At 31.6% G+C, this 60,527-nt stretch overlaps 1 protein-coding gene and 1 long non-coding RNA gene across 2 annotated transcripts; one reads left to right on the top strand and one right to left on the bottom strand.

Moving 5' to 3' along the window:
* Positions 1 to 20,719: 20,719 nt before the first annotated feature.
* Positions 20,720 to 56,465, bottom strand: LOC148276874 (MFS-type transporter SLC18B1-like). The gene is given in 12 exon segments (XM_088233656.1): positions 20,720 to 21,134; positions 23,617 to 23,703; positions 24,324 to 24,463; positions 26,402 to 26,570; positions 28,037 to 28,132; positions 29,538 to 29,623; positions 29,625 to 29,732; positions 31,508 to 31,623; positions 33,785 to 33,971; positions 34,218 to 34,365; positions 36,409 to 36,578; positions 56,132 to 56,465. Coding segments are annotated over 12 exon segments (1,509 nt in total). The 5' UTR covers positions 56,243 to 56,465; the 3' UTR covers positions 20,720 to 21,043.
* LOC148276875 (uncharacterized) lies at positions 44,033 to 49,988 on the top strand. The gene is made up of 2 exons (XR_015823641.1): positions 44,033 to 44,285; positions 49,729 to 49,988. It is a non-coding gene; the product is annotated as an uncharacterized LOC148276875 (long non-coding RNA).
* Positions 56,466 to 60,527: the final 4,062 nt, after the last annotated feature.

Below are 60,527 nucleotides of genomic sequence, written 5' to 3'. Positions count from 1 at the left end.
CTCTAATGTATGGGAGCGAAGTATGGAATTGGAAAAATAATGATGAAAGTAGGTTGAATGCTGTCGAAATGCGATCCCTCAGGCGAATGTGTGGTAAAACGATGTATGATAGGTGCACAAATATCGAGATCCGTGAAGTGTGTAAGGCTGAGACATGCATTATTGACAGAATCAAGAAAGGGGTTCTGCGTTGGTTTGGACATGTAGAGCTAATGGACAGCGAAAGAACGGCCAAAAGGATCTACGATGCAAATGTTGATGGATGCAGAAAACGAGGAAGACCGAGAAAGACATGGCACGATCCAGTCCATTAAATACTTGAAGATGGACATGTCAAAAGTAGGAATAATCGGCGTGCGTGCATGAGAAGATGTATGAATGTAGAGGAAGCGAGGTCTGTATGCCGAGATAGAGTGTTATGGCGTTCTATCCTCTCTGCCTACCCCTACGGGTAAACGGCGTGATGGTTTGTTGCTGTTGTTGTTGTTGTTGAGAAGTACATTCATTTCCTAGTCTGTGTATACGCGGTATTGGTGAGTGACAATGATTGTTGGTCTGAGAAGGTTGTCAATTATATTAACTATTTTGTCTAGTACTTACTACGTGTTGGTACATTAATATTTATTAAATCCAGGAGTTCGCATCAACCGAATTTAGACTGAAAGATTTAATATTACGTCAGTTACTGTCCTGCGATCCTCATAAGCAGATATACAGGGTGTTCTTTAAACCCTGTCACATCCGAAACCACGATGATCAGTATGAGCAAGAAGCAGGGGCGAATCGTCAAAGTAAGCGATTATGCACAGCTTACCATTATATTTGACATTAAATTATAATAATTTATAGTAACCGTGTTTATGGGAAAATATATAAAGTAATTGTTATTTATTATAATCACCGTTTATATCTTTCTACAAAAAAATATCTATGAAGTGCGCCCAGCGCCAGCGCCCAGTCCATTCTCACTGAACGATAAAACTAGCCGATTACCTCAGCTTATTCTTCCATACAAAAAAGTACACTGTATTTTTCGTCTTTAACCCAAGTCGGGTTTTTTAGTACTAAAACAAACTTGCAGATTACAAATATTTTTAGAAGATTCTCTATTTGGAAACTAGTATTTCGATCATTTTTTCCGAAGGTCTATTTTTCTTTGATGGGATACCGTTGACATATCATGTATCACATAGGACAGGTGGCGTTCGCAGTGGCCGTTTTAGGCATTATTAATTTTAAAAGAAATCGGCCAGTGCTCAAGTCTTGACAGTACTGTCAATGACAGATCATAACGAAAATATCTGCTGAATGTCATTGTGGTATGTGTTAATAAACTTTTGTACAAGTTTAGTATTCTATTAAAATAGTGTAGATTAAAGCTACGTATATCGCGTGGTTAATAATAATTGTTGTTTGAGTTGATTTTTACAGAACCACAGAAAAAGTAGTGATTTATAATTACATTACTTACATGTTATGTAAGTACTTATATGTAGAAAAAATAATGAACATTTTTAATAGATTACCTATAAAATAAATCACGGCTCGCCACTGGCAAGAAGACATATTGGCACATCGAAATAAATTTTTAGAACTACTAAAATCTTAAAAATTTAAACATAGAAAAAACACAAAAACTTCCTTACTTCTGCAGGGGAGAAACGAGAAGGGGGGAGTTTGATACACCGTCAAACGCACGGCCGCACCCTCCTCGCTTTTTCCCTGCAGAAGTAAGCTACCATTTTATTTATTTTTTTATTTATTTTCAAAAAAATTCTTCGTTTAAAATATTTTTTTTAATATGTCTTCTCGTCCATGCTGATCATCTAGGTTTCGCATGTGACAGGGTTTAAAGAACACCCTGTATCTAAAGAAAATAATAAAGACATGTACCTAGTTAATTTTTTCTATGGGAATATGCAGATTGAAATGAATATTGAAAATTTTCGTTGGACTCTTTCAACATTATTTATATGAATTTTGTAAAAGGTGTACAGGTACGTACGTAATTATTTTACGTGCGAAATGATAGCGAAACGTTTGTCGAATCGAACGAACGTAATAACACGTAACGATTTCGTGAAATGGAATCTTCTCTATTTACAGGTGAGTGAACTTTTATAGGAACCTACCGTGCGTTTGGGTTTCCGCGATAGGCTGACTTGTTCACCAACAAACTGCCTAATGCAATAATCATTATTATATTTTGCAATCAGTAATCATTTTAAAGGTGCTATCATAAGCGACATAGCGCACTAAACATTTCCTCTTCCGTAATATCACTTTTTTTAAATAAAAAACACAGTGTGTAAAGTGGCTACTTAAACTAGCCAATGACAGGTCATAAGACAGCCAGACTTCCATATTTCCCTATTAAAAATGTTTTCCCTCTCTGTTGCAACAAATTTAGATCTGAATAACTCCCTAGGGAGAAAGTCCAGCCAGTCTACAAACATTTGGACATACTCAAAATATTTTCGAATCAACTATCTGGTAAAAGAAGATGTAGTAAGTGTGTAAGGCTGAGACATGCATTATCGACAGAATCAAGAAAGGGGTGCGGCATTGGTTTGAACATGTAGAGCGAATGGACAGCGAAAGAACGGCTAAAAGGATCTACGATGCGAATGTTGATGGATGCAGAAAACGAGGAAGAAGAAGAAAAAGACATGGCACCATCAAGTCCATCAAATACTTGAAGATGGACATGTCAAAAGTAGGAATAATCGGCGTGCGTGCGTGAGAAGATGTATGAATGTAGAGGAAGTGAGGTCGGTATGCCAAGATTGAGTGATATGGCGTTCTCTCTTCTCTGCCTACCCCTACGGGGAAACGGCGTGATGCCTAGTAGATAAATTGGTTCAGCTGGACGAATCACACCCGCATGATATAGGTTTCAACTCTTTTACCATACAAAAATCAACAGATGGAAGAGTTGAGGAAATGTGGATGTTTATACATTGGCAGAATGGTGAATAGCAGAAGCAAAAAGTGGCAGAAGCAAAATCTTATTTTTTTGTTTTAGCATTTTCAATCACATATATTTTTGTGAAATTTGGCTTAAATTGTATTGGCTCATCTTTATACATCTTTACAATTCGTTTTTTTTATTTAATAGCATAATTATACATTTTTACAATTTAAAAAAAAAATCACTTGTTATATTTTTACTAAAACTAAAATCCCACCAAGCCACTTTTTGTAGCTTGTTGGTGAATGTTACACAGTGTGTAAAGTGGCAACTTAAACCAGCCAATGACAGTTCATAAGTCCTGTAAATGCCGAGAATTCCAATTGCCGGTTGGTAGAGCAATCTTGCTACTTAATCGCATCGCCTCGGATGTCGACATATTTCACGACAGTGGGCCTTTCCTTAGGAAAGCACTTTCTAACCTTTAATTTTTCTTTTTACATTTTGTTATATTATTTAAATAACATAACTATCCACTGTAATTTGTGATCTATTATTGTATTTAGAATGAATTGGGTCTTTTTTCTGTAATGTTCTAAATATCTGAATAAATAAATGAAATAAAATAAATGAAATGAAATTAAATGAAATATAATCTTATTAAAAATGTTTTTCCTCTCTGTTGCAACAAATTAAGAAAAAAATCGAATTAGAATTTTCGAGAAACTTCGCCATAAAATTAATTGGTCTAATGTTTACCGCTCGTAAGAAAACATTGTTTGTATCCAATTTCCTGTAGCATTGACCTTCCTTATTGCGTCTACTAGACAACCCAACGGCCAAAAATGTTATTTTATTTTTATACACTTGAACCAGTTGGTTAAATCAAAGATATTTGTCCAAATGTTTGCAGACAGGAACTGGATTTTACCCCCGAGGGAGTCATTCTTTTGTGGCCTTTGTTTATGTGTTCTTTGCAGTAAGTTTTCAAATAAAATATTCTATTGTGTTTACTAACGCAAACGAAATTTACGTGTTTAGTTGATTCATAACCAAACACTAACGTATTAACACTTCGATTAAACGATTGAACAATCAAATGCACAATATTTTGAGTTTGTCCAAATTTTTGTGGACAAGGACTGGATTCAACTCCCTTTGGAGCTGTTTGTATGAACATATTACAACAGAGATGAAGAACATTTAAGTGAAGGTAAAACAGAAGTCTAGGCACCTAAAGGGCTTATGACCTGTCAATGGCTAGTTTAAGTGGCCACTTTATACACTGTGTAACATTTACCATTCTGCCCATAATCGAACATCTATATTCCTTCAATTCTTTCATCTGTTGATGTTTGTGAAGTTTAAGAGCTATATTCTCTACTATAAATTACTGATAAATCCACCTGATCCATATAATAGTAAAGAAATTAAAACAATAAGATTTTCAGGCGTTGCCTAGTATGTAGGTGAAATAATTCAATTAGATGAATCTCACACGCATAAATAAAGGTTTCAGCTCTCTAACTTCATAAACTTTAACAGATGAAATAATTTAAGGAATATAGATGTTCGAATATGGGCAGAATGGTAAATGTTACACAGTTTGTAAAGTGGCCACTTAAACCAGCCATTGACAGGTCATAAGCCCTGCAGATGCCTAGACTTCTGTATTACCTTCTCTTAAATGTTCTTCATCTCTGTTGTAATATGTTAATCAAATGCACTGTTTTTTTAATTACCAGGGCCGCGATTATGATAGGAAGCTAAGGACCTCGTACCTTCACCATGACGGTACAGTTGAAGATAAAAAGAGCGATCACGAAGATACACTATCGACCCCCCACATTCAAGTTTTGGGTAGGTACATCGATATGTCGCAAGGGGAAGCGTACGTCACAGTACACATATCTAAGCACTAAAGTGACATATCTTCATTATTTATTTATTTATTTATTTATATTTTTCTCTTACAAACTATAATTAATAATAAAAATAATGTGACCTCACTGGGGTTACCCGTGCCGAGGACACTTAACAATATACTGCTTTGAAATGTTTTTACATTTGAGAATAAACAAAGAAGACTAACTTAATAAACAGAGATAATTAACAAAATATTCACCGTTTTAAAAACTAGGTATATATGTACATCTATATTATTTATATTACAAAACGCACAATGAAAATAACAAAAATGTAACATAAGCTATACACTTGTGGAGTGGTTGATTCAATATTGGTTTAGGTGAATGAGAAAATCCATTTTACTTCTACCTAGCTCCACTATCCATTATTTATAGCCTTTTTAAACATTTCTCGTTACTAATTGTGTTAATAGATAGTGGAAGTAGGTTATAGATTTTAATTGAATAATACTCAAAATCCCTTTGTCTCTTTGTCATTATTTATTTATTCACACTCTTTATCAAAATACAATTCCATGTTCACTTTGCCCAGCTAACAAGGGTACATACCCCGTTCCAAGCTAGGCAATTACATTTTAATATATTATAATAGTTAACAAATTATATAGAGCACAGACAAACAAAATATAAACTTATTCGGATACACATTTTGATTCATATACATACAAACATACACATATTTACACACATATATATAAATATACACATATATACACATGTACACACACACACACGTACATACACCCATGCGCACACACAAACATACATTCATAAAAACATAGACAATCCATTTATGCGAGACTTCATGGTTGTCATCTATAAATATATATTTTTTTAAATTATTCCTTATTTTTATATTTTATTTTTGACATCCAGTAAGGTTCTCCAATCCGTGGCATGCATCAACTTTTCTGACTCCCTACGACCAATGTCATGAAAGAGCGAGGTCAACACCTTCCGTAACTTGACAACACTCCCGTCTTTCCACGATTCTAGCAAAAGGTTATGGACCTTTTTGCCTACGTTATAGTGTTGTCTCGATGCCAGAACAGCGTTGACCCCTTCACTTAGTATCAGATCCCTATTAGAGTATCTTGTATTATGGTTGTGGTTGACGTTTGGGTAAATGTCTCTCTTTATGTGTGTAACCACTACCGTTCTCAATATATACTCAATTGTGACATCATAGTTGAAGATAAATTCTCCAGAGCGATTATGAAGATACACTACCGATTCTTTTGGCTTAGTTTAATAGTCTATTAACAAATAAAAATAAACACTGAACTTTCTCATTGCATTTCGATAGCATTTAGAACAGCAAGTAAATATTTCCTTGCCCAAACGAATCGAAGCATATTATTTTTTTGAGCTAATAATATTTATAGCGTTGAACAAAAACAGTGTACATTTCCTCGTATATTATCAAACATTATTGATAGATAATGACAAAACAGGCTTGTTTATCATTTTTTCAATATTTTTTCTCAAATTTCAAACATTTTATAAAGAATTATACAACAATAATATTAAGCTTACACAAATACCCACGTAATTAAAGTTTTTGAATGGCAAAAAATATATGTATTGTTGTTTATTAATTAAATATAAATAAACCATTTGACGATCGGGCATAAGCCCCGTAATTGGCTAGACTTATATATAATCATATTTAAAATATCTGTTATAAAGTATATCACTAGAAATATCGTGAGCGTCATCATCATCATTCCCTTTCTGCACTTAATGGTGCATAGGACACTGCATTGATATCCAAATCGCAGCGTATCTTGATCATTTTTGTAACATGAAGGTAAGATAATCATTCAGTGCCTCGATTATGAACGCTATCTTCATCTGTATATATCGAGATGGTATACTTTACTTCTGTACTATCTGTATCTTACCTCGGTATGTTCTACCTACTTGTCATATCGACATCATATGATCGAAACAAGCCAATGGAATGACCGCAAACAATTAGTCCGCGTTCCTTACGTCATTAACATTTAAGATAGTTTTCATTTATATTTTGAATAGGTTTCTGTGATAGAAAGTGCTCACTTCAAAGCAATTATAAGCTCCAATAAATCCCAATTCAAGCCAAAAATGCTTGCTTGAACATGAATTTTGCATGACTTTTGGAAATCGCCGAGACGGTACGCTTAACGATCGTCTGTATGTATCTACCGATCTATACCGATCAACTACAAAGCCGGCTCCTATAACGTATCGATACATTCACTCTGAAAGATAATGAAACAGATGGAAAAAATATAATAACTAAATTATTTTTTAAGAGTGGTAACTTTCTGACGCATATAATCTTTGTCTGACGCCTAGATACTCTTATTTGTTAATAGAACAGAACCTAGCGACATTATTTTCACATCTAGGCGTTCGTTTTATCAAAGTGACAGAGATGTCGGAATTTAATTCGACTTCAAAACTTATATATTTCTCTCTCATATTTTTAATAGGCTTTAAGAAAAAAAGTGCAAACCTCAAAACGATAAAAACTTTTAGTAAATCATAATTAAAGGAAAAATTGCTCGGTGGAACCAAATATTTGATACTTTTAATGCGTAGATAAACGTATCGAGGATTTCTAGACTTGTCGGTATAAAATTATGTACTTACATCAGAACTTGATGGTGGGGGTATCGATACTATACCTTTGTAGTCGGTCGGGAGACTTTTATTTTCAACTATTACGTTATACTGAAGCTATGTTATTTTAGAGCGTAGATATGTGTACCGTGACGTACGCTTCCCCTTGATTCATATCGACGTACCTACCCAAAATTTGTCGGTGAGGGGTCGGTAGTATATCTTTATAATCGCTAAAGGGAATTTGTCTTCAACTATACCGTCAAGGTGAAGGCATGACGTCTTTATCTTCCCATCGTAATTGAGGCCCAGGTGCCAGTCCAGGGACTATGAAATATCCTAGCGTAAAAACACCTTTGTAAAAAAAATTTCACGTCAACCACGCCGGGAATCGAACCTAAAACCTCTTGCGTGGTAGGCAAATACGGTGACCACTACACCACGAGGCCAAATATCGTGCATGCAACGAAAACTGGTCAAGTCAGAATTATTCTACAAGAGTTTAACAACTCACAAGTATTGGCAAATGAAGATTTTAGTTTTTAGATCGACACAAACTAATAGTTTTGCAATTTAGGATTTTTCAATTTTAAGTTTATTTTTCTTTACACAATAAAAAACATAAGCAATGTAAAGCAAAGCAACCAAAGAGTGCGTAGGCTTAAATACCTTTTATTTTAACTATTTTTTATGTAAAAACCTTCAAACAATTATAATCATATGAAAATATAACATTTTCGAAAACAAAATAATATATTGTCAATAACATGGACAAAATAGTCAATGTTACACTGAGTGTAAAGTGGTCACATAAGCCAGCTAATGACAGCCTTCACTTCTATATTCCTTCCTTGAAATTGTTTTCTCTCTCTGTTGCAACAAATTTAGATATTGTTAATAATTAAACAATACAAAAAGTATACCAAAATGAATATGAAAAACAGAAATTTTTGTCTACTTCTTCTTACAATACTATGTTAGAGTATGAAGAACTACTTTTTCGTGCATGGTAAGAGTATGCGCATAATTAAATGTCAATTTTTTGTACAAACACCACTAATTAATGCTCTAAAACCAATGTAGTCAGTGCACTCACCGAGCCACCATGTTTCACATCTTGAATTGGATTCAATCCACTTCTGGTTGCTCAACGTAAACCTCTTTGCAAAAAGAGCAACGGAGGGCTTATGTTAAGTAAATAACAGCATTTATCAATGTTTTTCCTGGCTAATAACCTTTCTTTCCCATCCTTCCCTTGACCCATCCTTATGGAACCTGCCTAACATCAAGATAGAAGAAATTCAAAATCAGAAGATTTGAATTTAGAACAAAACAAAACAACATTTTTGTCAAAACATCACATTGCATAAAAGTTCTTGAATCGTCGCGCATCGTTCTATAATTATCATAAATAGTTACATTTATATCATAGTGCATTGCATCATCCGGTGCCCGAAATTGAAGAACATTCATATCATATCAAAGGTAGGTGTCCACTCCATGTTCCTATCCTTTTTTTAAATATTCCCAACCGATCACAAAACTTAAAGAAATAAACAAATTTAAACAGGGATGGAGAATACCTTAAATAAGAGATTACGGAAGTCTAGGCATTTACAGGGCTTATGACCTGTCATCGGCTGGTTTAAGTGGCCACTTTACACACTGTGTAACATTCACCATTTTGCCTATGTTTGACCATCCATGTTTCTTCAATTCTTCCATTTGTTGATTATAGTGAAGTCAAAGAGCTGAAACCTTTATTGTGGTGAAGAGATTCATCTGACTGAATTATTTCACATACTAGGCAACGCCTGAAAACAATTTTCCAACCAGTCTCTTGTCTACAAACAAACTCAAATATTGTAATTAAAGAAATTCGTTTTCCCATTACAGTCCGCCTTTTCGTTAACAACTTGTTAGCTCGATTCATCATCTGACCACATTGGTTTCCATCGGTTTCTGATTTCATCCCAGCTTTCTTTGATATTTCTGGTAATTTTTCTGCTCTTTCTTTCTTCTTATGTTCTTTCTTTTTGTCTACTTTTATACACATCTTCTATAGAGCACGCATGCGTACTCTTTGGGTGCGTTCTTTTAGCTTTGGCACCTATCTATCGACATAACAAAAAATATTTTTAAAATGGGATCCAACGACAAAAACAAATTCAATTAAAACAGTTATACGATCATTTAACAAAATAAAATAATACTTAGATTTGCAATAGTTTTACAAATTAATTGCATTTATCGATTTTTATATCAAAACCACCAGAAAACATAATTAGTATTTTGTAAAAATGCAATCCAACGCGCGGTGTTAACGACACGCCGATTAATAGTTCCGGTTATAGATAACCGATTGAAATTGCAGTGTCGTAAACTTGAGAAACGGACTTAGAATAATCCGCGATGCGCACTTTTTGCTTTGTTTTAAAAGTATTTTCACTTTGTAAATATTTCTTGTAGCAGATGTTCACAGACTAAATTGATCAATACACAATTTTGTAAAAAGCTGAGTGAAATTTAGAAGCAAAAGTAAGGACATAATTTTTTTATGACTAAAAATTATATTGCTTTTAATTCAGATAGTGTTTTTCTGGGTTATTATGCCGTGTTTGTGGGCTTTGTATTGCCGACGTTTCGGAGCACATTGCAGTGTCCATCTTCAGGGCTGAATGTATGAGTGTAGTTTTTAGTGTGTTTAATTGTGAGGAATTTGTACCGTGTCGCAGTCGGGCAATGTATGTGGTTAAGTGTGTGGAGTTTGTACCGTGGGCTTTGGAAGCACCGGGTACCATGAGGTTCGTAGTCGTAACCCATCATCCCTGTTTATGTTATTAGGATGCTTGTATATTTCTATGGCTTCCTTTATTAAACGGGCTTGATGATTTTTGGGCTTTCCAAGGACATTTGGCTCAAATGAGAAATTATGCCCTGTTTCTATGTAGTGCTCTGCAAGAGCTGATTTATCCGGGTAGCCCAACTTGCATGCACTCTTGTGCTCTTTTATTCTTGTCATTATGTTTCTGGCAGTCTGCCCTATGTAGACTGTTTCACAGCTTTTGCAATTTAATTTACATACTCCATCTGTTTCAAGTGGGTCCCGATCTTTTACTGATTTTAGTAAGATTCTTACTTTTGAGTTCGTACCGAACACTGTCCTTATGTCCCGTTTCTTAAGCGTTTTTGCAATTCTATCCGTGACATTTTTGACATAGGGAAGGAACGTTATTCTTATATCCGTATTAGCATCATCCATCTTGGAAATATTCTTTGGATTTGTTACCGACATTATTCTTCTTTTTATATCCTTCTTTTCATAGCCATTACTTTCTAATACTTTTGTCAGTATATTCAATTCCTCTTCTAGGTTACTTTCTTCACAAATACGTGTTGCCCTTCTAGCCAGCGTGTTTATGATGCCTAATTTTTGAGATGGGTGGTGATGTGAGGTAGCATGGAGATACCGGTTTGTATGTGTGGGTTTTCTATACACCGTATGTCCCAGTCTGCCATCTTCCTTTCTGCTTAATTTGACGTCTAGAAAAGATAGGCTTTTGTCCTCCTCTACTTCCATAGTAAACTGTATTGCCGGGTGGAGATTATTTAGGTGGTCTAAAAACACTGTTAATCTTTCTGCACCATGATTCCAAATGACAAATACGTCATCTACGTATCGAAGCCATACTTTGGGTGCATATGGAGCTGTGTCCAAGGCCGTTTCTTCAAATGTCTCCATGAAAAAGTTTGCTAGAACCGGCGATAAAGGATTGCCCATAGCCACTCCTTCTAACTGTTTAAAAATTTCATTTTCAAAAGAAAAGTATCCATTTGTTAAGCAGTACTCAAATAAAGCGCACATGTCTTCACTAAAAATCTCTCTTATTGCGTCATTCAGGGGCACATTCGTGAAAAGTGACACTACGTCAAAACTGACTAATATATCATCCTTCTCAACTTTTAGCTCCTTTATTGTATCCACGAAATGTGAAGAATCTCTGACAAATGAAGTGGTTTTTCCCGTGTGTTTTTGAAGGAGACTTGCCAAGTATTGTGAGAGTTTGTATGTAGGAGCACCTATAGTGCTTACTATTGGCCTCAAAGGAGTGCCTTCTTTGTGTATTTTTTTTCCTACGAACCTACGAACCTTGATTGCTTTTAATTGACAAATATCTTCTTATTGTTTTTATGTATATTTTATTTTTACTTTTTATGTTTGTTAATTTACAATTATTTTATTTTTCTTATTAATACTAGTATTTACACGTATCTTTAATTTTCTAATTATAAATGATATATTCTGTAATTTATTTTTGTTCTTCAATTTTTAATTACTAACGATATTTTTTCAAATTTATATTTATGCTTCAATTTTTATTATTTTTGGGATGTTTTCTAATTTAAATTTTTGGTTTATTTCTTTATTACTAATGTTATATTTTATAATGTGTATTTATACCTCAATTTTTATCATTATCGGTATGTTTTCTAATTTATAATAATTATGTCTCATTTCTTTACTATTAATGCATATTTTCTAATTTATTTTTATGATTCAATTTTTATTATTAATACTTGCATGTTTTCTTATTTATATTGATTTTTTCTAATGTTATTATTATTCTTTGAATTAATTATTTTAAAAAAACACATGTAAAAAATAAGGTCGTTCCTAAACACAGGAATTTCCTAGCTAGTCGGGACCTGAAACAAAGAAACTCTGTACATTTAAAAACTGTGAAATACATAAATAAATGAAAAAAACTTTGTACTAACGTCTAAGGAGTAATTTATATTGACACACGAAAAATTATTAGTATCTGGCATGTTAATTCAATTAATTTTTAACACAATGCTCGACATATAAATCAACATAATTATATGAAATCAGCTTTAAAACTAAAATAAACCTAATTATTAACGACGTTCTTACAAGATTGCGTCATTTAGGAAAAATGTTAGAGATGAGACAAATTGAACGTAGTTATGCAGAAAGCTGCCAGTCCACAATTTTGAAAAAATGAGATAATGGTATTATCGGGTGCAAGAAGGTCAATTCTATGTTCTGCTAAAAACAGCCAGACTACTTTCATACATAAAACTGTAATAATCACCTTCTGAAAGTAGTTTCGATCACAAAAACGGCATTTCACAATTTGCAGAAGACACCCACAGCACTACATAAATTTTACGGTACTTTAAAAATAATTGAAACTGGTCAAATACATAATTAAGTTCTTGTTTGTAATATAAAAAAAAATGTCAAAGTCAAAATCATTCAAAGTGTTTTGTAGTTTTGACTATTCACTCTTTTCACAAAGGTGCTATTATCTCAGTTTCACTTTTCTATCGCTGGCTGCTTTCTGCATAACTACGTTTAATTGATCAATGTAAATCGATCGAATAAAAATTTTTTTTTTTAAATTTAAATCTTAAAGTAGGGCACACATATCATACATATTGTTATGTGTGTTCTAACAATAACATTGCAAATATATTCAATTTATAAATTGTTTATCACATATGTCTTGACCATTATTTTAAATTTTGATATGTTTTTTTTTAGTAAATAATTGTCTCAAACACACTATGATAGGCTTGTTTTTGCGTTTTTATATAAATTTTCGGAAACAAAGTCTCATGATTGCATGAGAAAACTGATAAAATCGATTTGATTGGTACACGAAAGTGATGAATAATTTCCTATCACTTGTAACATTAGTTTGGTAGCTGTCATTTTAATCAAGCTATATTTTAAGGACTATAGTTATTATTTTGTTACAACTTGTCCACCACAAACCGCACACCGCATTTCAGAACATAAGTCTCCTTGACGGTACCCACATACTATGAAGAATTGCTTGTCGCCGAACGAGAAAAGCTGCTCGAATTAGCTCTCTGGAATCTGGTAGCTTTAACATCTTTGTGCCGAAAGAAAGTAATCCAGAAGTACATAACATGCTCTTCATTGGATTGAGAAAAGAGGGAAGTGATTTTTTTAATTACTGGGATAGCTCATGGTATGACATCGCACGGCATACGCATTATGAAAATAATATCTGTCTCTCTCGCGCTCAGACGCGCTTATGAGCGTGACATAGACAACAATTGCTTTGTTTTAGTTCTTAAAATATAGCTTGATTAAGATGACAGCTGTCAAACTAATTTCATTGGTGATGAGAAATTACTGATCACTGATCAAAGTGATTTTATCAGTTATTTCATGCAATCATGAAACTCTGTTTCCAAAAATTGATATAAAAAACGCAAAAACAAAACTATCAAGTGTATTTATTACAATTATTCACCAAAAAATAAGATATTTATATTTTTTTCATGAACAACGTCAAATGAATTATCTTTTATTCAATCAATTTACATTGATCAATTTGTCCCATCTCTAACGTTTTTGCAAAATGATGTAACCTTGTAAGAACGTCGTTAATAATTAAGTTTATACTAGTTTTTTTTTAGTTTTAAAGCTGATTTTATATATAAATGTTGATTTATGTTTCAAGCTTTGTAATTAAAAAAAAAAACACGCCAGATACAAATGATTTTTTGTGTGTCAATATAAATAACTCCTTTGACGTTACTACAAAGTTATGTCGTCACTTTTTCTGACAACTGTCATTCTAATCATGTTTCATTTTAAGGACTATGGTTGCTAATAATATGGTAAAACAATATACACAGGATGCTTCTACGTTCGTCTGAATTTCGCTGCGATACGCGATATCGCAGCGAAATTCAGACGAACGCAGAAGAAAATATAATAGCATGTGTTCGATGTATATGGGTTAAAACACTAGTTTATAAATGTATATGTTCATTCAATCAAATCATGTATAGGTCGATTATCTAGTGGTGGCGCTTTCGCAAAACTGTTTTAAAAAGCATTTTTGCAGAATATTATAATAATAAAAATACGTTTATACTTTTATTCCACTTTTGATTCGTTGGGTTTTGTCTTATTTCGTTTTATTATTAAAACTAAAATGCAGTCCCACCAAGAAATGTCAGTACAAAAACTCAATCTAGTACAGAATATTGATTTTTAAAATATCTATAATATATTAAATGTTTTTTAAAATCTCTTTTGAGAAAAAACAATTCCTTAAGAAAATGTCCTATATTTACATATTTTTAAACTAGCATTATTTTTATTTAATATTTGGTTCAACAATGTTTGAGTATGTCCAAATGCTTGCAGACTGGCTGGATTTCCTCCCTAGGGAGTTGTTCAAATTTAAATTTATTGCAACAGAGAGGGAAAACATTATTGAGAAGGGAATATGGAAGTCTTGGCATTTACAGGGCTTATGACCTGTCATTGGCTAGTTAAGTTGGCAACTTTACACACTGTGTAACTTTAACCATTCTGCCCATGTTTAAACATCCATATTTTCTCAACTCTTCCATCTGTTGACTCTTGTGAAATAAAGGAGCTGAAACCTTTATTATGTGGGTGAGATTCATCCGGCTGAACCAAATCACTTATTAGGCAACGCCTGAAAACAATTTTCCAATTTTTTATACTTCTTCTTTTACCAGGTTGTTAATTCAACAATGTTTTGAGTGTGTCCAAATACTTGCAGACTGGCTGGATATTCTCCCTAGGGAGTTGTTCAGATTTAAATTTGTTGCAAGAGAGAGGACTAATTTTATTATTTATTAATTTCATTGGCAGCATCTTGTTAAAATAAAATATGAAATAATTAATTAGTTAAGTATATCTTGAGAAAGAAGAATGTTTAGCTTCGAAACCGGTCGGTGTAAAAAAATGGTGGTAATAAACAAAATGATTTTAGTGTAATTATATATATATACGTATTGTAGATTGTTTCAAATAGTTTGTCGACGCGTTGTCTGTGTAAAACAGAAGATTTTGTGTTGTCGGTCTTGTCCGTGGCCGTTGTCCATGTCCATTGTTCGCAAAACTTACACAAATTTTTATACTTCTTTTACCAGGTGGTTAATTCAACAATGTTTGAGTATGTCCAAATGCTTTCAGACGTTTGCTAATGTTTTCCCTCTCTGTTGCAGTAAATTTAAAAACGAACAATTCCCTAGGGAGGAAAATCAGCCAGTCTGCAAGCATTTGGACATACTCAAACATTGTTGAATTAACTACCTGGTAAAAGAAGAAGTATAAAAAATTGTGTGAGTTTTGCAAACACGCCAGCTTTAGTTAAACAACCAGTATTCTATGTAGACTCGTGCTACACCACAGCCACGGAAGAAATGATCCACGTCCACTCCCTACCTGGAGTTTAATGAAATCTGCGACATCTCCCAGGGCCTCACTCTAGACGACCATCTCCGGTGTGTCCTCCCAAGTCAGGTCCACGCACCATAGTTGTTGTCAGCCTGATGCTTTGTAAAGAAGGCAAGCGTGGTTAACACTTACCATTCCACCTGTTTTGAATATCCATAGTTCTTCAACTCTTCCATCTTATAAATCGTGAGTGTAGCGCCATCTATGAATGCGCGTTCATATAAAGTTCTTAAGTAACCACGAAGTTTTAAGGCATTAATCACTTAACGTTAATTGGTTAAACCAATAGCATGGTGTCGCATTCATAATAATTCAGATATTTTTTCTTTCAGTCGTGCAGAACAGCGTATATTTAATATATTTATAATGTTATATAATATTGAATCATAGAAACCCACTAAGTCCATAGACTTTTCGATTTAGCGTGAGTTTCAAAGCATGTTTTTTATACAAACATAAGTCTGTATTTTATTCAGAAAAAAAAATGTTTGCATATTTTTTTACAAAATACACAAGTCCCGATAAACCGCTTTTCGAACGATTCGTCACCGGGTGTTAAAATTTGACTTAAAAAGCTATATAAAACGATGACAGGTGCGAAAAGTACAAATATTCACAACAAATACTCATATCAAATACACACTTACCCTGTCCTTAAACCTACCTTCACACCCATATACAATCACACACATATTCACATACCTACCAAAACCACACTCCACTTTTTTACACACGCATCCTCACACACAAAAAAAAACTCGCACACATGCACTTCTATAAATTATATTTAACTGAACTGGATTTTTATAATTGTATTTATGTGGAAAACTGATTTGGCTTTATTTTATGTTTTTTTTATAATGTTGTGTATATTTTTTTGTATTGCTGTTGTTTTTCTTAATAAACAAAATAAATTAAAAAAAACGTAATTCTAAATAAATGTACATCAATTTTATATTTGAAGCACTGACTTTATTGTGTTTAATTATTATAACAAAATAAATACAACAACTTTGTTTTTAAACACCTAATTTTATTTTTAAATTTGTTGCAACAGAGAGGGAAAACATTTTTGAGATGGGAATATGAGAGTCTAGGCATTTACAGGGCTTATGATCTATCATTGGCTGGTTTAAGTGGCCACTTTACACACTGCGTAGCATTCACCATTCCGCCTATGTTTGAACATCCACATTTCCTCATCTCTTTCATCTGTTGACTTTTGTGAAGTAAAAGAGCTGAACCTTTATCATGAGGGTGAGATTAATCCGGCTGAAACAATTCACCTACTAGGCAACGCTTGAAAAAAAAATTCCAATTTTTTATACTTCTTCTTTTGCCAGGTAGTTAATTCAACAATGTTTTGAGTGTGTCCAAATGCTTCCAAACTGGCTGGATATTCTCCCTAGGGAGTGGTTCAGATTAAAATTTGTTGCAACAGAGAGGACTTATTTTATTATTTATTAATTTCATTGGCAGCATCTTGATAAAATAAAATATGAAAGAATTCATTAGTTAAGTATATCTGGAGAAAGAAGCTTGTTTAGCTTCGAAACCGGTCGGTGGAAAAAAAATGGTGGTTAAAAACAAAGTTATTTTATTGTAATTATATATACACGTCTTGTAGATTGTTTCAAATAGTTTGTTGACGCGTTGTTTGTGTAAAACAGAAGATTTTGTCTTGTCGGTCTTGTCTGTGTCCGTTGTCCATGTCCGTTGTCCGTTGTCCGTGTCAATAGAATTTTTATGGAAGTAGAATATTATTTATGTATCTACAGTTATCTGACGATTAGTACAAGGAACAAACTAAAAACATCCTATCATAATTACTTACTAACTTATCTCATTTTAGCTCCATTAAATAATTAAATAGCTTCCCCGCCAGGCCCTCTTTTGGTTGACAACTCTTGGCGTTGTCCGCGTCATATCCTCACCCCGTAGTGAACAACGAACTGAAAACGTTGTCGATTAAAAGGACATTGAGAAAAAACCCAGTTACAATTATTAAAAAAAAAATTGAATATTTACAAAATCAATATTTAATTCATAGTTAATAAAATAAAATTTCACAGATTACATAAAAATCACTAAAATAATGCTAATTAAAATTAATATGAGTATTGACGCATTGTCTCAAATTAATAATTGTAAAAATACAAAACGAATTAAAATGTACTATAAAATTCTGTACCTCAGAGGCAGACGGATGCAAATCCAGAATTTTATTAAATGACAATTCGATTTTCGTATCCAGATTTTGATCATGTCCATTGATTTTGAAAAAGTCTTAAATTGAAAGAACCAATGTATAAAGGTACTGAAAATACAAATTAATACTATAAATTATTAAAAATCACTTAGACAGTAGATTCTTAAGGTTGAACATTTGACGTTTGGATTTGCATCCGTCTGCCTCTGAGGTACTTAATTTATCAGTTATATTCATTGTATTATTCAAAATTAATTTTTCATTATCATCATCATCATTCCCTTTCTGCACCTAATGGTGCACAGGGCGCTGCATTGGTACACCAATCGCAGCGTATCTTGATCATTTTTGTTACATGAAGGTAAGGTGATCAGTCTTACGCTTCAGGTACCAGTCCAGGGACTATGAAATAGTCTAGTGTAAAAACACCCTTTTAAATAATATTTCATTTCAAGCAAATCGGGAATTGAACCCGCGACCTCTTGCATGGTAGGCAAATGGACTGACCATTATAAAATTAATTTTTACGTATTCAAATTTCCGAAATAATCTAATTTTTCGAAGTAAAGGGGTGACTGAATTAAATTAGTTGCGTCGATTTTCATTGTCAATGTTAGTAATATGTACGATCCATTTTGGGGTTTTGACTTAAATTACATTCGACGAATAACAAAATGACATAAAATAAAAATATACCGACTTAAAGACTACGAACCGGTACAAACTACTAGTACGTAAACACATTATTGATAAAGGATGTAAAGGAAACTTTAAACAATATATAATTTCTATATGTAATACGTCAACATATAAAATTCATACCTGAATATAGGCGAAAATGCCAAAAAATGCTATAGGTGTACGCGCATTTAAAAGTCTTACAGTAGTTCAATCACAAATAACTATCGACGTACTAATAAGCGACGTAATAACAATTTCTCACATGGTTGCTTATCGTATTCGCGATCACAATGCAACATCCGTGAACACCTAATATTAAATGTCAAATTATTTACGTTTCGCGACGTATAATCATGCTGCGCTATCACATATTTGAATTTCACCGGTGTAAATATGGAAAATATTTCAAAACTGCCATTTTTCTTTATTCATTTATTAATTATCATGCTATTCATTGCATTTAGCCGGCGGTCGACAAGCCAAATGTCAAGAAAAGCAGTCGCCATAGTAATTGTAATTTAATTGTCACTTTTTTGTATTAGATACTCATTATTTTGCAAATGCAATACATCGTATTATTTTTTATAGTCATCGCTGATTTTTCGCCAGTGAACTGTATTTATTTACGAGGAAAACAAACCGGCACGAGCGTTGACTTAGAGATTACACACTCGTTGATTTATAACCGCGATAACTTAAGCATGTTCATTGTTGTTTATTGTGATCACTCAAATAACGTCGAACGTTATTTGTAATTAAGCTACAGGTGTGTTAAATTTTTAATACTTAAGCTATCAACATGAATGGCAATAAAATATAAATAAATAAATGTCAATATTCTGTCGTGTACTTGCATTTAAGATGTTACGTGTGTACCTTAATATCTACTCCTAGCTGTTTTGTGATTTTTGATTTAAAAAAAATATTTTAAACTGATTTACATGGCATTTGTCCCCTTATTTTTTTAAGCAGATACATATTGGTTGTGATCCCGTGGATAGTATTGCAGACTGGCGGATCAGAGGTCCGAAGTTCGAACCCTACACCAACTTGATTCCCATATTTCAAAACGGCCTTAAAATTGAAATATTTGGGTGAATTACAAAAACGCAAAATTTTTTCAGTACTTTTTTTCCATGAATAATTTTTCAACTGATGTTATTGTAATTATTTTCCATGATTTAAATGTAAATTATAAGTATTTACAAAATATCATCTTGAAATTCGTACTCATTTTTCATTCATTGAACTTAAAATTAAACAATTTTATAAACTCAATTTTTAAAAGTCAGTTTTGTAAAATTACGACCTTTTTATTTATAAATAATAAGTATTCATAAAAGTAGGTGATTATCATATCAAATTTCGGTAATCTTTCATGGATTAATCTAGAACAGAGTCTTTCCGAGTTTTTTTTTTCAATTAGCAGAAAATTGCAATGAATCATTATGTTTATCATTATTTTTTAGTGCGACGCCGGATAAATTTTCTACAACGGTTTATCGTATATATTTTTTTTCATTACCTAAAAACGAGACGTTTCGCACCCTTAAGGAAAAATATCACGTATAACGTTACCGCGCCATGCTTGTACGCATTGTTTGACGTGACGCCAACTCCGAGCTGTTTTGTACGTATGTACTCGTTTTAAAACCTGAAGAACGAAAACTTTTTTTTTTTAATTGATGGTTATATCGTTAGAATTATAAAAATCTTCTCTGCTTAAACGTCATTTAAATTTCAGGAATGAAAGATTTTCTAATTTGTGAAAATACCTCATCGTTGTTTTATATACACAGGGTGTTCTTTAAACCCTGTCACATCCGAAACCACGATGATCAGTAGGAGCAAGAAGACATATTGGCACATTAAAATAAATTTTTAGAACAAATAAAATTTACAAAAACGAAATATTAAAAAAAAACAAATGGTTGCTTACTTCTGCAGGGAAGACACGAGGAAGGTAAGGGGGGAGTCTGATACACAGTTAACAGCCCGTGCTTCTCCCCTACAGAAGTAAGCAACCATTTGTTTTTTCAAATATATATTTTTTTTAAATTTTCTTCTTTCTAAATAATTTTTTTATGTCTTAAGATGTCTTCTTGCCCATACTGATCATTGTGGTTTAGGATGTGACGGGGTTTAAAGAACATCCTGTATAGTGAAAGAAGATATTATTTATTTAATTTTAGAATTTTTTTATAATATATTCTAAATGGATCGAAGTCATTATTATTCAAATAGAATCACAATTTATTGACTGACATTCTTAATTTTGTCATATACCACAGATTTGCTGTTCGTTTATTATTTTATTTAGATCAATTATTTTAATAGTTTTACCACTGTGATATTGTTACCTAAAAAATATTTGATTACTTATAAGTTAAGGTAATTTTACTAAAATTAATATATTTTACATAATTTTATGTCAAACGGTATCTATCTGTAGCCATGCTTCCGTATGATCTTCCATATCCTCCCACACTGCTGTTTCCTCTCACCCAGGATCGGCTTCTAAAAAAAAAATGGTCATAAAATAAATATTTTTTCAAAATGTGCGCTTTCGAAGCTAGTGTGCCTTATTGATGGCATGACATCCCAGGGCAGTGATGAGTAACCTATGACACGCCAAGAGATTTGAGGTGACACGCATCGTAAGAACGATTGGTGCGCTTTCTTCGTTTACTAGGCTAACTTCGTTTCTTTCATTTAGAAGGGCTGAAAACAATATTAATATTCCTAGATGTGGTACCCGAATCAAGCCAGGTTGAATGTTGACAGGCTGAGTTAAAAAGTGTACCAATCACTGTCCAAGAAATGAGGAAATAAGACACCCTAAAAAAATAAACTGATTTTGCAGAAAAGGTGGAAAGATTTTATACAACACTTTTATACGCAGTAACTTGGAGTTTGCATCCATTGTGTGGCGCTCACAATACATAACAAACATTGAAAGGATTGAAAATGTTCAACGAAATTTTTTTAAATTCCTAGATTATAAAAACAATAAAATGCTTTGCACTTACAGCCAATCTGCTAAACAAAATCGATTTTTTTACCCTTGAAAAAAGACGCTCTATATCTGAATTATGCTTTTATATATTTTATTTAACAATAAAGTAGGCTCTTTAAACCTACTCTCCAAAGTTAATCTTAATGTCCACTTTCGCAAGACAGTATTTATTCCATCTGCCAATCTGCAGCACTAACTATGCACAAAACTCTTTCCTCTATCGTTCTTGCTCAAACTGTAATGCTTTTTTTATCTATCGATATATTTAACACGACCCTTAATTTATTTAAAAATAAATTAAGGCTGATTCTTTCTAGATGCGATACGCTCCCACTTGCTCATGCTTACACACATCTGAACACTTACTTGACTTACTTCCACACAAATACACACAAACGCACCTCTACACTTACTCTCATACAAAAACACAACCTTCTGTTGTACCACAATTTAATATGTATGATTTTTATTGAAAAACTTCGGTGGGCTGTCTTTAAATTGCATTTTTTGTATGTTATTATATCATTGTTGACTGTTTGTTTCTGTAAAAATAAATAAAGACAAAAATGGCAGTGGGTAGAATACTAAATTGCAGACCCTGCAAAAATAAAAGTAATGTGAGATTTGTGTGGAAAATATTGAACAAATATTCGATATTTTCCATACAAATTCTCTTCATGAATTAAAACGTATTCTCACTCCTTATTTTTTAGAAAAGTAATGGATTTGTTTTAAAATATATTATCAAATTTAACTTTGTTTCCTGGAATACGTGATTTTGTATTTCTTTATTTTGACATGTTAAACATAATTTAAATTGTATATAGGTGGATTTATGGCAACTTCTTCCAACCAACTGATAATGATGATTTTACCAAATAAAGGTATTATTTTTATTTTATTGCTCAAAAAACTTATAATTTTTTAAGTACCAATGTTGTATTAATTTTTTTAATTATTATTATCATTTAGTTAATTAGTTATTCTCAACTTTACTGTGCCTTATTTATATTTAGAACATAAGATTTTCTCATGGTTATTGTTTTCTTTTATCTAGAAATGTTATGTTGCACTTTTTACTATTTATACTTTATATACTTATACTTTTTTGTTTTTTTGTATTATGTGATCACAATTTTTTTTAGTTTTAATTATTTTATTATTTCATACTATGTACTTCATGTTTATTGTGCACTTCTGTGATTATTTCTGTTAATTATTAATTTTTGTAAAAGGTTCTTTGAACCATTTATGTATAAATAAATAAATAAATATGTTTTATACACACTTATATATTATGTACATATTAATTATATTACATACATACTTATTTTATTATAAACATACTTATAGATTACATTCATACTTATAATATCCGTGTACACTTTTGCAAATACGACCCTATATTTTATTTATTTTTTGCCGCAACATATCGGATCCTTAGAACTGGCATTGCCTATATAGGAATCGATAGATCCTCTCGAGTATTCCCCTATACCACTCTCCTTCGCTTGCTTGATTTATCCTTAGTTTTTAAGTAGAATATGTGTTTGTTATTTGGCTTATGTGATTTTTCTAATATATAAATTAATATATATTTAATACTGTAACAGTAAAAAAGTGGAGCGCTTGTATTCAAATTCGGTGGGTTAAATTTCATAGCATTAATTAAAAATATTATAAAATATGGAGCGAAATCGACAAATCAGTCAGTATTTCAAAAAAGGTAAATTTTAAGAATTTTTAGACATTCGAAATATTGATTTAATAAATTCCAAATTAAAACAATGGCATAATATTAACTCACGCATTTCTATGTTTTTTTTTCTACGTAGGTATTATTTACCTACTTATTTACGTCGTTTTAAGTCCGAGAATGTCTCTTCAATTGATAACAATATCTCAATATGATAATTCTGAAATATGCCTTATTAATGAAATGACAAATGGTAATTATCAATTGGATAAATCTGAGTAATTTACCTGTTTTTAAAGCTATTACAAGCTATGAGGCTATGCATTCCTGACGGTCGTGTTCTTTCGATGGAGATACCTATTTGCGATCTGGAGCTAAAAAATATATCACAGTTTTAATTTTACATAAATTCGTATGCGTTAATATATAATTTATAATAAGATGATTTAACCAATTAAATCTGAATAAGTATTTTTCATAACTAAAACAAACAAATTGAAACAAAAAAAAATTGAACGTCCATGATGCATTTTTATGTGCAATAATTGTATTGAATTATAAACAGAGAAATGTTAATAAAGGAGATCATTCACACTTCGTACAAAAAATACAAAAAAAAAATTGCCGTGGTTTCGAATGTGACAGGGTTTAATGAACACGCTGTACATATGTAGACAATTTCATGATTAATGCGGTTTTTTTCCGTAAAATAAGTTTTGATTGGTTATTCGTAGACTTGTGCCGTCATTTTTTGCCACAAATAAAAATAATTTTTTTTACGGGCCGGCACTTTAATTTTTGGGTACGTTTTGAATGATCTCCTTTGTCAATCGGTGTATGCTACCCACAACACATTATTTCTCTTTCTGTAATGTTACTAAAAACGACCATGTCGACTTTTAAAAAATATTTGAGCATTCTTCCTGCTGGAAAATATTTCTTACTTCACGAGTGCGAGTTTTGTTTAGCCATATCGGTTTTTAGATTGTTTTACCTCTTCAAAGAACCATTTCCCAAGATAGAAGATCCTTCGAGATCGCCTTCAGTCTTAGCCACCTCTGCTTCATTTTCAAGAACTTTGAACTCTGCAAGTCTCTGCTTCCCAAATATCAAGTACAGCAGCATCACAATACCCTGTAAATAAACAACCAACGGTGATTGGTACAACAAACGCTTTAACGTTTATTTATTATATGAGATTTTATTCCCTTTTCAAAAAATTATCAAAAAACATCAAAATTGATCTGAACCGTTATGTTTTATAAAAAAAATGGCGTTTATTTTGTAGAACTCCATTTTAGTCAAAAACTGAATATTAAATTAGACACCGAATCAACGTAATATATTCTTTCTTTCTTCTTTTCTACGGTCTGTATCATCTTTACATTCGTTTGAAAATGTCCGCTTAAAGCTAAACGATCGTCTGAATCAAAAAAAATATTTATTCTTCGTTCTCTTCGTTTAGATTTGTTGATCTATTATGGCAGAAAGTTGGTACTCTGGGACGTTGAGATCCAACTGTCTCTCTACTTTTTAGACGGTCTATAAGGAAAATTATGGTCAGGTGAGGGTTTCCTTAGCAGCTATGTAAGGGATTCTAGAGTTGTTCATTCTGTTAACATGGTCTCTCCTAAATCTTCTTCATTCTCTGCTCCATCGCACAACATCTTCGGTGCCACGGGTCCTCTTATTTCTTCATTGCGGATTCGATCTCTACGCGTTCTTCCTGTGATTGCCTTTAATGTTTTCATTTCTGATGTTGTAAGCAGATTCTTTATTCTTGTTGTGTCAGCTTTTGTTTTTATCCTGTATGTCATGATTGGCCAGGCACAAGTCGTATATATCCATGCTTTGCATTCAATACGCATATGTCTTTATTTATTTATTTACGGACATTGTCCATTTATACAATTTATAGGGATGAATATTACAGTATATTAAGAAAAAAAAGGGCTTTTTATTTTTCAAATTATTACTTACAATATTTGTACTAACCTTTATAATTTTAGTAAATGCTCCTTGTGCGTATTGTAAAATTAAGTAAATAAAATAAATACGTACAATATTAATGTATTGTTTCAAATAATATTACGGAGACATGCAGATGTGGTAGATTCTTTATTGGTCAAACACATGCATTCGTGGAGTAGTTCACTTCACACACGGAAGGTTCCGAGTTCGATCCCCGGTAAGAACACAAAAAATAAATGTGATTTTTCTCAAGCCTGGGGGTTCTGTGAAGTAATTTACCCCTGTAATTAGGCCTTCTGTCCTGTTAACAGCACTGAAGAGCACTATCAGATAAACAGGCGAAGTGGGATTATCAAAAATATTGTGAAGAAGTGAAAGAATGTAAATGTTTAGAAAATTTAGGTATATTAAAATTGATAACATTTACACATTGAAGCTATATTACCAATCGTCTCGCAGCTACAAAGCGCTAGACGAGTAATATTCTAGCAGTTTAAAATTATATCAATAAATTTACATAAAAATAACATTGAGCAGAGCAAATAGTTTGTCATGTGTTCAAAATGTTTTCGTCACTTCGTTATTTTCAGAATAGGGAAATATCACATTTTTAAAGTAATAACGGTCTATGAAATACTGTTCAGTAAAAAAAATATTTTTGTGCTATTTATTAGTAGCATAAAAAATACTTTTAAATTTGTAAAACTTAATTCCCGCGAAAACGGTCATTTCATTGGCCACGCATCTAATACGTCACGATTCATGTTTATTTGTTCCTGGCCATTGAAATTTGTTCAGAACATTATCATGAATCTTGACATCACAACAACCAAGGCCAAACATGTCACATTTTTCTAGCAACGTATTTTTATCGAACTTCTTTTTTACATTTATGTATAAAAACATGTCTCCGCAATATCCAAATTGATTTTGAAAATACAATTAATTATTAATCCATTTTAATTTTTTTTATTAGTATTCGTAGTATTTGATATTTTCGTATTGATTGCAACTCGTGGAAATTGGGCTCTAAAATCTAATTACGTCTAGCCACACATGTCTTGAGATAAAAAAATGTTTGTGAATGCCATAAAAACTTACCGATACAGAATGCAGTACGAATATAAAGATAGTAGACATCCTGAATCCAGATTTGTCGAATAAAAATCCAGATACAGTTGGTCCTATGAACGCACCAAGAGCAAACGTTGAAGTCCATAGTCCTGATACAAGACCGTACGTTTCAATACTATTGGGAAACCCGTGTCCACTGAAAAATTGTATTGTTATTAGATTAACAATGTTTTGAGAACATCCAATTGTAGACAGGCTGGTAGGCTCTCGGGAGTTAAAGATCTAAATTTGATGCAAAGGAGAGGGAAAATATTTTTGAGAAGGGAATATAGTTTAGGCTTTTAAATAACAGGACAAACTGTAAAAATTGTATTAAATTGCTTTGTTAGGGCATTTTTAAACAAATTTGCAGATTAAATGGACTGAAAGTCTTTATACAGTTATGTAATTCTAGGTACTTGAGTAAGACACATTCTTTAAAATAAAATAAAAATGCATACTGCAAATAAATCATATTTTCGTAACATCAGCATATTATATTAATTTAGTTTTTCCTTTATTTTTCTTTTCTTTTCTTTTCATGGTTATGTCATACCATATATATGTGCTATAATTTTTTTTATTAATTAAAAAGGAATGGCCCACGCTCAGACGCTGTGGTCTTTATAAGCATTTTTTCCAATTCACGAATAGCTTAATTTTAAGATTTATTTTTTTTAAGTGTATTTTGGTTATTATATTTCTATGTAAATCATATATGCATGGAAAAACAAACAAATAAAAAAATTTAAAAAATAAATAAAATGTTGAATTTAACACGTTCAATTTTTATTACTCAAGTACCTAGAATTATATTATTATATATGGACCTTAAATCCATTAAATCATCACAATTATGTTCAATTCCCAAAAAGGCGAAACAATCGTCCGATTCATTTGTTTTTAATTTGAAAAATAAGGTTTTAAATTGACTCAAATCAGTGTTAAATCAAGATTAAATTTATAATATGGATTTTCCCAAAATAAACACCATATCGATAAAAATATATATATATATAAATAACGATAAACGGCAGATGAATATCACCCACATCAAAATCGTTTCAGCTCTTTTACTTCATAAAAGCCAACAGATGGAGGAGTTAAGAAAATGCGGGTGATTAAACATTATTTATTTATTTATGTATACGCCCAATGGGCATTTTTAAGGCCATATTTATACATGAAAAATTATTATTAAAAAAGTAGAAAGACTCAATGGTATATAGTAGACTTTGTGAGAGCGGAAGCGGGAAAGAGGTGTTTATAATTGAATTAAATTCAGTGATCGCCTGAAAGAAGACTATTTTTTATCCAAGAAATCAAGACTGGTATGTTTGTTGGTAGACCTAAGAATTTTAGGCATGGGGGAATGAAAACCATAGTTAGTTCTATGGTTATTGGTATGAAAAAGTAAGTTTTGTCTGAGTCATAAGTAGAATGGTGAATTCACAGTGTGTTCAACAATTCACAATATGTTCTAACTAGGGAGCGGACATGAAATGATGATGATGATGATGATGAAAGTGTCTCAAAAATAAGTAAATAATAACAATTATAAAGTATTTCATGTAGTGGTTGAAAACAATAATAATCTTAAAGATAGATTCTAAAAGGACTCACATGGCTGTTTTGAGAGCATCCGTAAAGGAAGAGACCAACTGACAAGACATTCCAAATCCGTGTAACACCAGCCCAGTGATACAAATCCATACAGTTCTGGAATAAAACAAACATAAGAATAATAAAAAATTGTAAGGCAAGGTCGATTTCAATAGAAACGGAATATTTCATCGTTCCAGGACCACGATTATACGACCAGGACGTTATACCTTCACCGTGACGGAATAGCCGAAGAAAAATTCTATAGAGCGATTACGATGATACATTATCATCCCTGTATCTTTAAGTTTTAAGGATAGTATATCGATATATATCTAGACTAGCCATACTCAACGGTACATAAGTACACATATCTACTCACTGGAATTGACAGACATCATGTTCAAGCGAGCACCTTTTGCTTAAATTGCAATATATTTACATTTTTAATCGTTTTGAGGTTGCTACTGTTTATCACAGAAGCTTATTTAAAATACGAAAAAAAAACAAGTAAATTGTAATCTGACATTGAGCATGAAGTAAAGTTTGACAGTTAAACAGCACCATCAAGGGGTTACAATTTTTAAATTCGAGGTGACTACAGCTTGCTCACCACATACCACATCTGGGGACATAAGTCTCCTTGGCAGTGCCCACATAGGCACATACGCGGAAAATTTGCTCGATGTCAAACGAGACAAACTGCCCAAAGGAGCTCTCTGTAATCTGGTAGCCTAAGCATATTTGTGCTGAAAGGAAGTAATCCAGAAGTACATAATATGTATTTCATCGGATTGAGAAAAGAGGGAAGTGAATTCTTCCCTGACTGGGATTAAATTGATTGAACATGATGAATTCACCGAAATAATAACAAATCTTTTTAAAAGCCTTAAAATTCTTTTTGGAAGCCACCAGATCTGTACATCCGACAGAACTTATAACAGGGCTACGGATAGTAGCTCGAAGCTCTATTTGGTAATCATAGAGAGGGGGAGAGAGATAAGACCACAAAATGTGTTCAGAAGATTGGTTAGGATATCCGCAGCAGCACGAAGAGGAGTCAACAATATTAAAATAAATCGGTTTTGATTAAATTTACCATGACCTGATAAAAACTGCGTAGTCTAGTGATCGGGGATAACCCAAGAAGATTTTAAGCGCTGGTGGACTGTAGAACAAAAAATAAAGGTAACCTTCCCTGAAGAGGAAGATTCCCATCGCGATTGCCAAGCATCAAGAAGAGCATTTAAAGACTTTTTTTTCATATTCGATTGAGACATTCCTTCAGTTGGGAGTAGACGGACGCCACCAATAACAGAGGACCGTTATCTTTTTATATTATAATTTGCAGATCGTCGCTGGAACTCCAAGTAATTATCGACCTCGAGGTTATAACAGCGCATGCTTCTGATTTTCTTCAATTTAATATTTTGCTAAAAACTGATCGCGAGATTAAATCAGAAATAAAAATGATCAACTACTGTTTGAAAATAAAACAGAAAAAACAGTCGTTTAAACTTACGTTTCGCTGGGAATAAAGGGGGCCGGTCCTACCAGCAAGAAGCCAACAGCCACAAAGGCGCAGCCGAGGACGCTAACCCACTTAGGGATTAAAGTTCGGCCGGTCGCACACCCAGCCCCAAGCAGGAGCTGTCACTGCATACACACCTCCATTGATGATAAACATCAGACCAAGAATCACGGGAGTGAACTCAAACTGTTAAACAAACAAGTCACAATCTTATTGCCAGTCTAGTCTGATGCCGACACTAATGTATGCATTTGGAAAGACGAGATTGAAAATAGGCTGAATGCTGTCGAAATATGATTTCTCAGGTGTGGTAAAACAAAAGATGATTAGTGCACAAATATAGGAATTCATGCAGTATGCAAAACTGAGACAAGCTCTTTTAAAATACCCAACAAATGAGTGCCTGGTTTGTTAGGACAAGTAGAGCGAATGGGCAGCGAAAGAAGGGCCAAAAAGATTGGTTAATCTGATAATTTGTTCAGATGCGATTTCAGCAAGAAATTATTATTTTACCAGTGTTTTGTTGCGAAGTCATGAAATAAAAAATTTCATATAATTTATGTTTGAGGCACTAACAAGAAAACATTAGAAATACCTTACTGCACCCGATAACACCAATATCTCGTATTTTCAAAATTGTAAACTGGCTGCTTTCTGCAATACTACTTTCAATTGTAAGTCAACAGATGGAACAGTTGAAGAAATGTTGTTGTTCAAACATAGGCATAATGATGAATGTTACACAGTGTGTGAAGTGGCTACTTAAACCAGCCAATGACAGGTCATAACCCCTGTAGATGCCTAAAATTCTATAATCCCTTCACTAAAATGTTCTTCATCTCTGTTCCTGTATTTTTATTAGTCATGATTAAAATTGATTAGGTGGTTTGCGAATTTGGAGAAATTGCAGTTTGTGCAGACACCTCATATGTTCTTTATCACGAATATCAAAATATCAAAATCTTGATGTTCTTCCAACGTATTACAGAAAGACAAGAATAGCATCCTAAATGGCAAATACCTGGATTATTTAATACGCTATTTTTATATTTATTACTAAGCAATAATTTACCAATATTATTATTAGTATAAAAAGCAGGTTTGATATTATTTGGTAGAAATTTGGATACATTTGTGGATAAAGTATTTACATAGACAAAGGTAAACATTAAAAAGTCGAAAGGTGGTTATACATGGTCTTTCAGGGCCAGATCGCGAAACTTCAGAGGAGCATTCCTTATGATAAGCTTTAAAATAAATCCTTGTGAAATGTTTCCATAAAGTCATTATATTTATAATCTCAAAATGTAGTAATCTTAATTACTCGGACAAGCAGTCCTCCACAAACCCCTGCCCCTCTCCTACCCAGACGCTTCCCCTCTCCTACCCAGCCGCTTCCCTTGTCCGCGTCTGGTGCGTATCGCTTCGTTGGTCAAATACGTTTGTATCTCATTTATTTTTATTACGGGAGGTGTAGGGGCTTGCGGAAGGGCTGCTAGTTCGAGAAATTAAAGATCTACTCCATTTTGAGATTAAAAATTTTGGATTATTTTTTATGCTTACTGTGAAGAATGTTCCTCTGAAGTTACGCGGTCTGGCCCTGAAAATCATGTATACAAATATTTAATAGCATTTACAGTAGAGTCTCGATTATCCAACCTAAACCGGCCGCGGCAAGGTCGGATAAGCGAAAAGGTCGGATAACGCGGAAAAAGATAAAAACGACATTGAAAATGTGTTACATAATTTAATATGCACATCGAAAACTGTTCAAATATGTACACGTAACATAAACAAACAAAGAAACAATGCGCAACACGTCCTCTCAGCGAAAGAGCTTCGTAAGCACTGAGGTCTGAGGACTGTTCTGACTGGCATTGCCCCGAGGGGTCGGATAACTCGGAAGGTTGGATAACCGAAAATCGAATAAACGAGACTCTACTGTAGTAGATAAACCTTACCTGACGTAAATGAGGCTCAAGAGTCGCTTGTAAGAATCCAATACTGGTACTAGAGATGATGATGGTCAGAGCAGCCAGTAGAACTGATGGTATCTTCAGCAGTGTAAACAAAGAAGCTGGAAGCAAACGTGTATTTTTTTAAACATAATAATCGTATACCCATCAATGGGGATAGCACCCGAACACGAAATAAAATTTGTGTAGGAATTGTGAAAAAAACGAAGTCTGGTACTGGTACTCCTTGCAACATTTACCATTTAAATTTTTATTTTGTTCAATCAACAATGTTTTGAGTATATCTCACATCAATAAAGGTTCCATCCCTTTTACTCCACAAGTCAACTGATGGAAAGTTGAGAAAATCTAGATATTTGAACGTAGGCAGAAGGGCTGTTACACAGTGTGTCACTTAAACCAGCCGATTACAAGTAACTTGCGTACCAATCCTGTCTTTGCTGTAGGAAATTATAAAACTAACATCGGATTCTTTTCCCCTCTGCCAAGGATCCTCAGAACAGTGAACGAAATCTCACTAAATGGTACTGTTGATGTGTTCCTACAGCAAGGGTGGGCATTTAAGAAGCAAGCGGTGTTGTTTCTCCTGACTCGCGATGTCACACTTGTCATTTCCGCCTAGATTAGGCCATATTTATATCTTTTGTTAATTATACATTTTGTAAATTTAAGTCGATTTGAAGACTGTTTACATTAAGTATTACTCATTAATGCCAATCCATAAGGACTTACTTAAGCCAATTAATTGGCTTAAAAGAATATAGAAGTCTAGGCATCTACAGGGCTTGTGACCGGTCATTAACTGGTTTAAATGGCAATTTTACACACTGTGTAACATTCATCATTCTACCCATATTTGAACATTTTTACATTCCTTCAACTCTTTTATTTGTTGATGTCTGTGAGGTTAAAGAGCTGAAACCTTTATTTATGCGGGTGAGATTCATCTAATTGAATTATTTCACGTACATACAAGGCAACGCCTGAAATTTTTTTTTTCCCGTGAATGTTACACAGTGTGTAAAGTGGCAACTTAAACCAGCCAATGACAGGTCATAAACCCTGTAGATGCCTAGACTCTATATTACCTTCACTAAAATGCTCTTCATCTCTGGTTTTAATGTGTTAATATTAACAGCTCCCCAGGGAGTTGAATCCAGTCCTTGACTACAAAAATTTGGACAACCTCAAAATATTGTTGACAAATTTAGATCTTAATTTGGCAAATGGTAAAGCGTTAGAATATTTTTAAAATGTTGAGAAAATGAAGTAAAGTTTACTATAAACAAACTGTTATTTTTATGTTATACGTGAACACAGATACATAGGTACATACCAGTAACGAACAGTGAGTTTTTAGATTGGTAAGCTGCAAAAATTCAGATAAAATGTACCCAGTGGTAGTATGGCATATCCGAAAATGGTATATTTTATATTTGATAAATAATCCATAACAAATGGCGCTAGCGGCTAATAACAAAAATGCATTTAAAAACAAAGGAAATTGCAAAAAACTAGAACCCGCGGTAACTCAAATCCCAACCCTTGTTACTAGGAAGCGAACGATTAATCCGAACGCCTATTTCAATTAATAACCCAGTCGTCGAAAAAGTCATTTATAAAACTGGATTATTTATTGGCTACATACACACATACATATAGATACATCGTTTTACTGTAATACGGCTCAAAATATTTAACTCTTTTAGATCTATCATATAGCACTTAAAATTATTTTTCATATCATTAGGCTTCCTAGCCAATTGGGGACTTGCTGTACATATTAAAAATTTCTGATTAAAATTCCATAAAACATTTTAAATGCGATTATCTTTGTTCGAACTTTTTTGAAATGCATTGTTTTGCTATTGACGGGCGTAATACTAATGAAAAACGTTATAAAGCCATTATTTGTTGTCATTTACTTAATTTTTTTTTTCGTTAATTTTTCCATTCGTGGTTTTCCTATACATTTGTATGGAGTGAGCCGAGTGAATAATTATTTACTTTCGAACGCAAACGTAATTTTTGAAAATTTAGTTTAATGCGAGCGTTGGAGTCGGACGGACGCCGCTTCGCTTGAGATATTGTTGATACATCTCCCTACATAAAAAAAAAAATTGTGCGTCGTATAAAATACCTAACCCACGTATGGTCACATCACAAAATTGACAAACATGTTATGACGTCGTTTGTCCTGTAAAGTAAATAAATAATTAACTTTTCTAAATGATTTATTTTTAAAAAATTTGGAGAACTGACCACCACTCTCGGAGTCTTCTTCTGGTTCTGCGTGTTTAGGCAGAGCAAAGTAAGTCATGATTGCAGCCCCAAATAGTACAGACCCCATGACAGCAAATGGTGTTGTGTATCCCCCGACGGAGTAAAGGGCCCCTCCCACCATGGGACCGACGATCAGACCAAGGCCAAAGAATGTTTCCAAAGAGGCCTGAAATAAAAAATATTTAATGAAGCTTTCTTTCTCTTCTTTCGTTTCCACATCGTCACCAAAGAGCATGTGGACATCATTAGATGCCTCCAGGAGACTCTGTCACCAACCAACACTCTCGCTTCCTCTCATGCCAATCCTGCGTCCGTCTGAATAAGAATATGTACGAAAAACTGATGAACGAACTTATACACAAATTATCAATTATTATCGTAAGAAAATATTACAGAAATTAATTTTACTCACGAACATGGTTGCCACATTATCTGGAAACTCCTTTGCAATGATGGCAAAGGATGCTGTGAGGAAAGCGGCGTTGCCCATAGCCTCCACTATCCTGATCACGAAACTCAAAATTATGAAGGGATAGTGTCCTTCCACTTTGTCTAATAATCTGCAATAAAAAAAATATGATAAAAAGATGTTTAAGGAAACGTTGGGTTGTTTGCTTGTTTTGATTGTTTTGATTGTATTATTATGGACTTCATCTTTAGGAAGTCAATTCCATTAGATCGAGAAATATCCATCTCCTCCCCCCGAAGACTCTGTGACCTACAGTATGCCGGTGATGCGGTTATAATTGACGATTCAGTCAAAGGTCTTCAGACCACTGTAGATAGGTTAAACAGGTACTCCGCATGCTCGGGTTTGAAAATCAATATTGCAAAAACCCATGTACTATGTAACTTTTCAAGCTTTGATGCCGAAATTCCCTCACTCTGTCAAACCAAGTCATCGAAAGGGTCAAGAATTTCAAATACTTGGGAGTATATGTTACGAAAAATGGCACTTTCAAAAAGATCCGGGAATGTCGCTAGGAATCGTCGGTGCCACATTCAACATTATGAAGGCTGTCTGGAAATCGGTGAAATCTCAGTGAAAAAAATGCCGCTTATATAACGCCTGCATAACACCTATTCTCCTCTACGGATGCGAATCGTGGCACCTCACTAGAGCCCAAATCAGCAAAATTCCGAGTTTGAAGAATATGTGTCTCAGAAGAATCTTGGGTGTGCGGTGGTTTGACTTTGTGAGGAATGAAGTAAAAAGGGAACGGACGCAGTAAACTCCGGTGACAACTGTCATCAAGCGTAGGCGATACGGTTCCCTATCCCTATAGCCATGTGCTGCGGATGCCTCCTGAGAGCCTTAAGCACGCTTGCCTACTTTACAAGGCATCAGGTTCTGGACGACCACTGCTAACTGTTCATCGGCAGTTCGTGTCAGAACTGCGTGACGCGAACCTGACTTGGGAGGATGCACGGGCGCTGACAGCCGACAGAGTTGCTTGGAGGATCTCTGTGCTCACTATATGCTTTAATTCACCAGATGGACATGGGATAATGAAAAACAATGAAATTATGTTCATATTACTTACGAAGCGGGTTCCATGGAATACATGTGGCTGAGTTTCTAATCTTGAACTAATAATATATTATTACACTATACAGGACAACTTAAATAGATGGTTGTACTGATCATGGCAAATATCAAATACTACGAATACCGATAAAAATATATAAAATAGATTTAGAATAATGAATTGCATTTTTAAAATCAACATGGATATTGTGGAGAAATGTTTTCATATATAACTTTAAAAAAGTATGTCACTAGAAAAACGCGACATGTTTAGCATTGAGGTGTGACGTCAATACGTGACGATGTTTTAAAAAAATCACAAAAAAAAGCTCAAAATTAACATAAATCGTGACGTATCAGGGGCGTGGCCAATGGAATGACTATAAAAATATTTTTTCTGCAACTAATAAGTAGCAAAAATATTTTTTTTATAAGACAGTATTTCATAGATCTTTTTTACTTTAAATATGTTTTTTTTAATCCTTGCTGTCTGGAACACAGCAAAAATTGATTGAATAGGGGTTTTTATACTCTGGAATACTTCATAGCCTCAGAACTGACAGATGAAGCTTAAGACTGATCATTTGACCTTCAGATCAGAAGGTTGTGTATTTATATCACGTCGGGGTCACCATTTGTATGGATGTGTGCGCGTGAATTGATTTGAGGTGAAATGAGAAAGATGGATTACAATTGAAGTTATTTATTGAGTAGATACACGCGAGTTACATCCTTACATTTTTGTACAGAAGGAATTTACAATAGCGAACACTGAACGGAGAGCTGTGGTAAACAGCACGAAATGTCAAGACGAGATGTGAAATGTTCTTCCGGTGCACGATGTTTAATATCTTGTCCGAGATAACGTCGCAGCGGATTGCGCGTTGCGGATCAAAGCGGAGTTCAGCTCTGCTAACCACACGGCTTTTGGTGTTGCTCTCCACAATATAACAAAAAATATCAAGACGCGAAGATACGCTGCGTTTGGTTTAACAGTTAAGTGCCCTGTGCACCACCAGTTTCTGATAAGGGAACGTTGATTTTCACGATTAAATAAAATAATATAAATAAATACCCAAAGAGTATGGCACATGTTCCAGTGGTGAAAATTCCTCCGTTGAAGAGTACTCTGGGTCCAATCTTGTTGAGGTGAGATCCGTAGAAAGGGCTGATGCAGAATACGATGAGTTCAAATATACCAAAGACAAAGCCGTACTCTGTTGCGACGCACCCTTTTTTCTCTGCCTAGAAAAAAAAAATCTATTCAAATGATGGGAGTAAAAATATGGATTAGTTAAGTTGATTCAACATTATGCATGCCTGGGAATTATTATAATTATAACAGTTGAATAATTTGTAAAGCGCCATTTTTGTGAAAATCACCCCAAGGGCGCTGAACAATAAATAATTATCCCAGCACGTCTTGCAGCTACGGAGCGCATGGACGATTGGGATTCTAGTTCCTTGTTTCTAATTATGATATATTTCAATTATAAAAGATATAATTTAGATTACATCACGTCTTGCAGCTGCAGAGTGCATAAACGGTTTAGAAATCTGGCCCCGTTTACATAATGTTTTAGTGTAGCGGTGAAGTTTAGTGTTTGAATGATGTTTATATAAATATTTAAAAAACGTATTTTTGAAAATAGGAGTTTGATCATAACGAGTCTTGCAGCTACTGAACACACGAACTGTTGAAATTCTAGACCCCCTTTACAAAATTTTAGTATTTTATGATTGATAACATGTACATATTGAAGCAACATACAAAGCTCACGGACGAGTGGAATTCCGGTAACTTTAAATTAAATCAATAAATGCATAAAAAATATACATTGAACAAAGTAGACATACGGTACTTTACGATATAGAGTCAACAGAGTTTTCTCAATAGTCAATAGTATTGAAAAAGTAAAATCAAATTTTCTGTACGAAAATGTGCACATTTGTATACAATTTTTAAGTATCTCCGTTTGTAACCTGTAATTGAAAATGTTTATTTATTTATTTATTATTTGAAAGCATACAGTCTTTTTTATGAATACAAGGTACAAGAGTACAATTTTAAAAAGTAAGATCAATCACAGATTTAACATCAATTTATTATGGATACAGGAGTGGAGGAAAAAAAATATACTAAAAAAAATCAATTTTAAAAATGAAATAAAATGCACATTAAATGGAGAAGACATTGTATAGTTCCAACTCTTATTTCCCCCCCTCTCTCTGCTTCCATTAACATTTATAATTCTCAGTAAAAATATACAACCAACAATAATTAATTAGATGCAGGTAGTAGATCGTTGTTGCACATTAAACATGGGCCATGTGACTCGTAGCGCATTCTGAGAAAATCATAAAAATGCGACTTTTTAGCATAAAGTAATTAATATTTTAAATAAATATATTACTTTATTGGAAAACATTGTATTTTCCCTACTTCGTCCATACACAGAAGCGTTGTTTTTGGTTTAGTTTTTTTTTTTAAATAGTTTTTATCGATTTTCTCAGAATGCGCTCCGAGTCACGTGGCCCATATTTGATGTGCTACGACGAGATGTACATATCTACAAGTAAAAATTAGAAGTTCTAGATTAGATTATCTCCTGCTTGACTTTTAACTTTTAATTTGATTCTTAATTTTGTCTTTCAATTTTAACTTTTTAATTTTAATTCTTAATTTTAACTTTTAATTTAAACTTTTAACTTAATTTTAATTTAAACTTTTCATTTTAATTTTAACTTTTACTTTTAATTTTAATTTAACTCTTAATTTATACTTACCTACATCTACTACCTGCATCGAATAATTTATTGTTAGTTGTGATTTTTTTACAATTAAATTGAAATGTTCATGGAAGCGGAGAGAGAGGGGGGAAAGTAGAGTAGCTTTACAATGTCTTCTCCTTTTTATGAACTTTTAATGTAATTTTTTTATTTTTACTTTTTTAGAATTAAATTATTTTTCCCCTCTCCTCCTGCATTCATTAGTGTGAAATCTGTAATTGGTCTTACTGTTTAAAATTGTTCTTTTGTACCTTGTTTTTTATATAAAGACTGTATGATTTCATTAATAAATAAATAAATAAATAAAGTTAAACAGGAGATAAATTTAAAACGTCTTAAACAGATCTGATAAAAATATTGTATTTACAGTGTAATATGTCGGCACTAAAACTGTCATTATATGTACGAGTAGTCTGTATTATTCGAAGAGTGCTATTTTTCATATAATTAGTCTGTGAGCGCTGAATGTCGAAGAATACAGAATGGCGAGTTCAACGGACAGGGACTCGATATTTATTTATTCATTCAAAATTACTCTCGTTTAAATATTAATGAAATCATTAAAGCTTTTTACGTTGCCCGTGTCAAGCCATAATAATTAACAATAAAAAATACATAGTTAAATTAATCTTATTAAATTATAATGACATGTGATGCAATAGAATAACAATCCAGAAAAACTAAGTGTAAATAATAAATAAAAAAAATTTGAAGAAAACAATGTAAAAAAAAAATCAGATATAAATATTAAATAAAAGTTATACAAATTTATATCCATACATGATCAAATATACAACATAATAGTATCATTGAAATCAATAGAAAAAAATATATAAAAACATAATTGAAATTAAGATACGGTTTCTAGAATCTCACTCTATACTTTAATAAGAACCGAGAGCAATAAATAATTTGCCAAATAACAGTGAGTGCCTACTAAATCAAATAATACAAAAATAATAAGTGAAAAAACATATAACATATTTTTTAAAAACTCCTTGGGAATGTTTTATAAAATTATGTTTTTCAATTTAATAAAATAAAAAAATCAATTTCAAGATATATAAAAAGCAAAAAATGTATGGAAGGAAAGCAGATTAGTCACTTTCCGCTAATATGTAATGCTTCTAACAATTTCTGGGCTATCGATTAGGTTATTAACAATTTTACAGAGAAAGCTCAATGCTTAAAACATTTAGAGCTTTTTTAAATATTGTTTGTACAGAAAATTATATTTTAGTTCGTAAGTTCATAATTCTTTCTTTTGGCGTCATGGGCCCTGGGCCCCGATTACAATGGGAAGTTAACACAGTTATTTTCGACTGTTTTTAAAGAAAAAAAATTATTTGTGTACGAAAATAAGTTTGTTTGCATAAACATTTTATGTATCTCTTCATCGGTAACCTATAATTGAACACGTGTAAAAGAAAAAAAAAGTATGTATATTCTGTTTTTCACATGGAAAACTTAATTTTACTTTGTAGACAAAATTGAAGATAAATGATAACTTCCCATTGTAATCGGGACCTAGCTACAGTTTTGAGAGGAATGACGTTTAGAGACAACTTTTTTATGTACGTATGCTAGTTTTAAGATATTATTTTGTAATTTATTTTTTTAAATAGTAAAAAATAAGCATGTTATCGTGGGATTTACAATGAAAAAACTAATACTTGCGGGTTCTAGAGAAAATATCGAATAACGGCAAATTTATCGATCGATACGTACTTCAAATGCGTGTCAAATGACAACTGACAGAGCAGTGGTAAACTACATCACAGATAATAAAAATAGATAGAACTGTTACAAAACGAGATGCGTCACAATATTTCAATACTGTGTTTACAGTACAATCGAAGATCGATTCGATAAAAATATTGATGTGTCCCACAAATAAGTAAGGATTGTTTTTTCATTACTTTCATAGGGGTGCAAATAATGTTTTTTCCATTACACCACAGAAGCTGTTATATTACATATTTTCGGTAAACAGGAATTTGCAGCAAATTTTCTTGAGAATGATTTTTATGCTTTAAAATAAATAATTACGAAAGTTCAAAATATTTTTTTAATTAGTACAAAAATAATTTTAAAAGACTTAGTATCAAAATTTATAGCTTTCATACAAATTTTTAAAATGCGTGAATAGTGCAATAAAACTGCATACATGTGCATTAGTTATTATGTATAACAAATTAAAAAATTTAAAGTTAAACAAAATGCCAAGTTTACCATGAAACGATAATACTTGACCTTACGTGATATCGTGTAGCTTTTAATAATTTATTCTAATTAGTATAAATTGACATATTATCAAATGGAAAGTTAACTCCATTCATGCTCACTAAGGACCAATATAATAATAAATTTACCTTTAAAAATCTAGACGAATTTATTTTAAAATTGAAAAAAAAGTAGTTCAGTAACCAGTAGTAGGTCCTAAATAAACAAATGAATGTCAACTAAAAACCTAAATTTCCAGAATTGTATATTAGTTATATATGTCATGTAAAGTCAACAATCTCAAGTAAATTCAGGAAATTATATTTTTTCATCTCTCAGTAAGTTTTTGAGTATTTAATAGAGAGTCATAGTTAATAAATTTATATCTGATTCCGAGTTTAAAGTAAATGTATCTTAAAATGATGCAGCGCCTTGAATCCGCAGCCTATATTATGCAGGTTATGAGCAGTTTTGTATGTAGGCACATAATAAATATGGTCAACTATAGTTTTATTATATATTATAATGTGCAACTGTGTGACCAATATTCAAAAGTGGATATATTTTTAGTATTATGTATTATAGTTACATTTCTAGTAATATTATAAGTTTTGTATTATTAATTATTTTATGTTATGTATAATTTTTATGTGACAACATTTACGATAACAATTTTATGTGGAAGCCTCTAATTGGACTTAATGATTTGTATTTATTGTATAATTGTACCTTATAAATTTATAAATGTCTATTGGCTTTCCAATGAAATAAAATAAATAAATGTAAATAAATAATATTTTGAACTCTTTCTTGAGTATTTTGGTGTGAACTATAAAACATAATATGTATATTGCTTTTTAATTGTACCATTAATTTTGTAACTTGTAAATCTTCAATTTATTAGCCTTAAAACAGGCTCTGGTCTAGTTGGGCTGAACTACTGCAAATGTGAAAAACCCATATGTTTTTTTTATGGTCATTTAGGTGAGGTTAGGTTAGGTTAGGGTATAACTTATAAATGAAGGATACAGAATATAAAAGATAAATGTCAAAATAGGAAGTTTTAAGTTGGAACGTTTTTAAGATTTCAAACCTCTTGGACATTTCAATAAACTTATAAATATGAAGGAACCTACCAAATGTAAATAGCCTAGACTGTTTGTGCCATCTTAAATCGTTTTTGTCGTTATTAATGTATCGCTTTATTTCCAGGATTAAACTGACATCCACCCTTTTCCCCTGTAAGATTTTTTTACGCGTTCAATTATTTTGGAAAATAGAGCCTTTATATCAAATTTTATTAAATAGAAATTTAGGTCATATGAACTGCGGTCAGGTGCCAAAAGTAGTTCTAAAACAAATAAAAATTGACATGCATCCTTTATTTATATTTTTTTTTTCCACTTTTGTTTCTCTCACATGTATACTAAAATTGTAAATATAAATTTAAAAAAGTGGCTAAGCAGTTTTAATTTCTTGCAGCAGTTTCCTGCAGTTTCTTCCCTTAGATAAAATCCAAACTTGTACATCTTTCCTGAAAGTGGCTTTCATTTTAGAGAACTTAATATGTTCATCCAGGACATTAAACACTCCTGGGGCTACAAAAGAGGAATTTCTTTGAGCAAAGGTTGTACAATGTTTTTGGTATTAAATAATTTAAATTGTACGAAAATCTTGACGAGCATTCTGCTGGGATCTCCTCTTATAACCGCATGACCAGAAATGTGTCAATGACTCTTTAAATAAAATTGTCTAATGTCCAGTACCTTTACGAATTGAAATAAGTTACCATAGTATACATTGGAAATGCAATTGAATAAATTAAAATGTATGAAGTTTAAATAATGTAAGCAATATACACCATAACTAATATTATAATTATATATTAATAAATAAATTTAAGGTTAATCTAAAGAAATTTTTTGAAGTCGTGTAAAAACAACATTAAATTTTAATTAGTATGAATGTATTATTGTTTAATGTTTTTTTCTTTTATATCATATTTTTATATATTATATTATATTTTATTATATTGTTTATTATATTTTTATCCTGTATTTTTATATTTATTTTTCATGTACTCGTATTTAAAATTACAAAAACTTTTATAAATAAACAACTAAAACAGTGTAAGTCACTCTCAAAGCACAAGAGTGAGTCTCTTTTTTTGGAGAGTTACAGTGATAACATTTACTAGACGTGTAAAAGAAGATATGTTTAAAATTTTACAAAAACATCTACTTTTTATGAAATTTATGAATAAAAAACCTTTTTAAATGTTCTTACTGTTTGTGTTTTCTTAACTTTTCATTTATTTGTTTTATTATTTCATTATTGTACTTTTTTATTATTGTATCCTTCATTTGTTTTTGGTAGGACTGTAAGAAATTGCTATTGGCAATAAGTCCGCTATTTAACCGTGTGAACCTTTGTTTTTCTTATTTTTTTTTGTATTTATCACATTGTATTGATTATGGTCAATAATGATTCATTATTATTATCATTATATTTAAGTCTCCATAACAATGTGTCTGATTTAATCAATCGTATCATATTATTCTACAGTATTTAATGCAGGCTCAATAAACATCATACAAAATATATATGGAAAAACGCCTAAATTGAAGTAGCGTTAAATGTTTTTTTTAATAAAAAATAAACATAGTTTATATCTTCAAAGGTTACTGGGTATGTTTACATTAACAGTAGTGGGTATATCCGAGGTCGATAAATTTGGGGACAGTGTCAAACGACAGACTCTTATCAAAACTGTTCATATTTTGCCCTGAATATCACATATCGTTTATCATTAGGCATCAATCGTTAACATGTTCATACTTATAAACCTGGTATAAAATATGCCAAAGATTAAGACGAGAAAAGACAATGAAAGCGCCACTCCTATCTAGAAACTGTTTATAAAGACCAGGGCCTCGATTATGATGGGAAGATAAAGACGTCATATCTTCACCTTGACGGTATAGTTGAAGATAAATTCCCTCTAGCGATAATAAAGGTATACTACTAACCCACCCACCTTCAAGTTGTGGGTAGGTACGTCGATATGAATCAAGGGGAAGCGTACGTCACGATACACATATCTACGCTCTAAAATGACATAGCTTCGGTATGACGTCATAGTTGAAGATAAAAGTCTCCCGACCGACTACAAAGGTATAGTACCGATACCCCCTCCCACCTCAAGTTTTGATGTGAGTACATAATTTTATACCGACGAGTCTAGAACCCCTCGATACGTTTATCTACGCAATAAAAGTGTCGAAAATTTTGTTCCACCTAGTAATTTTACCTTTAATTATGATTTATTAAAACTTTAATCGTTTTGAGGTTGGCACTTTTTTTCTTAAAACCTACTAAAAATATGAGAGAGAAATAAGTTAGTTTTGAAGTCGAATTAAATTCCGACATAACTGTCACTTTAATAAAACGAACGCCTAGATGTAAAAGTAATGTCGCTAGGTTCTCTCATATTAACAAATAAGAGTATCTAGACGTCAGACACAGATTATATGCGTCAGAAAGTTACCACTCTAAAAAAATAAATTAGTTATTATATTTTTCCATCTGTTTTACTATCTTTCCGAGTGAATGTATCGAGATGTTATAGGAGCCGGCTTTGTAGTCGATCGGTACAGATCGGTAGATAGATACAGACGATCGTTAAGTGTACCGTCTAGGTAATTTCCAAAAGACATGAAAAATTAATGTACAAGCAAGCATTTTTTGCTTGGATTGGGATTTTTTGGAGTTTACAATCGCTTTGAAGTGAGCACTTTTTATTACAGAAGCCTATAATAAAAATGAGAACTATTTTTAATGTTAATTACGTAAGGAACGTGGACTAATTGTTTGCGGTCATTCTATTGGCTTGTTTCGATCATATGATGTCGATATGACAAGTAGGTGAGACATACCGAGGTAAGATACAAATAGTACAGAAGTTAAGTATACTGTCTCGATATATACAGATGAAGATAGCGTTCATAATCGAGGCACAGAAGTTACTTTAAATCAGTCCGCAAGAGCTAAAATATGGTCCGTGAAAGACTTACAAGAACAGTTTTTTTTCTAAACTTAAAATTTAAAAAAATAAATATTATTAATAACAAATAAAAATACTATATTACAACTAAATACAATTTTTTACATTAATTAAATACATATATTTACATTAACGTTTCCCATTACGTAAAATAAATTAATAATTTTTGTGTTCATAATGAGGAGTGACGTCTTACAATAGTTTATTTTATTTGAATTAATAATATTTTTAGGATAACATATATAAATTACAAAAAAATTATCAACGATGTTTTTAATCAGTGTAACATAAAGATGAATTATAAATGTAACTTTTCACTTCTTTCTTAAATATATTGTATTCCTGACTGTGCTTTTTAATATCTTTGTTCATTTCATTAAAGAATAATATTCCTCTGCAAGTATACTGATGATCTGCAGTAGTTGTTTTAAATTTAGGAATTAAGATATTACCACCTGTTCTAGGTCGCGTACTTACGTTTTGTGACCTAGAAATACTACTATTTATTTTATCTTTATGTATTTGAAGCAAATAATTATTTTTATATAGCAATTTTGTATCTAAAACCTTAATTTTTTTAAATAATTGAACAGTAGGAAAAGTAGACGGTTTTTTTTTAAATAACTCATAATTAATTTTCGTATTTTTTCAACCGGTAAAATATTTGTTTTAAAAGCACCACCCCATCCGATTATTCCGTACTGTAATATGGATTGGGCGAATGCAAAGCAAATGGATTTAAATTTTTCGATGGTTAATTTATTCTTTAATCCAATAAATACATATATAAGTTTTCTCATTCTATTTACAATATTATTTATTTGCTCCTTATATTTTTATCAATTATAAAGCCTAAATATTCTATGCTATTTTTTTCAGTGATTTAAAGACAGTTATCATTATGAAACTGATATCCTTTATTGCATTTTGTTGTGTTGATACAAATATTTATAATAGGTATAATTTGTTCTTTCAATGTAAAAGTGATGTAATATGTTTTTTCAGTATTCAGAGACAAAATATTGTCATCGAACCATAATTTTAATTTATTAATATCTATATTTAATTTTAAATTTACTTCGTCCCATGAAGATTCCCTTATAATGAATAAATCAAACCGCTCTTACACGCGTTTGTGTAATATTCATGTAAAAAAGTGAATTTAAACAGGAATGTTGCGTCACATAAAACGAAATAATACGGACCAAAATGGACACCAAGTCATTGGAACAGAAGGCATAATAGTACTTCACACGTGCGTTTCCAGAAACTATCTACCAGCCAGCGGGCCACATGGCGACGATATCTACCTACTGTCTACAAAAGCTTCTCTTCGGACATCTATCTCCCTATGTTAACCATGGAGTTGAAACAGTGTTTGATTTATTTAGTTTTTTATTGCTCACTTCTTGGCATGAACACTTGACCAATTTACTACTATACTCTATTTTTTATAAATTTATTGATATTGTTTCAACTTTGCTGGAATTCCTCTCGTCCATGCGCTTTGTAGCTGCACGATGATTGGTTATCTAGCTTTCATATATGAACTTTAAAATACCTAAATTTTGTAAACGGGGTCTAGAATTCTAATCGTCTATGCGCTTAGTAGCTGCAAGGCGTTTTTTAATCTTACTCCTTTTTATTATTCATATTATTTTATTTTTTTATACACTAAATTTATTTGTCAATTTTTATAATGTGTAAATGGGGGCTAAATTTCTAACTGTCTATGCGCTCTGTAGCTGCAAGACGTCCTGTAATCTAGCTCCTATCTGTTATAATTTTTTATTGATCTTAATTGAAAACGAGGAACTAGAATCCCAACCGTCCATGCGCTCTGTAGCTGCAAGACGTACTGGGATATTTATTAATTGTACAGCGCCCTTAAGGTGATTTTCACAAAAATGGCGCTATATAAATTATCCAACTATATTTATATAATGATTACGGTATCATCAGCATATGAAATTATATAACCATTTATATTCATATAAAATAATATTAACATATATAATAAATAAAAAAGGTCCAATAACTGTTCCTTGAGGTATCCCAAAATCTGAACAAATTATTTTATTACTAAAAGTGTCATTAAGTTTCACTATCTGTTGACGTTCTCTTAAGTTACTTTGAAACCAAGATAAAACATTTCCGCAAATACCAATTTGAATTAATTTACTAATTAGTTTGTCATAATATATACTATCATAAGCGTTTCTTAAGTCGATAAAAATACCTTTTTACCACCGTCGAGACTTTTATAAATGATTGAAGTTAATTTAGCTAAAGCATCTTGTGTGCTTGTATTTTCTTTCGAACTATACTCATGTGAATAAAGTCAATTGTTTTTCTGAAGGAAATTTGTAAGTTGTTTTAAAAAAAAAAAATTAAAAAATTTTGTTATTTTATTTTGGTACGGGATATTGGTCAATAATTAGTAACGTTTGTTGAGTCTCCAGATTTGTAAATTGATGTAACTATAGATTTTTTATAAATTGTGGGAAACAATCCTTTCTCTAAACTTTTGTTTATTAAATAAGTAATAGGATGGTATTCATGTTTTAATTAATTTATTTATTTATATATACGCCCAATGGGCATTTTTATGGACATATTAATACATAGAAAATTATTTTAACAAAATTAGAAAGACTCAATGGTTTATAGTAGCCTTTGTGGGAGTGGAAGCGGGAGAGAGGTGTTTATAATTTAATTGGAATCAGTGATCGTTTGAAAGAAGACAACTTGTTATCAAAGAAATAAAGACTGGTATGTTTGTTGGCAGACCTAAGAATTCTGGGCATAGGGGAATGAAAACCATGGTTAGTTCTATGGTTATCGATATGAAAGAGTAAGTTTTGTCTGAGGTTTCTAGTTGGGATATTTAATTTTACTAACCTCAGTAGTTCAGGCGCATCAAAGAGTGAGTTGAGAATTTTAAATAGGACTATAAGGTCGGGTTTATTTTGGCGGTCTTGAAGAGAAGATATATTCAAAGTAGTGAATAGTAATAGTAGTGATGCATGTTAAAAAACATTATTAAAAAAAAATTCACAAAAATTCTTCTATTACAATCTACTTTTTAATTTTTTAATCTTATAACTGTAACCTTTCAAAAAGAGACTAGCTCTTGTGCTTGGAGAGTGAATTGTGGCCTTTAGTATCAAATATGACACAACGATTATTTACATATTTGTAAGAAAATTTCGGAAATATGTAATAGCACTATTTAATTTAAATATTTATTAAGAATTATTTATGAACATGTTACGTATATTGTCTTCTCAATTAACTTATATCCATTAATTTTCTTCGTTATCTTCTGGATAGCATTGACCGCTAGAGGGATCCGAAACAATATAAATAAATTAGCAATTTGACCTTTGCCCTGGCATGGACAAATAGGAGATAACAAAGTGTCGTTACAAATAGCGCATTCAAACACGCATAACAATGCAATTGACTTGCAGCTCAATGACGTATAATAATGCAATAGACACGTAAAATATGGCATTTCAAATCGCAGATAATGAGGGAGCTCAGTCCTGTGGGAAATAGAATATAAAAAATGATTTCTTAAGCGCGGTAAAAATTGAAGAAGTTTCCTTAAAATGTACCAAAAAAATATAATTATATTTCTAATAAAAACAATCTACTTTGAATGACGCCACTGGTTTATGTGAATCAACCAATAAAATTTCCGGTTTGCTTGCCGCTAATGGACAAATTATGATAATTACGATTTATTTCAATTTTTAATTGTTTTGAGGTTGGCACTTTTTTTCTTAAAAGCTTATTCAAAATATGGATGAGAAATTAGTAAATTTCGAAGTCGAATTAATTTCCGACATAGCTGTAAGTTTAATAAAACGAACGCCTAGATGCAAAAAATAATGTCGCTAGGTTCTGTCATTTAGTAATCATATTTTTTTCTGAGAAAACGTATATAGGGTCGGCCATGTAATTGCTTAGTACTACCTCAGTAGATAAATGCAGACAATCGTATCGCATATCGTTTTGGCAATGGTTAAAAGTCACATTAAAATCATATTCAAGCGAGCTTTTTTGCTTACTAAAACGCTTACTAAAACGCTTACTAAAACGGTTAAATTGGGATTTGTTGGAGTTTATGATCGCTTTGAAGTGAGCACTTTCTATCAAGAAGCCTATTTAAAATATAAATGAGAACTATTTTATATGTTAATGAAGTAATTGTTAAGTAACGCGGACTAATTGTTTGCGGTCATTCCATTGGCTTGTTTCGATCATATGATGTCGATATGACAAGTAGGTAGAACATACCGAGGTAAGATACAGATAGTACAGAAGTTAAGTATACCGTCTCGATATATACAGATGAATATTGCGTTCATAATTAAGGCCCTGTGCCTCAAACCTCAACCTGCAACCTCAAAATGATTAAAAATTTTAATAAATCATTATTAAAGGAAAAATTGATTGGTAGAACAAAATTTTTGACACTTTTAACGCGTATATAAACGTATCGAGGGGTTCTAGACTCGTCGGTATAAAATGATGTACTTACATCAAAACTTGAAGTGGGTATCGGTACTATCCATACCTTTGAAGTCGGTCGCGAGATTTTTATCTTCAACTATGACGTCATACGGAAGCTATGTTATTTTAGAGCGTAGATATGCGTACCGTAACGTACGCTTCTTCTTGTTTCACATCGATGTACCTACCCAAAACTTGAAGGTGGGGGGTCGGTAGTATATCTTAATAATCTCCTGCTTGACTTTTAACTTTTAATTTGATTTTTAATTTGATTTTTAATTTGATTTTTAATTTTATCTTTCAATTTTAACATTTTCATTCTTAATTTTAACGTTTAATTTAAACTATTAACTTAATTTTAATTTAAACTTTTCATTTTAATTTTAACTTTTACTTTTAATTTTAAACATTTGATTTCAACTCTGAATTTATACTTACTTACATCTACTACCTGCGTCTAATAATTTATTGTTGGTTGTGATTTTTTACAATTAAATTTAAATGTTCATGGAAGCAGAGAGAGAGGGAGGAAAGTAGAGTAGAGTAGTAGCTTTACAATGTCTTCTCCTTTTTATGAACTTTTATGTAATATTTTCATTTTTACTTTTTTGGAATTCAATTATTTTTCCCTCTCCTCCTGCATTTATAATAAATTAGTCTGAAATCTGTAATTGGTCTTACTTTTTTAATTGTTCTTTCGTACTTTGTTTTCTATAAAGACTGTATGATTTCATTACTAAATAAATAAATAAATAATCGCTAGAGGAAATTTATCTTCATGAATTTATCTTCTTTAAGGCATGGCGTCTTTATCTTCTCATCATAATCGAGGCCCCCGTCACTGTTACAAGTTTGGCTGTTTGTGGATCTGCAGCACGCGATGGATACATCCAAGCAAGAATAAAATCGATAAAAGAAATGTCTAAATTTGACTAAAAATTTCAGTTTTTTTCTGATTTTCAACGAGCTACCCCGCATGAAGATAACATGACTGAAGGTTGAAATCTTATATTTTTTTGTATTTTCAATTGAGATAATAAAGTTAAAATGGATAAAAATATTAGTTTTATTTATTAAAATATTTCGAAAAATTCCGTCATTTTCTAAATTTCAAATTCACCTAAAGATAAGTAAAAAAAAATATTTGTATACCTATTTCAACAGCTACTTATCCATAGCAACGTTTGGTTATACAGAGTCAATGAGATAAAAAAAGCCTAATTTCTGTAATAATTCAATCAGATGAATCTCACCCGCAACAATAAAGGTTTCAGCTCTTTAACTTCAAAAACGTCAAGAGGCGGAAGAGTTGAAGGAATATAGATGTTCAAATATAGGCAGAACGGTGAATGTTACACAGTGTGTAAAGTGGTCACATAAACCAGCCAATGACAGGTCATAAGCCCTGTGGATGTCTAGACTTCTATATTACCTTCTGTAAAATATTCTTTATGTCTGTTGTAATGTGCTCTTTCACAGTGGTAGCCGCTCGATTATGGAATAATCTACCCACTCATTTAAGTCAAGATTGAAATATCACTATCTAAATATTTGAATTGTTCCTTTATCCTTCTTCTTTCCTTCCCATCCCCTCTCCACTCTTCATAGATAGTGTTAATTTTTTTTATTTTTTTTATTTTGTTGATCTTTTTTTTGAATTTTTGTACACTTGTTTTTTATTGTTTACTATTATATCAAAAAGCATTGTAGTATTAGCAAATACAAATTTCATATATACATTTTTTTTTCTTATTTTTTGCGATACTATATGCTTGCTTGTTTATTAATTTAACTTAAATTTGTCTTTCTTGCTTACCGTAACACTTTATTTACTGTGTTTGCTTTACAGAATTTATTTTATGAGCTTATATCTTTGCATTTTTTGTTTATATGCTTACTGTTTTTTCTTGCATACCTTTGTTATTATTGTTTTTTTATTTTTTTACTTTGTAAAACTTTTTATTATATCCTTTGTAACTAATTTCACATATTTTTTCTGTATATTCTATGTTTATTATTTAGTATGTTAGCATGTATTTTTTTTTTTTTTGTAAATGTGTTTTGGGCGTTAATGAACAAAATAAAAAAATAAATAAATAAACAAAATTGTAAGATTCAATATGTCCATGGATTTGTAATTTTCTCAAACTGAACGGTTTGGGTAGGTAGGAAGAAATTGCCTTAAGGCAATATGCCCGTCCTCATATGTATATATATAGTATATGTATATAAAGAGTTAAATAAATAAATATGCTAATATTATAAGTTTTTTTCTATTTTCTTAATTTTTTTATAACGCAATGTTTTTTCGTTTTTTTATATATATGAACCCTAGAAGCTTGCACTCACTACCTCGCTCGGAATAAATATTTATTATTATCATCATAAACAACATCAATTTGGATGATCATTATCATCATTTCACTATATATGCGTGTATGCGCCAACCACTACGAGGCGAACTTGTCTCCACTCTATTTCCTTTTCAGAATGTTTACCTGAGAGTAACTATCTAGTCAAAATCACTCTCTAGGATAAAGATATTATTGCACAAACATAACTATTAGTGACCGACCGAAATAAGATTTTTAGCCGAAAACGAAACCGAAATTTTAAATTCTGTTCTAGTTTCGGCCAAAACCGAACTTATTTAAATAAATTATGTCTCACTCTATTCCATTTTCAACTTATTTTTAAATGTACCTACACTAAAGATAATTTTTAGTTTTATGTAAATTATCCTTACACTGTATAACATTCACCAGTCTGAAGATGCCCATTAGAGGGTGAAAGCGCTAATTGGTTATTACATCATTCAAATTAAAGGTGATTTCAAAATTAGGCGTTTTCAGTGTTAGGCCTTACAAGTTCATGACAATAAGTTTTATATAAAAGACATAGATTTTATTTTATTTTATTTACAAATGTATAAGATTTTTTTATTTAAAAAAAAAAGAGAAATACTTGAGTTCTTATTATTTACACAAATATTATTTTTTGTGACCATTTCCTAAAAGTCGTAAATAACTTGTGCTAGAAAAATGGAAATCGAGTTGAGGTAGAGTGGGATTTGAACCTCGGACCTTTGGCCCGTGAGTCCACAACACTACCACGGGACCACAACCCGGTTCAAAAATTTACAATTTTACAATTTACAATTTTACAATTTTATTATAAATACATATCATAAAGTCCAACTACATGCTTCCACATAATATTGTTATTGCAAATGTTGTCACATAAAAATTATACATAACATAAAATAATTAATGATACACAACTTATAATATTACTAAAAATGTAAATGTAATACATATTTTAATTAAAATATATCTACTTTTGAATATTGGTCACACAATTGACTATAAACTGTACATTTATTATGTGCCTACATACAGAACTGCACATAATCTGCATAATAAAAGCTGCGGATTCAAGGCGTAACAATTATTGGAATAATGAGAAGAACAGAAATTTTTGATAAAAGTATAAAATTCATGATTTACGATGCTTTTGTACTTCCACACTTTGTATACGGATTAATAATATGGTCGCAATGTAGTAAACAAATGCTAGATTCAATACAAAGAGCAATTAATAAAGCACTTAAAGTAACATTTAATTTTAATAAATATACTAGAGCCAGAGATTTGTAAGGAATAACAAAAATGCTTAATCTAGAGGAAATTATCTACATAGAAAAAATAAAAATTATATTTAAAATAAAAAAGAATAAAATAAAGACAAATATTGAATTACATTTTAACTACAACATACATAAAATAAATACAAGAGCATCAAATAATTTATTTTGCGAACAACCTAGGACCAACAGAAAAAGAAACAGTTTTTTGTATACAGTAATAATTTTTTACAATTCATTTTCTAATGACCTAAAAAATATACAAAACATATACGTACTTAAAAAATACCAAAAGAAAACCGTTCTAACAGCCCGTGTGACGAGTGATATGTGTTGTTATTTGATCGACTTTTTATTTAAACTGTTTTGTAATTATACATAAAATATCCCCTCATACCAGCACTTTTGCTGATTGGGAATATTTCGTACAAATAAAATATTTATGTAATACGTAAAAATTATAAACCTTGTATTTTGTTTTAAATAAATCAATCATAATAACTTCTTTTTTTAAATTTAATTTTTATAGGAAGTTAAAGATATGTTATTAATATCAATACAATTCAATTTATGTTTACACATGTTGCAGGTTCTATTTACAAATGTATTTAAAAATATTTAGTGGAAAATTTAGAAATTTTACACAGAGATTGGTTACTGGTCTGCGTTACTGGGACTTTAAAATTGATAAGTGATAGAATCTTAGGGATATTTATCATGCTATTTAAAGTTTTATTCATAAAAATGGCGTCAGCCCTGTTCCTGCGAATTTGGAGAGTTTGGCGTTTAGGTAAGTTTGTAGATTCATCTGGACCTGTATTCTGAGTCAACCGTCTAAAATTACAATGCGATATAAATTTTTACTGTACAGATTCAATTCGGTTGATGTATTTTTTTAATTGAGGGCTCCAAGCGGGAGATGCGAATTCTAATTGACTACAAACAAAAGTAATGTATAGAAACAATATTTTGATTTTGTCCAAATTTTCGTAGACAAGGACTGGATTCAACTCCCCTGGGAGCTGTTAACATTAACATATTCAATTAGATGAATCTCACCCGCATAAATAAAGGTTTCAGCTCTGCAACTGCATAAAATGTAGTTCGTCAGCAGGTGCTTATAGTTAAGTTCTAATATATTTACATAATCTTATTTCTTAAATTCTATAACATATAAAAACTCTTATTACTATGGAGAAAAAAAAATGTTTTAATATCAACTTTCTTTAATATCACTAAACATATTATTTTTTTGCCGACCGGTTTCAAAACATTAGTGTTCCTTCGTCAAGGCACAAAATGAATATTGACATTAAACATTTACTTTTATATACATCTACTACCTGTACTTTATTCATTATTTATATTTATTTTTATTTGACACTTTATATACATGTACAATATATATACATTTAAGGGCGGGCATATTGCCTTAAGGCAATTTCTTCCTACCTACCCAAACCGTTCAGTTTGAGAAAATTACAAATCCATGGACATATTGAATCTTACAATTTCATACAAAAATTAAAACAAAGATTAATTAAAGAATTAAAAATTTACAGTATACAATGAAGAGAGGAGAGGGGATGGGAAGGAAAGAAAAACGATAAAGGAACCATTTAAATATTTAGATAGTGACATTTTAATCTTGACTTAAATGTAAATAAAGAAGGGGCGTCTCTAACATTAGTGGGTAGATTATTCCACAATCAAGCGGCTACTACTGTTAAAGAGGAGGCAAGAAAATTAGAGCGATGACAGGGTATTAAAAGGGTTCTCTCGTTGTTTATTGTTGGTTGTGAATTTTTAGTCATCATCATTCCCTTTCCGCACCTTATGGTGCAGGGCCACTGGATTGGTACACCAATCGCAGCATATCTCGATCAATTTTGTTTCATGAATGTAAGGTGATCAGTTTTACACTTCAGATACCAGTCTAGAGACTATGAAATATTGTGTTGTGAAAACACCCTACTAAATCAATATTTCATATCAATCATGTCGGGAATTAAACCCGAGACCTCTCGCATGGTACTCATGGAAGCAGAGAGAGAGGCGAGGATGGTTGAGTTGGAACTATACCATGTCCTCTCCCTTTTACTTATTTTTTATTTAATTTTTATAATTGAATTGGTCAACTATATTATGAAAATCCCTCTCCTCCACTCCTCCACTCTATTTCCTCATCCCCTAACCTTCTTACGAGCTGTTACTCATGTCTTATAAAATCCGGCCTCCGTGGTGTAGTGGTCAAGTCGCTTGACTCGCACACGGAAGGTTCCGGGTTCGATTCCCGGTGAGAACACAAAAATCAAATGTGATTTTTCTCAAGCCTGGGTATTCTGTGATGTAAATTCACCACTGTAATTGGGCTTCCTGGCCTGTTGTGGTGCAAAAAAAATACAAAAAAAATACAAAAAATAAATCAATTATTTTTCTCTTTACTGTGTAACATGTTCTCTCATTATATTTGTGAAAAACTTTAACTGGATGTATGTACTATTTTTTGTATTTTGTATTCTTATATAACAACTGTTGTTTTTCCTTAATAAATAAAAAAATAAAATAAAAACAAAAATAATATTGCTTTGTTTAGTATTTATTTTTTTTTCTCCTCCTGTATTTATTATATATAAACGGCCTAAGCCAATTACAACTGTTACATGAAGAAACATAAATGCAAGAAACTGAACAAAAAGAACATAAAACTACTAAGCAAAGACAAACAAGGGCAAAACAATAATTGTATACAATATATTCAAAAAACCGAAAGACCAAAAACTTTGAGCTAAACCATGCCAATCCAACTTCATCCCACACTGTTTAGTCGCGAAGAGATCTACGAAAAGCCGGAAGATCTATCCCAAAAAATTCCAAGTCGTGTGATTAATTTACTAATCTACACATTCTGGACATTGGGGCATAAAAACCAAAGTTGCTCTTAGAAGATTTTATAAATAGCAGATTTTGACTTCTGGTGACACGGTTGGGAACATGAAAAAAAATTGATTGCAACAGAGATGGGACATCACTTAAAGCATTAAGTATTTTGAAAATGCATATAAGGTCCATCTCAGTTTTACGTCTCTCCAATGAAGACAGATTAAGAGATTGCTCTATTTCAAAATAAATTAATATGAAATCTGTAATTGGTCTTACTTTTTAAAATTGTTTTCTTGTACCTTGATTTTGTTAATATTTTTGTTATAATTTCCATAGTAAATAAATTTATTAATTCAATTATACAAACAAAAACAATAATAAAAATAAACACTCAACTCACAATGTTAGTAAATATTACAATAAAGATTCTTACTTGTTACTTTTTGGAAGAAGTAAATAATATTTTACGTTAATTTTTATTTTATGCCTCGAAGAAGGAAAAGTCATATTTTGAAACCGGTCGGCAAATAAAAAAATGCTTTTCGTGATTTTAAACAAAGTTCATATTTATGTATATTTTAACTTGAAAAATCATAAAGTTCGTGCAACAAATACAATTATTTTAACATTTATTTATTGAATGATTTTTCCGTTTATTAAAAATATAATACGTACCTCGTGAGGATAGAATGGAGCCTGTAGTGAAACACAAATTGCGTTGCAGAAATCTGCGATCGACATCGCGATAATTGTCATCCATTGTCGCTTTGTAAATTGGAACCCCATATTTTGAACAATTCGCACTCAAATTATTTCAAAGGTAATTTTTGTGATTACAATGTCAATCACAAAAGATTAAACTAACAGGTCCAGAAAAGCAGTTTTAATCAAACTTTCTTGTTTTCATTTTTTACTTTTTTTAACTCACATATTTAAAACACAGAATTGTAATTTTTATATACACAACCGCTTACGATGACGTCGTATTAAGTTCACCCCACAAAATGACGAAAAATAATTCAAATCATCAACTGTTACTATTTCACTGATAATGTTTGTAAATAATTTCAAAGTGCACAACGGTACTCTCGAATTTTGCTTAAAGCGTTACACTCGTGTACGTAAATTTGCGATAGAATTGCGAGAGTTTTATTTATGGTTGATAATTTCGTTTGTTGTATCAATTGCGTGAGTATTTAGAGAGAGCGTTCACTAGACGTAAGTTTTCGCACCGATTACAAATAATAATATGAAAACTAACTCAGTTTGACCTCTGATTGGGCACTATCGAATGAAATGACGACAAGAAATCATGGACGCCACAAAATCAAAATAATGCCGCCGAGTGTCACATTGCTGCCTTGCAACAATTATATCGGATCTGTGGGTATCCACAATTCAACGTAGTTATGCAGTAAGCAGCTAGTCATAGAAAAATGAAACTGAGATAATAGCACTTTTGTGAAAAGAGTGAATAATCAAATCTACACAACAGAAACATTATTTTATATCCTGAAACGCCTGAAACATTATTATATATCCCCAGAATCCTGAACTCTCTGAACTTTAACTGTTCATTTTTTTAATATATATATATTTTTTTCAAATATATTTATCCATTTTCAACATGTATTATAAAATTTTATTATTTTTATTTTTCTATTATTATTTTGTTTATTGTTTTGATTATTTTGCATTTTGTTTTGATTACATGTATATTGTTTTAATATGTAAATAAATATTTTTGATTTATATATCGAAGAGTCCCGACTTAACACGGAATTTTCTAACAAGTCGGGACATAAAAAACATATAATTGTGTCTATGTAAAATTGTGTATTTTGTGCATTAAAAAAAAAAAATAAGTAAATAAATTTTTATCCCTTTCCTTGGTTCCTTTTTTTCTCTCCTTCCAAACTCGTTATAGCTGACCACTCGGTATATGTCATGCAATAGGTCTCGAGTTCGATTCCCGACATGGTTGATATGAAATATTTATTTTTATCTATTTATTTACTTACATCTTTCATCGAAAATGCTATTTTACGTTCACTTTGCCCAGCCAACAAGGGTACATACCCCATTCCAAGCTAGGCAATTACATTATAGTATATGATAATGGTTAACCAATTAATAGAGAGCACAGATTAATAAAATATAAACTTACTCGTATACACATTTTGATACATATACATACACACATACACATATATATACACAATACACACACATATATATATATATACACACATATATACACACACACATATATACACCCATATGCATACATATACATACATTCATAAAAACATAGACAATTTATTTATGCGAAACTTCATGGTTGCCATCTATAAATATATTTTTTAAAATTATTCCTTATTTTTATATTTTACTTTCAACATCCAGTAAGAATCTCCAATGCGTGATATGCATCAACTCTTCTGACTCCCTACGACTAATGTCAAGAAACAGCGAGGTCAACACCTTCCGCAACTTGACAACACTCCCGTCTTTCCACGATTCTGCCAAAGGGTTATGGACCTTTTTGCCTACGTAATAGTGTTGTCTCGATGCCAGAACAGTGTTGACCCCTTCACTTAGTATCAGATCCCTATTAGAGTATCTTGTATTATAGTTGTGGTTGACGCTTGGGTAAATGTCTCTATTGATGTGTGTAACCACTACCGTTCTCAATATAAACTGTTGAATAATATTCAGTACTCTGAATTCTTTGAAGAGCAAGTCACTTGGATAACGAAATGTTTTTTTTTAAATTACTCGGATTAAAGATTTCTGTGCAATTGCTACAGGTTTAAATACGGTTTTTGTGCAAGCTCCCCAACCAATTAGATCGTAAGTCAACACAGAACTTGCCAGTGCATGGTATAGGTGTTTCAAATCCGTGACTTTAAGTATATTTCGAATTTAAGAGGGTGTTTTCACACTAGAATATTTCATAGCCCCTGGACTGGTATCTGAAGCTTAAGACTGATCATCTTACCTTCATGTAACAAAAATGATCGAAATTCTCTGCGATTGGTGTACCAATACAGTGCCCTATGCAACATTAGGTGGGGAAAGGGAACAATGAAACTCATTATCTGATTCCACTCTCCTCATCATTTAATACGTATAACTTAATGTACTTTCTTTAAAAAGTTAATATGTGCCAACCTTATCTCTCAATTAAAAACCGCTGCTATTTTTAATTAAGTGGGGTTTTTTTATGTGTGTATCTTTTGATATATATTTATGGTTTTTTAGAACAAAATTTGACCAGTCTGTTTTTTGATTGGATGGAAGATTTAGCTTTTAGCAATAAATCCGCCAAAGTACTTTTTCTTCGTACTTGAAGTTTTAAATAAATAAACAGTAGGAATGTTTTTACTTCTACAAATGATAAATAATGGATACATTCATTTTTTTCATTTAGTTTTTTTTATAATAACATTGATTTCACAATTAGCAAAAATCCTAGAAAAATGTATTAAAAAAAGAATTATGAAATTTATGGAAACTAATTATCTTTTGTCAAATAACCAGTTCGGATTAAGATCTAATTGCAGTACAGATGATGCAATATTTAAACTTACACATGAAATTTATTCTGGTCTAGATGCAAATATGAAAACTTTAACAATTTTTTTAAATCTTAAAAAAGCATTTGATACAGTAAATCATAGAGTTTTAATCTATAAATTACGTCAAATTGGCATAAAAAATAAGTGCTATTGTTTTTTGAAAGTTACTAAGCAAATAGACTGCAATGTACCGGGATCGGAATTAATGTTAGTAATACTAAGACCTTTATACACGGAGTCCCACAAGAACGGTTCTTGGCCCTTTGTTGTTTCTTATTTATTTATTATGATCTTTGTAATATAGCTGTCCCTGGTAAATTAGTTTCTAATGCAGATGATACTGCAATAATTGTAAAAAGTAATACCTGGGTTAATATTTTCAAAAAAGCCAATATATGTACAACTATTATCAAGGAGTGGTTAAATCGAAATCTTCTCTCGCTAAATTGTAATAAAACACTGTTTATTCCATTTTACAACTCAAAATCATCTTCTCCTTCTTCTTCCCTTAATGTAATGTTTCATAATAAATATTGTAATCTTGACATATGTAATAACTGCGTAAACATGAAGTCTGAAAGGTGCATATAATACCTGGGAGTAATCATTGACTGTCAACTTAAATGGACTAATCATCTTGAAGTAATTGTTAATAAACTAAAATATTTAACCTATGTGTTCAAACGAGTAAGTATTTACGCCCAGCTAAATACGATTAAAATGGTATATTATGCACTTGTACAGTCATCGCTTTTCTATGGAATATTGGATGGGGTAACTTATAACAATCATATTAAACCATTCAAACTATTCAAAAACTTATATGAAATATAATGCTTCACAAAAATCGCACTTTTCCCTCTTTCCAATTGTTCCAAGAAGCTAAACATTTTGATGTAAGACAAATATATTGTTTTCAATGTTTAAAATATATATTTAAGAATCAAAATTTATTTACAAGTAATTCAAATAGATCAAGTCAAAGAAGGAATCGTGAGTAAGAAATACCTCATTGCAAAACGCGGCTCGCACAGAGACATGCATATTTTATAGGCCCAAATATTTTTAATTCTTATTTTACTGATAACATTTCATTGATTCCAAACTTTCAAAATTTTCCTTCTTTTAAAAAACATGCACTATCCTGGATTCAAACTAAAGATATGAACTCTTTTTTTCTATGATTTATTTTGTTGCCCTTTAATAATAAGGAATATTTTTGTGTTTTTTTTTAAATATTTTTTATTTCTTTTTTTAATTACTATAAAAAAATACCATATTATCTTTTACAGAAAACTTTATTTTTTCTTTCTTACGTTTTACAAAATTATAATAACTGTCCATTATTTACTTTAGGCGCAAAAATTCTTTAACATTCTCTTGTATACCCACGAACAGGCCATGCCTTTGTGGGATTTTTTTGTTTACTATTTTTCTATTAATATGTACTTCATTGATATATAATTATGCTTTATTTTTCTAATACTCTG

The sequence above is a fragment of the Micrasema longulum genome, unplaced genomic scaffold, assembly GCF_059751315.1.
Source record: "Micrasema longulum isolate JH-2025_06_02 unplaced genomic scaffold, ASM5975131v1 h1tg001135l, whole genome shotgun sequence".
NCBI classification, from domain to species: domain Eukaryota; kingdom Metazoa; phylum Arthropoda; class Insecta; order Trichoptera; family Brachycentridae; genus Micrasema; species Micrasema longulum.
This window is presented reverse-complemented; position numbering and strand designations above follow the sequence as displayed.